Raw genomic sequence first — 67,395 nt, forward strand, 5'->3', positions numbered from 1 at the left:
GTCACCATTGCAGACTACCTCTACCCTAACATGTTTCAAAACCATACATACTTTAAAACTGCTTTGCTTTAAATAGTAAAGAAAAACTTTTTAAAACTTCTACCACAAAAATACTTTTATAGAGGTAAATCAAGTCCCACCAATTGTACTTCATGTACAATTACCATCTAGTTGTTCAAGTCAAATTTACCCTCAGGACAATAGAGTATATCACATCATATACACAGGGGGCAGAAATATATTTTAGACAGAAATATGCCTCCCCATATCCTGACAGCACTGTTAGTCACTGGACTCCCTGTCCTTATGTGTTTTCCTATTCTACTTTTTCTTCTTCTTCTTAATTGAATCATGATGTGATGTTGGGTGAAACAAGGTCTAACGTCACTCTGGGGAATCCACTAGAGATGACTGTAATAACTTTGGCCACAGTATTGAGCCTTGGGGGATGCCCAAGGTCAGATTATGATGCTGCAACTTCTTGAGTCATTCTTCCCTTTAATAACTATGTATGAAAATCGACACTCAGAAGTAGCAGCAAAAAAAACAAATGAAAACCAGAGAAGGAAGGAGATGGTACTGGCTGTGTGTGTGTGTGTGTGTGTGTGTGTGTGTGTGTGTGTGTGTGTGTGTGTGTGTGTGTGTGTGTGTGTGTGTGTGTGTGTGTGTGTGTGTGTGTGTGTGTGTGTGTGTGTGTGTGTGTGTGTGTGTGTGTGTGTGTGTGTGTGAAGATGAGGAGACCACTGTGTTTTAACGATACAAATCACTCCAACTAATTAGTGTTTGATTCTGACTTACTTTGAGGCCGAACTTGGTGTAAGGTCATTGGACTTTACGGCAGAAATAATTATTGTGCAAAGAAAAAAAGTGTTGCCTTTGAGAGAACGAGGCCGTAAAACAACGTGTTGAGGTCACGTAGTCATCAGAAAGCCCATGAGTCATCACCATGTGCCAAACAAAGCGAAACACTCAACTTTATTACATTGAAAAACAAATAGAGTATTCATTCAACTTCAGCCACAATGTAATTAGATCTGTTTTATTGTGCAGTTGGTGTGTGTGTAGTGTTGGTGTGTGTGTATATCATTGAGCAGGGATTAGATGAGAGACCTTATTGTTAGTCAATGCCATGTTGTTGTTGAGAGAGAGAGAAAGAGATGCAACCTTGGGAAAATCATTAACAGTAGACTCGTACATTTCCTCAGTGAAAACAATGTACTCAGCCAATATCAAATTAGCTTTTTTACCAAATTACTGTAAGACAGACCACTTATTCACACTGCACACTCTAATTGACAAACAAACGCAAAGTCTTCTCTTGCTTTGTTGATTTCAAAAAAGCTTTTTACTCAATTTGGCATGAGGGTCTGCTATACAAATGGATGGAAAGTGGTCCATCTCAGTAAGAAGAAAATAATGGTGTTCCTAAAAAGGTCCAGTTGCCACAAATACAGATTCCATCTAGACACCGTTGGCCTAGAGCAGTGGTTCCCAAACATTCTATAGTCCTGTACCCCTTCAAACGTTCAACCTCCAGCTGTACCCCATATAGCACCAGAGTCAGCAAACTCTCAAATGTTATTTTTTTGCCACCAGTGTAAGCCTGCCACACAGAGCAAACTAGAATGCTATTTGGCTCTAAACAGAGATTACACAGTGGCAGAATACCTGACCACTGTGACTGACCCAAATTTAAGGAAAGTTTTGACTATGTACAGACTCAGTGAGCATAACCTTGCTATTGAGAGAGGCCGTCGAAGGCAGACCTGGCTCTCAAGAGAAGACAGGCTTTGTGCACACTGCCCACAAAATGAGGTGGAAACTGAGCTGCACTTCCTAACCTCCTGCCCAATCCAATGTATGACCATATTAGAGACAAATATTTCTCAGATTACACAGAACCACAAACAATTCGAAAACAATCCCAATTTTGATAAACTCCCATATCTATCTGGGTGAAATACCACAATGTGCTATCACAGCAGCAATATTTGTTGCCACATGAAAAGGGCAATTAGTGAAGAACAAACACCATTTTAAAATTTTAAAACTCATATTTATGTTTCTTTATTTTCCCTTTTGTACTTTAACTATTTGCCCATAATATGACATTTGTAATGTCTATTATTTTGGAACTGTTCTGAGTGTAATGTTTACTGTTAATTTTTATTGTGTATTTCGCTTTTGTTTATTTTCTAGTTCACTTGCTTAGGCATTGTTAACATGTGTTTCCTGTGGAGGGAGGGAGAGAGAGAGAGTTCTGAGGACTTTCCCCCCAGCCTTTGACAAACATTTTTAGATGGTTGAAAGGATAAGTGAAATTGAAGTCTCTTGCCCAAGACAATATTCTTTGTATTGTCACCAGCAATTCCCTCTCACCACATGTCACGCTGGTATAAGTAGATTCGGGGGACAGGCGCAGGAATGAGTAGTAGATTTTATTATTAAGCTCAAATTACGGCGTGCCGTGTAAAGGCACGGGGACGAAGACCGAACGAACTCGTTGGTTGAAACCAAAAACAAAAGTGTGAAGAGTACCTCGAATAAATAGCACAAACGCACAATGATTAACACACGGGACAAGATCCGTAATCATCTGCGCAATTCACAAGGGCACGAAAGCCAAAACAACACAGCACAGGTACTCACACCACCAACGGACATTGTAACAATAATCGACAGCACCATAGTGAAGAAAGGGCTGTTCACAAATGCTCTCCATCCAACCTCACTGAGATCGAGCTGTTTTGCAAGGAGGAATGGGAAAAAATTCAGTCTCTCGATGTGCAAAACTGATAGAGACATACCCCAAGCGACTTACAGCTGCAATCGCAGCAAAAGGTGGCGCTGCAAAGTATTAACTTAAGGGCGCTGAATAATTTTGCATGCCCAATTTTTCAGTTTTTGATTTGTTAAAAACGTTTGAAATATCCAATAAATGTTGTTCCACTTCATGATTGTGTCCCACTTGTTGTTGATTCTTCACAAAAAAATACAGTTTTATATCTTTATGTTTGAAGCCTGAAATGTGGCAAAAGGTCGCAAAGTTCAAGGGGGCCGAATACTTTCGCAAGGCACTGTATATACAAATACAATGAGTGTGAATAGGGGCCAGGTGTGTGAATAGGGGCCAGGTGTGTGAATAGGGGCCAGGTGTGTGAATAGGGGCCAGGTGTGGGAATAGGAGCCAGGTGTGGGAATAGGGGCCAGATGTGTGAATAGGGGCCAGGTGTGTGAATAGGGGCCAGGTGTGTGAATAGGGGCCAGGTGTGTGAATAGGGGCCAGTTGTGGGAATAGGGGCCAGGTGTGGGAATAGGGGCCAGGTGTGGGAATAGGAGCCAGGTGTGGGAATAGGGGCCAGGTGTGGGAATAGGAGCCAGGTGTGGGAATAGGGGCCAGGTGTGCGTAATGAAAGTTCCGGAGGGATCCGTGACACAACAGCTGTTTAAAGCCACAAATTTGACCTCCTCTTTGTCTCTTGTTTTCTGAGCTCAATCTTGCTGTGACAATGAATCAGTTCCAAATCAACCCATAACTTAGACAACTAACCCATACCCTTAACCTATACCATTAACCCATACCAGTAACCTATACCACTAACCTATACCACTAACTCATACCCTTAACCTATACCACTAACCAATACCCTTAACCTATACCACTTACCTATACCACTAACCTATACCCTTAACATATACCACTAACCTATACCCTTACCCTATACCACTAACCTATACCACTAACCTATTCCCTTAACCTATACCACTAACCCACACCCTTAACCTATACCACTAACCCATACCCTTAACCTATCCCACTAACCCATACCCTTAACCTATACCACTAACCCATACCCTTAACCTATACCACTAACCTATACCACTAACCCATACCCTTAACCTATACCACTAACCTATACCCTTAACATATACCACTAACCCATACCTTTAACCTATACCACTAACCCATACCCTTAACCTATACCACTAACCCATACCCTTAACCTATACCACTAACCTATACCACTAACCCATACCCTTAACATACATCCTTAACCTATACCACTAACTCATACCCTTAACCTATACCCTTAACCTATACCACTAACCTACACCACTAACCCATACCCTTAACCTATACCCTTAACCTATACCCTTAACCTATACCACTAACCCATACCCTTAACCTATACCCTTAACCTATACCACTAACCCATACCCTTAACCTATACCCTTAACCTATACCACTAACCCATACCCTTAACCTATACCACTAACCCATACCCTTAACCTATACCACTAACCTATACCACTAACCCATACCCTTAACATACATCCTTAACCTATACCACCAACTCATACCCTTAACCTATATCCTTAACCTATACCACTAACCTACACCACTAACCCATACCCTTAACCTATACCCTTAACCTATACCCTTAACCTATACCACTAACCCATACCCTTAACCTATACCCTTAACCTATACCACTAACCCATACCCTTAACCTATACCCTTAACCTATACCACTAACCCATACCCTTAACCTATACCACTAACCCATACCCTTAACCTATACCACTAACCCATACCCTTAACCTATACCACTAACCCATACCCTTAACCTATCCCACTAACCCATACCCTTAACCTGTACCATTAACATTTACATTTAAGTCATTTAGCAGACGCTCTTATCCAGAGCGACTTACAACTTGGTGAATTCACCTTCTGACATCCAGTGGAACAGCCACTTTACAATAGTGCATCTAAATCATTTAAGGGGGGGGGTGAGAAGGATTACTTATCCTATCCTAGGTATTCCTTGAAGAGGTGGGGTTTCAGGTGTCTCCGGAAGGTGGTGATTGACTCCGCTGTCCTGGCGTCGTGAGGGAGTTTGTTCCACCATTGGGGGGCCAGAGCAGCGAACAGTTTTGACTGGGCTGAGCGGGAACTGTACTTCTCAGTGGTAGGGAGGCGAGCAGGCCAGAGGTGGATGAACGCAGTGCCCTTGTTTGGGTGTAGGGCCTGATCAGAGCCTGGAGGTACTGCGGTGCCGTTCCCCTCACAGCTCCGTAGGCAAGCACCATGGTCTTGTAGCGGATGCGAGCTTCAACTGGAAGCCAGTGGAGAGAGCGGAGGAGCGGGGTGACGTGAGAGAACTTGGGAAGGTTGAACACCAGATGGGCTGCGGCGTTCTGGATGAGTTGTAGGGGTTTAATGGCACAGGCAGGGAGCCCAGCCAACAGCGAGTTGCAGTAATCCAGACGGGAGATGACAAGTGCCTGGATTAGGACCTGCGCCGCTTCCTGTGTGAGGCAGGGTCGTACTCTGCGGATGTTGTAGAGCATGAACCTACAGGAACGGGCCACCGCCATGATGTTGGTTGAGAACGACAGGGTGTTGTCCAGGATCACGCCAAGGTTCTTAGCGCTCTGGGAGGAGGACACAATGGAGTTGTCAACCGTGATGGCGAGATTGGGGAACGGGCAGTCCTTCCCCGGGAGGAAGAGCATACCAGTAACCTATACCACTAACCTATACCACTAACTCATACCCTTAACCTATACCACTAACCCATACCCTTAACCTATACCACTTACCTATACCACTAACCTATACCCTTAACATATACCACTAACCTATACCCTTACCCTATACCAATAACCTATACCACTAACCTATTCCCTTAACCTATACCACTAACCCACACCCTTAACCTATCCCACTAACCCATACCCTTAACCTATACCACTAACCCATACCCTTAACCTATACCACTAACCTATACCACTAACCCATACCCTTAACCTATACCACTAACCTATACCCTTAACATATACCACTAACCCATACCCTTAACCTATACCCTTAACCTATACCACTAACCCATACCCTTAACCTATACCCTTAACCTATACCACTAACCCATACCCTTAACCTATATCCATAACCTATACCACTAACCCATACCCTTAACCTATACCCTTAACCTATACCACTAACCCATACCCTTAACCTATACCACTAACCCATACCCTTAACCTATACCACTAACCCATACCCTTAACGCATACCCTTAACATACATCCTTAACCTATACCACTAACCTATACCATTAACCTATACCACTAACCCATACCCTTAACCTATACCCTTAACCTATACCCTTAACCTATACCACTAACCCATACCCTTAACCTATACCACTAACCCATACCCTTAACCTATACCACTAACCCATACCCTTAACCTATACCACTAACCCATACCCTTAACCTATACCCTTAACCTATACCACTAACCCATACCCTTAACCTATACCACTAACCCATACCCTTAACCCATACCCTTAACATACATCCTTAACCTATACCACTAACCTATACCCTTAACCTATACCACTAACCTATACCACTAACCTGTACCCTTAACCTATACCACTAACCCATACCCTTAACCTATACCACTAACCCATACCCTTAACCCATACCCTTAACATACATCCTTAACCTATACCACTAACCTATACCCTTAACCTATACCACTAACCTATACCACTAACCTATACCACTAACCTATACCACTAACCCATACCCTTAACCTATACCACTAACCTATACCCTTAACCTATACCCTTAACTTATACCACTAACCTATACCCTTAACCTATACCACTAACCTATACCACTAACCTATACCACTAACCCATACCCTTAACCTATACCACTAACCCATACCCTTAACCTATACCACTAACCCATACCCTTAACCTATACCACTAACCTATACCACTAACCCATACCCTTAACCCATACCCTTAACCTATACCACTAACCTATACCCTTAACCTATACCACTAACCTATACCACTAACCTATACCCTTAACATATACCACTAACCTATACCACTAACCTATACCCTTAACCTATACCACTAACCTATACCCTTAACCTATACCACTAACCTATACCACTAACCTATACCACTAACCTATACCCTTAACCTATACCCTTAACCTATACCACTAACCTATACCCTTAACCTATACCACTAACCTATACCACTAACCTATATCCTTAACCTATACCCTTAACCTATACCACTAACCTATACCCTTAACCTATACCCTTAACCCATACCCTTAACCTATACCACTAACCCATATCCTTAACCTATACCCTTAACCTATACCACTAACCTATACCACTAACCTATACCCTTAACCTATACCACTAACCTATACCCTTAACCTATACCACTAACCTATACCACTAACCTATACCCTTAACCTATACCACTAACCCATACCCTTAACCTATACCCTTAACCTATACCCTTAACCTATACCACTAACCCATACCCTTAACCTATACCCTTAACCTATACCACTAACCTATACCACTAATCTATACTTAACCTATACCACTAACCTATACCACTAACTATACCCTTAACCTATACCACTAACCTATACCACTAACCTATACCCTAACCTATACCACTAACCTATACCACTAACCTATACCCTTAACCTATACCACTAACCTATACCACTAACCAATACCCTTAACCTATACCACTAACCTATACCACTAACCTATACCCCCCTTAACCTATACCACTAACCTATACCACTAACCTATACCCTTAACCTATACCACTAACCTATACCACTAACCTATACCCTTAACCTATACCACTAACCTATACCACTAACCTATACCACTTAACCTATACCACTAACCTATACCCTTAACCTATACCACTAACCTATACCACTAACCTATACCACTAACCTATACCACTAACCTATACCACTAACCTATACCCTTAACCTATACCACTAACCTATACCACTAATCTATACCCTTAACCTATACCACTAACCTATACCACTAACCTATACCCTTAACCTATACCACTAACCTATACCCTTAACCTATACCACTAACCCATACCACTAACCCATACCCTTAACATACATCCTTAACCTATACCACTAACCTATACCCTAACCTATACCACTAACCTATACCACTAACCTATACCACTAACCCATACCCTTAACCTATACCACTAACCTATACCCTTAACCTATACCCTTAACCTATACCACTAACCTATACCCTTAACCTATACCCTTAACCTATACCACTAACCTATACCACTAACCCATACCACTAACCCATACCCTTAACCTATACCACTAACCCATACCCTTAACCTATACCACTAACCCATACCCTTAACCTATACCACTAACCCATACCCTTAACCCATACCCTTAACCTATACCACTAACCTATACCCTTAACCTATACCACTAACCTATACCACTAACCTATACCCTTAACATATACCACTAACCTATACCACTAACCTATACCCTTAACCTATACCACTAACCTATACCCTTAACCTATACCACTAACCTATACCACTAACCTATACCACTAACCTATACCCTTAACATATACCACTAACCTATACCACTAATACCACTAACCCACCCTTAACCTATACCACTAACCTATACCACTAACCTATACCTTAACTATACCCTTAACCTATACCCTTAACCCATACCCTTAACCTATACCACTAACCTATACCCTTAACCTATACCACTAACCTATACCACTAACCTATACCCTTAACCTATACCACTAACCTATACCACTAACCTATACCACTAACCTATACCCTTAACCTATACCCTTAACCTATACCCCTAACCTATACCACTAACCTATACCACTAACCCATACCCTTAACCTATACCCTTAACCTATACCACTAACCTATACCACTAATCTATACCACTAACCTATACCACTACTCTATACCCTTAACCTATACCACTAACCTATACCACTAACCTATACCCTTAACCTATACCACTAACCCATACCCTTAACCTATACCACTAACCTATACCCTTAACCTATACCCTTAACCTATACCACTAACCCATACCCTTAACCTATACCCTTAACCTATACCACTAACCTATACCACTAATCTATACCACTAACCTATACCACTACTCTATACCCTTAACCTATACCACTAACCTATACCACTAACCTATACCCTTACCCTATGCCACTAACCTATACCACCAATCTATACCCTTAACCTATACCACTAACCTATACCACTAACCTATAGCCTTACCCTATACCACTAACCTATACCACTAACCTATACCACTAACCTATACCACTAACCTATACCCTTACCCTATACCACTAACCTATACCACTAATCTATACCCTTAACCTATACCACTAACCTATACCACTAACCTATACCACTAATCTATACCCTTAACCTATACCACTAACCTATACCACTAACCTATACCCTTAACCTATACCACTAGCCTATACCACTAACCTATACCACTAACCCATACCACTAACCCATACCCTTAACCTATACCACTAACCCATACCCTTAACCTATACCACTAACCCATACCCTTAACCTATACCACTAACCTATACCACTAACCCATACCCTTAACCCATACCCTTAACCTATACCACTAACCTATACCCTTAACCTATACCACTAACCTATACCACTAACCTATACCCTAACCTATACCACTAACCTATACCACTAACCTATGCCCTTAACCTATACCCTTAACCTATACCCTTAACCTATACCACTAACCTATACCACTTAACCTATACCACTAACCTATACCCTTAACCTATACCCTTAACCTATACCACTAACCTATACCCTTAACCTATACCACTAACCTATACCACTAACCTATATCCTTAATCTATACCCTTAACCCATACCCTTAACCTATACCACTAACCTATACCCTTAACCTATACCACTAACCTATACCACTAACCTATACCCTTAACCTATACCACTAACCTATACCCTTAACCTATACCACTAACCTATATCCTTAACCTATACCCTTAACCTATACCCTTAACCCATACCCTTAACCTATACCACTAACCCATACCCTTAACCTATACCCTTAACCTATACCACTAACCTATACCACTAACCTATACCCTTAACCTATACCACTAACCTATACCCTTAACCTATACCACTAACCTATACCACTAACCTATACCCTTAACCTATACCACTAACCCATACCCTTAACCTATACCCTTAACCTATACCCTTAACCTATACCCTTAACCTATACCACTAACCCATACCCTTAACCTATACCCTTAACCTATACCACTAACCTATACCACTAATCTATACCCTTAACCTATACCACTAACCTATACCACTACTCTATACCCTTAACCTATACCACTAACCTATACCACTAACCTATACCCTTACCCTATACCACTAACCTATACCACTAATCTATACCCTTAACCTATACCACTAACCTATACCACTAACCCATACCCTTACCCTATACCACTAACCTATACCACTAATCTATACCCTTAACATATACCACTAACCTATACCACTAACCTATACCACTAACCTATACCACTAACCTATACCAATAACCTATACCCTTACCCTATACCACTAACCTATACCACTAATCTATACCCTTAACCTATACCACTAACCTATACCACTAACCTATACCACTAACCTATACCACTAATCTATACCCTTAACCTATACCACTAACCTATACCACTAACCTATACCCTTAACCTATACCACTAACCTATACCCTTACCCTATACCACTAACCTATACCACTAATCTATACCCTTAACCTATACCACTAACCTATACCACTAACCTATACCCTTACCCTATACCACTAACCTATACCACTAACCTATACCACTAACCTATACCCTTACCCTATACCACTAACCTATACCACTAACCTATACCACTAACCTATACCCTTAACCTATACCACTAACCTATACCACTAACCTATACCCTTAACCTATACCACTAACCTATACCACTAACCTATACCACTAACCTATACCACTAACCTATACCCTTAACCTATACCACTAACCTATACCACTAACCTATACCACTAACCTATACCCTTAACCTATACCACTAGCCTATACCACTAACCTATACCACTAACCTATACCCTTAACCTATACCCTTAACCTATACCACTAACCTATACCACTAACCTATACCACTAACCCATACCCTTAACCTATACCCTTAACCTATACCCTTAACCTATACCACTAACCTATACCACTAACCCATACCCTTAACCTATACCACTAACCTATACCACTAACCTATACCCTTAACCTATACCACTAACCTATACCACTAACCTATACCACTAACCTATACCCTTAACCTATACCACTAACCCATACCCTTAACCTATACCCTTAACCTATACCCTTAACCTATACCACTAACCCATACCCTTAACCTATACCACTAACCCATACCCTTAACCTATACCACTAACCCATACCCTTAACCTATACCACTAACCCATACCCTTAACCTATACCCTTAACCTATACCACTAACCCATACCCTTAACCTATACCACTAACCCATACCCTTAACCCATACCCTTAACATACATCCTTAACCTATACCACTAACCTATACCCTTAACCTATACCACTAACCTATACCACTAACCTGTACCCTTAACCTATACCACTAACCCATACCCTTAACCTATACCACTAACCCATACCCTTAACCCATACCCTTAACATACATCCTTAACCTATACCACTAACCTATACCCTTAACCTATACCACTAACCTATACCACTAACCTATACCACTAACCCATACCCTTAACCTATACCACTAACCTATACCCTTAACCTATACCCTTAACCTATACCACTAACCTATACCCTTAACCTATACCCTTAACCTATACCACTAACCTATACCACTAACCCATACCCTTAACCTATACCACTAACCCATACCCTTAACCTATACCACTAACCCATACCCTTAACCTATACCACTAACCTATACCACTAACCTATACCCTTAACCCATACCCTTAACCTATACCACTAACCTATACCACTAACCTATACCACTAACCTGTGCCACTAACCTATACCCTTAACATATACCACTAACCTATACCACTAACCTATACCACTAACCTATACCACTAACCTGTACCCTTAACCTATACCACTAACCTATACCACTAACCTATACCACTAACCTATACCCTTAACATATACCACTAACCTATACCACTAACCTATACCCTTAACCTATACCACTAACCTATACCCTTAACCTATACCACTAACCTATACCACTAACCTATACCACTAACCTATACCCTTAACCTATACCCTTAACCTATACCACTAACCTATACCCTTAACCTATACCACTAACCTATACCACTAACCTATATCCTTAACCTATACCCTTAACCTATACCCTTAACCCATACCCTTAACCTATACCACTAACCTATACCACTAACCTATACCACTAACCTATACCCTTAACCTATACCACTAACCTATATCCTTAACCTATACCCTTAACCTATACCCTTAACCCATACCCTTAACCTATACCACTAACCCATACCCTTAACCTATACCCTTAACCTATACCACTAACCTATACCACTAACCTATACCCTTAACCTATACCACTAACCTATACCCTTAACCTATACCACTAACCTATACCACTAACCTGTACCCTTAACCTATACCACTAACCCATACCCTTAACCTATACCACTAACCTATACCCTAACCCATACCACTAACCTATACCCTTAACCTATACCACTAACCCATACCCTTAACCTATACCCTAACCTATACCACTAATCTGTACCACTTAACCTATACCACTAACCTATACCACTAACCTATACCACTAACCTATACCACTAACCTATACCACTAACCTGTACCCTTAACCTATACCCCTAACCTATACCACTAACCTATACCCTTAACCTATACCCTTAACCTATACCACTAACCTATACCCTTAACCTATACCACTAACCTATACCACTAACCTATACCCTTAACCTATACCACTAACCTAACCTATACCACTAACCTATACCACTAATCCTTAACCTATACCACTAACCTATACCACTAACCTATACCACTAACCTGTACCCTTAACCTATACCACTAACCTGTACCACTAATCTATACCCTTAACCTATACCACTAACCTATACCCTTAACCTATACCACTAACCTATACCACTAACCTATACCACTAACCTATACCACTAACCTATACCCTTAACCTATACCACTAACCTATACCACTAACCTATACCCTTAACCTATACCCTTAACCTATACCACTAACCTATACCACTAACCTATACCACTAACCTATACCCTTAACCTATACCACTAACCTATACCACTAACCTATACCACTAACCTATACCCTTAACCTATACCACTAACCTATACCACTAACCCATACCCTTAACCTATACCACTAACCTATACCACTAACCCATACCCTTAACCTATACCACTAACCTATACCACTAACCTATACCACTAACCTATACCACTAACCTATACCACTAACCTATACCACTAACCTATACCACTAACCTATACCACTAACCCATACCCTTAACCTATACCACTAACCTATACCACTAACCCATACCCTTAACCTATACCACTAACCTATACCACTAACCTATACCACTAACCTATACCACTAACCTATACCCTTAACCTATACCACTAACCTATACCACTAACCTATACCACTAACCTATACCACTAACCTATACCACTAACCTATACCACTAACCTATACCACTAACCTATACCACTAACCTATACCCTTAACCTATACCACTAACCTATACCACTAACCCATACCCTTAACCTATACCACTAACCTATACCACTAACCTATACCACTAACCTATACCCCGAGGCACTTCTGTCAGTGTAGAGTGAGAGATGTGAGACAAGCTCATAATAAGTCACCTCAGAACAACCCCACCTGGATGATTATTCATGTTCCCCTAACCGTTTCCCCAAAGCCTTAGGACACACACGCAATAGGAACTAGGGGAGTGGCGAGAGGAGTTCATTGACTTCTCCTTCAATCTGTGTGAATACATGAGCAGCTTAACCACTGTAGCTAACAGAAGACAGACGTTAGCCAGACCCTCACACACACACACAACACACGCACACACAGACAGGCTACAGAACTATAGCCGGCCGGGGGGTGAGGGGGCTCTTAGAATGTGGGTATAGGTCTATGGAGAATAGCATCTAGCTGGTCCCTCGCCAATGGTCCATAAGGATATGGTTGTGGTGTATCACACACACACACACGCGCGCATGCACACACACACACACATTCCAGAGTGATCCTGACGTGTGAGATGGGAGATAACAGTGTATTACACGAGTCAGAGAGATGTAGTGGTCTTAAGGGGTAGAGCATTAGAGACCGTGCTTATGGGCTCTAGGATTTCATTTCCTCCCTTATATAAGGACCAAGACAATAAAACACCCTCTTGACTTACTGCATACATGAGCAGCTTAGTGCAGTAAATCTTTGCAAGAGCACCATAAAAGTTGATGTTTTGCGCTAACGTACTGTTGTTACAAACCCTAGCAAACTTGTATTTTGTCGCTGAAATATGTGTAATTAAACAACAGGTTGTCTACAACAGCCGCAAGGCAGCTATTATTATAAATGTGCCTCTCAGGAACCTGGCGAGGTTTACGTGTGTCAGAAAAATGCCATTCATCATGAGTAGGGGTGATAGTGAAACACCATCAACACCCCCCCCCCCCCCTCACTTTTACACTGCTGCTACTGTCTGTTATTTTCTATGCCTAATCACTTTAATAACTCTACCTATATGTATGTATTACCTCAACTAACCGGTGCCTCAACACATTGACTCTGTACCGTTACACCCTGTATATAGCCTCCACATTGACTCTGTACCGTTACACCCTGTATATAGCCTCCACATTGACTCTGAACCGTTACACCCTGTATATAGCCTCCACATTGACTCTGTACTGGTAGACCCTGTATATAGCCTCCACATTGACTCTGTACCGTTACACCCTGTATATAGCCTCCACATTGACTCTGTACCGTTACACCCTGTATATAGCCTCCACATTGACTCTGAACCGTTACACCCTGTATATAGCCTCCACATTGACTCTGTACCGTTACACCCTGTATATAGCCTCCACATTGACTCTGAACCGTTACACCCTGTATATAGCCTCCACATTGACTCTGTACTGGTAGACCCTGTATATAGCCTCCACATTGACTCTGTACCGTAACACCCTGTATATAGCCTCCACATTGACTCTGTACCGTTACACCCTGTATATAGCCTCCACACTGACTCTGTACCAGTACCCCTGTATATAGCCTCCACATTGACTCTGAACAGTTACACCCTGTATATAGCCTCCACATTGACTCTGAACCGTTACACCCTGTATATAGCCTCCACATTGACTCTGAACCGTTACACCCTGTATATAGCCTCCACATTGACTCTGTACCGTTACACCCTGTATATAGCCTCCACATTGACTCTGAACCGTTACACCCTGTATATAGCCTCCACATTGACTCTGTACCGTTACACCCTGTATATAGCCTCCACATTGACTCTGTACCGTTACACCCTGTATATAGCCTCCACACTGACTCTGTACCAGTACCCCTGTATATAGCCTCCACATTGACTCTGAACCGTTACACCCTGTATATAGCCTCCACACTGACTCTGTACCAGTACCCCTGTATATAGCCTCCACATTGACTCTGAACCGTTACACCCTGTATATAGCCTCCACATTGACTCTGAACAGTTACACCCTGTATATAGCCTCCACATTGACTCTGAACCGTTACACCCTGTATATAGCCTCCACATTGACTCTGAACCGTTACACCCTGTATATAGCCTCCACATTGACTCTGTACCGTTACACCCTGTATATAGCCTCCACATTGACTCTGAACCGTTACACCCTGTATATAGCCTCCACATTGACTCTGTACCGTTACACCCTGTATATAGCCTCCACATTGACTCTGTACCGTTACACCCTGTATATAGCCTCCACACTGACTCTGTACCAGTACCCCTGTATATAGCCTCCACATTGACTCTGAACCGTTACACCCTGTATATAGCCTCCACATTGACTCTGAACCGTTACACCCTGTATATAGCCTCCACATTGACTCTGAACCGTTACACCCTGTATATAGCCTCCACATTGACTCTGAACCGTTACACCCTGTATATAGCCTCCACATTGACTCTGAACCGTTACACCCTGTATATAGCCTCCACATTGACTCTGAACCGTTACACCCTGTATATAGCCTCCACACTGACTCTGTACCAGTACCCCTGTATATAGCCTCCACATTGACTCTGAACCGTTACACCCTGTATATAGCCTCCACATTGACTCTGAACCGTTACACCCTGTATATAGCCTCCACACTGACTCTGTACCAGTACCCCTGTATATAGCCTCCACACTGACTCTGTACCAGTACCCCTGTATATAGCCTCCACATTGACTCTGAACCGTTACACCCTGTATATAGCCTCCACATTGACTCTGTACTGGTAGACCCTGTATATAGCCTCCACATTGACTCTGTACCGTTACACCCTGTATATAGCCTCCACATTGACTCTGTACCGTTACACCCTGTATATAGCCTCCACATTGACTCTGAACCGTTACACCCTGTATATAGCCTCCACATTGACTCTGTACCGTTACACCCTGTATATAGCCTCCACATTGACTCTGTACCGTTACACCCTGTATATAGCCTCCACATTGACTCTGTACCGTTACACCCTGTATATAGCCTCCACACTGACTCTGTACCAGTACCCCTGTATATAGCCTCCACATTGACTCTGAACCGTTACACCCTGTATATAGCCTCCACATTGACTCTGAACCGTTACACCCTGTATATAGCCTCCACATTGACTCTGAACAGTTACACCCTGTATATAGCCTCCACATTGACTCTGAACCGTTACACCCTGTATATAGCCTCCACATTGACTCTGAACCGTTACACCCTGTATATAGCCTCCACATTGACTCTGAACCGTTACACCCTGTATATAGCCTCCACATTGACTCTGAACCGTTACACCCTGTATATAGCCTCCACACTGACTCTGTACCAGTACCCCTGTATATAGCCTCCACATTGACTCTGAACCGTTACACCCTGTATATAGCCTCCACATTGACTCTGAACCGTTACACCCTGTATATAGCCTCCACATTGACTCTGTACCGTTACACCCTGTATATAGCCTCCACATTGACTCTGTACCGTTACACCCTGTATATAGCCTCCACACTGACTCTGTACCAGTACCCCTGTATATAGCCTCCACACTGACTCTGTACCAGTACCCCTGTATATAGCCTCCACATTGACTCTGAACCGTTACACCCTGTATATAGCCTCCACATTGACTCTGTACTGGTAAACCCTGTATATAGCCTCCACATTGACTCTGTACCGTTACACCCTGTATATAGCCTCCACATTGACTCTGTACCGTTACACCCTGTATATAGCCTCCACATTGACTCTGAACCGTTACACCCTGTATATAGCCTCCACATTGACTCTGTACCGTTACACCCTGTATATAGCCTCCACATTGACTCTGAACCGTTACACCCTGTATATAGCCTCCACATTGACTCTGTACTGGTAGACCCTGTATATAGCCTCCACATTGACTCTGTACCGTAACACCCTGTATATAGCCTCCACATTGACTCTGTACCGTTACACCCTGTATATAGCCTCCACACTGACTCTGTACCAGTACCCCTGTATATAGCCTCCACATTGACTCTGAACAGTTACACCCTGTATATAGCCTCCACATTGACTCTGAACCGTTACACCCTGTATATAGCCTCCACATTGACTCTGAACCGTTACACCCTGTATATAGCCTCCACATTGACTCGACCCTCACACACACACAACACACGTACCGTTACACCCTGTATATAGCCTCCACATTGACTCTGAACCGTTACACCCTGTATATAGCCTCCACATTGACTCTGTACCGTTACACCCTGTATATAGCCTCCACATTGACTCTGTACCGTTACACCCTGTATATAGCCTCCACATTGACTCTGTACCGTTACACCCTGTATATAGCCTCCACACTGACTCTGTACCAGTACCCCTGTATATAGCCTCCACATTGACTCTGAACCGTTACACCCTGTATATAGCCTCCACATTGACTCTGAACCGTTACACCCTGTATATAGCCTCCACATTGACTCTGAACAGTTACACCCTGTATATAGCCTCCACATTGACTCTGAACCGTTACACCCTGTATATAGCCTCCACATTGACTCTGAACCGTTACACCCTGTATATAGCCTCCACATTGACTCTGAACCGTTACACCCTGTATATAGCCTCCACATTGACTCTGAACAGTTACACCCTGTATATAGCCTCCACATTGACTCTGAACCGTTACACCCTGTATATAGCCTCCACATTGACTCTGAACCGTTACACCCTGTATATAGCCTCCACATTGACTCTGTACCGTTACACCTGTATATAGCCTCCACATTGACTCTGAACCGTTACACCCTGTATATAGCCTCCACACTGACTCTGTACCAGTACCCCTGTATATAGCCTCCACACTGACTCTGTACCAGTACCCCTGTATATAGCCTCCACATTGACTCTGAACCGTTACACCCTGTATATAGCCTCCACATTGACTCTGAACCGTTACACCCTGTATATAGCCTCCACATTGACTCTGAACCGTTACACCCTGTATATAGCCTCCACATTGACTCTGAACCGTTACACCCTGTATATAGCCTCCACACTGACTCTGTACCAGTACCCCTGTATATAGCCTCCACACTGACTCTGTACCAGTACCCCTGTATATAGCCTCCACATTGACTCTGAACCGTTACACCCTGTATATAGCCTCCACATTGACTCTGAACCGTTACACCCTGTATATGGCCTCCACATTGACTCTGAACAGTTACACCCTGTATATGGCCTTGCTATTGTTATTATATGGCTGCTCTTTAATTATTTGTTACTTTAATGTTTTCTTAAAACAGCAGTGTTGGTTACGGGCTTGTAAGTAAGCATTTCACTGTAGTCGGTGCATGTGGCTGTAGTCGGTGTATCGGTGTTGTAGTCGGTAATTGTGGCTGTAGTCGGTGTATCGGTGTTGTAGTCGGTAATTGTGGCTGTAGTCGGTGTATCTGTGTTGTAGTCGGTGTTGTAGTCGGTGCATGTGGTTGTAGTCGGTGTTGTAGTCGGTGCATGTGGTTGTAGTCGGTGTTGTAGTTGGTGCATGTGGTTGTAGTCAGTGTAGTAGGTGTAGTTGGTGTTGTAGTCGGTGCATGTGGCTGTAGTCGGTGTTGTAGTCAGTGCATGTGGTTGTAGTCAGTGTAGTAGGTGTAGTCGGTGTTGTAGTTGGTGCATGTGGCTGTAGTCAGTGTAGTAGGTGTAGTCGGTGTTGTAGTCGGTACATGTGGCTGTAGTCGGTGTTGTAGTCAGTGCATGTGGTTGTAGTCAGTGTAGTAGGTGTAGTCGGTGTTGTAGTTGGTGCATGTGGCTGTAGTCAGTGTAGTAGGTGTAGTCGGTGTTGTAGTCGGTGCATGTGGCTGTAGTCGGTGTTGTAGTCAGTGCATGTGGTTGTAGTCAGTGTAGTAGGTGTAGTCGGTGTTGTAGTTGGTGCATGTGGCTGTAGTCAGTGTAGTAGGTGTAGTCGGTGTTGTAGTCGGTGCATGTCTCTGTAGTCGGTGTTGTAGTCGGTGCATGTGGTTGTAGTCAGTGTAGTAGGTGTAGTCGGTGTTGTAGTCGGTGCATGTCTCTGTAGTCGGTGTTGTAGTCGGTGCATGTCTCTGTAGTCGGTGTTGTAGTCGGTGCATGTGGTTGTAGTCAGTGTAGTAGGTGTAGTCGGTGTTGTAGTTGGTGCATGTGGCTGTAGTCAGTGTAGTAGGTGTAGTCGGTGTTGTAGTCGGTGCATGTGGCTGTAGTCAGTGTAGTAGGTGTAGTCGGTGTTGTAGTCGGTGCATGTCTCTGTAGTCGGTGTTGTCGTCTGTGCATGTGGCTAATTTTAAATTTGATTTGATTCATCATGTGGAGTGGTGATAGTTTTTTGTTTTATTTAACCTTAATTTAACCAGGCAAGTCAGTAAAGAACAAATTCTTATTTTCAATGACGGCCTACCAAAAGGCAAAAGCCCTCCTGCGGGGACGGGGGCTGGGATTAAAAATAAAAATACAGGACAAAACACACATCACGACAAGAGAGACACCGCAACACTACATGAAGAGAGACCTAAGACAATAACATAGCAAGGCAGCAACACATGACAACAACATGGTAGCAGCACAACATGGTAGCAGCACAAAACATGGTACAAACATTATTCGGGCACAGACAATAGCACAAAGTGCAAGAAGGTAGAGACAACAATACGTCACTCAAAGCAGCCACAACTGTCAGTAAGACTGTTCATGATTGTGTCTTTGAGTGAAGAGACTGAGATAAAACTGTCCAGTTTGAGTGTTTGTTGCAGCTCGTTCCAGTCGCGACCTGCAGCGAACTGAAAAGAGGAGTGACCCTGTGATGTCTGTGCTTTGGGGACCTTTAACAGAATGTGACTGGCAGAACGGGTGTTGTATGTGGAGGATGCAGTAGATCTCAGATAGGGGGAGTGAGGCCTATAAGAGGGTTTTATAAATAACCATCAACCAGTGGGTCTTGCGACGGGTATACAGAGATGACCAGTTTACAGAGGAGTATAGAGTGCAGTGATGTGTCCTATAAGGAGCATTGGTGACAAATCTGATGGCCGAATGGTAAAGAACATCTAGCCGCTCGAGAGCACCTTTACCTGCCGATCTATAAATTAAATCTCCGTAATCTAACATGGGAAGGATGGTCATCTGAATCAGGGTTAGTTTGGCAGCTGGGGTGAAAGAGGAGCATTTACGATTGAGGAAACCAAGTCTAGATTTAACTTTAGCCTGCAGCTTTGATATGTGCTGAGAGAAGGACAGTGTACCGGTGTAGTGGTGATAGTGAAACGACATCAATAGAATTGGATTGCTGCTCCAAAAGTGTGCATTTATAACTATTTATTAATGTTTAACTAGAATCTCTCCATGTTGCTGAAAGGTTTATCTCTGTCCTGTCTTGTCTACAACAGAAGGATGAGCTTGACGACAGCACCATCGAGCTGAGCAAAGTGCAGAGCGTCAAGGTGGGTGAACTTCCAAGTCCATTCATGTAACAACAATTCCATTCATACCCTTTGTCCACTTCTGATAACCCTCTCTCCTGTCTGTCTCTTCGCCTGTCTGTCTCTTCACCTGTCTGTCTCTTCGCCTGTCTGTCTCTTCGCCTGTCTGTCTGTCTGCCTGTCTGTCTGTCTCTCTGTCTGCCTGTCTCTCTGTCTGTCTGCCTGTCTGTCTGTCTGTCTGCCTGTCTGTCTGCCTGTCTGTCTGTCTGCCTGTCTGTCTGTCTCTCTGTCTGCCTGTCTCTCTGTCTGCCTGTCTGTCTGTCTGCCTGTCTGTCTGTCTGCCTGTCTGTCTGTCTGTCTGTCTGTCTGCCTGTCTGTCTGTCTGCCTGTCTGTCTAGGTGGTGGCTAAGAAGCGGCGTGAGCGGGGTCTCCCTCGGGCCTTTGAGATCTTCACGGACAGTAAGACGTACGTCCTGAAGGCTGGTGATGAGAAGCATGCTGAGGAGTGGCTCCAGTGCATTAATGTTGCCGTGGCCCAGGCCAGAGAGAGAGAGAACAGAGAAGCCACCACCTACCTGTGACCTTGTGACCTGGAAGATATTCTACTGTGACCCGTTCCTGAGCCAGAAACACAACATACAGCCCCGCACTACTGTACCATCTACTAACAACAGCTGTGATGTCCACTGTTTATGGTCACCTGACAGCTGTGGGGCAGCGAAGACTGATATCCAGACATCATTACCAGAATTTTTGTCAAACACTCATATAGGGTATTGTTTCAGTATTTACAGCAATAAGGATCTTACTAGCAATATGGACCTTCTATTTCCAGCAATAACAATCTACATAGTAAACCTAGCAATAAGAGCTCAGTATGAACAGCATGAGAAAACTATCTTGGCCCAGACAGTGAAGATGAAAACCCCCTAATAGATAGCATATGAGAGAGTTCTACAGCAAACAAACAGATTTACTGTTATTAGCATTTATCAGTATAATTTATTAGTAAACCGTCATTTAGCAGTATAATTCATTACTAAACCGTCATTTAGCAGTATAATTCATTACTAAACCGTCATTTAGCAGTATAATTTATTAGTAAACCGTCATTTAGCAGTATAATTTATTAATTAACCGTCATTTAGCAGTATAATCTATTAATTAACCGTCATTTAGCAGTATAATTTATTAGTAAACCGTCATTTAGCAGTATAATCTATTAATTAACCGCCATTTAGCAGTATAATTTATTAATTAACCGTCATTTAGCAGTATAATCTATTAATTAACCGTCATTTAGCAGTATAATTTATTAATTAACCGTCATTTAGCAGTATAAATTATTAGTAAACAGTCATTTAGCCGTATAATTTATTAATTAACCGTCATTTAGCAGTATAATTTATTAATTAACCATCATTTAAAAAGGACCCAGTGGGGTAATATAGTGAGCTACAAAAGTAATGAGGAAGTTACAGACGCACCAATATCATGCCTCCAAGAGGTATGCTAACCTTTCACCATCACAATAACAGGGGAGGTTAGCATTTTATATAATACCTCCAAGAGGTATGCTAACCTTTCACCATTACAATAACAGGGGAGATTAGCATTTTATATCATGCCTCCAAGAGGTATGCTAACCTTTCACCATTACAATAACAGGGGAGGTTAGCATTTTATATCATGCCTCCAAGAGGTATGCTAACCATTCACAATTACAATAACAGGGGAGATTAGCATTTTTTGGCGGGGGTATGATATTTGTGCATCTGTGACTTGCTCACTCATCATTATTCACGATTCATTCAGGATTATCCGTAATCATGGTAACATCCACATTAATGTAGATGTGTTTAGAAAAACATTGTATTCTTATTTACAATCAAAAAGTGACTCCAAAATGACACAATACATTATTTACCATTCATTTCTATTGGGCACAAAATAATCTGAAACACAACCAAAACTAACAGAAAATGTAGTCACAAGCTTGTTGGGACCAAATGCTTAACTTTTTACTACTTTAATCGTTTCTAAACGGTTCATCTGATATGTATGAAAATACCCTCAATTGAACGCTGACAGTCTGCACTTCACCCTCATTGTCATTTGGGCGGCAGGGTAGCCTAGTGGTTAGAGCGTTGGACTAGTAACCGAAAGGTTGCAAGTTTGAATCCCCGAGCTGACAAGGTACAAATCTGTCAGGTACAAATCTGTCAGGTACAAATCTGTCAAATCTGTTCCTAGGCTGTCATTGAAAATAAGAATTTGTTCTTAACTGACTTGCCTAGTAAAATAAATAAAAATTGTATCCTTTCAAATTCAAAGCGCTGGAGTACAGAGCCAAAACAACTGAAAATGTGTCACTGTCCCAATATGTTTGGAGCTCATTGTATGTCATAGTTCATAAATGAACAGACTAGTCCTCTGGAGGTCTTAGCCGAGGCTCAGAACAACAGTGGGTGATATGGACCACACTGCTGGGGGCTTTATAACTACGTTTTCCCTATAGGACACACTCTTCTATGGAGAAACATGTTTATTGACAAAAGCTATCATCTTTTTATTCTCTTGCCTTTTGTTTCAAGAAAATAGTTTTTTGTGTGTGTGTGTGTGTGTGTGTGTGTGTGTGTGTGTGTGTGTGTGTGTGTGTGTGTGTGTGTGTGTGTGTGTGTGTGTGTGTGTGTGTGTGTGTGTGTGTGTGTGTGTGTGTGTGTGTGTGTGTGTGTGTGTGTGTGTGTGTGTGTGTGTGTGTGTGTGTGTGTGTTTACAATGATGAGCATTGTTGACATTTCTGACTTTTCCATTAATAACTATACATTAAACCTATTGTTTGCAGAACTCTCTCTCATCACGCTGGAGTCTACCATCCCTCCCCTAATTGGAGTAACTAGTGAACAACAACTCTTAGGCTTCTACTTCCAGCTTATACATACTAAATCAAATTGTATTGGTCACATACACATGGTTAGCAGATGTTAATGCGAGTGTAGCGAAATGCTTGTGCTTCTAGTTCCGACAATGCAGTAATAACCAACGAGTAATGGAGAAACCTAACAATTTCACAACAACTACCTTATACACACAAGTGTAAAGGGATAAAGAATATGTACATAAAGATATATGGATGAGTGATGGTACAGAACGGCATAGGTAAGATACAGTAGATGGTATCGAGTACAGTATATACATATGAGATGAGTAATGTAGGGTATGTAAACATAAAAGTGGCTAGTGATACATGCATTACATAACGATGGCAAAGTGCATAAAGATATATATACATATGGATGAGTAATGATGGTGGCTAGTGATACATGCATTACATAACGATGGCAAAGTGCAGTAGATGGTATAGAGTACAGTATATACATATGAGATGAGTAATGTAGGGTATGTAAACATAAAAGTGGCTAGTGATACATGCATTACATAACGATGGCAAAGTGCAGTAGATGGTATAGAGTACAGTATATACATATGAGATGAGTAATGTAGGGTATGTAAACATTATATTAAGTGACATTGTTTAAAGTGGCTAGTGATACATTTATTACCTTCATTTTCCATTATTAAAGTGGCTGGAGTTGAGTCAGTATGTTGGGAGCAGCCACTCACTGTTAGTGGTGACTGTTTAACAGTCTGGTGGCCTTGAGATATACGCTGTTTTTCAGTCTCTCGGTCCCTGCTTTGATGCACCTGTACTGACCTCACCTTCTGGATGATAGCGGGGTGAACAGGCAGTGGCTCGGGTGGTTGATGTCCTTGATGATCTTTATGGCCTTCCTGTAACATCGGGTGGTGTAGGTGTCCTGGAGGGCAGGTAGTTTGCCCCCAGTGATGCGTTGTGCAGACCTCACTACCCTCTGGAGAGCCTTACGGTTGTGGGCGGAGCAGTTGCCATACCAGGCGGGGATACAGCCCGACAGGATGCTCTCGATTGCATCTGTAAAAGTTTGTGAGTGCTTTTGGTGACAAGTCATATTTCTTCAGCTTCCTGAGGTTGAAGAGGCGCTGCTGCGCCTTCATCACGCTGTATGTGTGGGTGGACCAATTCAGTTTGTCCGTGATGTGTACGCCGAGGAACTTAAAACTTTCTACCCTCTCCACTACTGTCTCGTCGATGTGGATAGCGGGGTGCTCCCTCTGCTGTTTCCTGAAGTCCACGATCATCTCCTTTGTTTTGTTGACGTTGAGTGTGAGGTTATTTTCCTACATTTTACGGACGCAATGTATTTTACAATAGTAATCTTTTGTTTGTTTTTAGTCCCATCCTTAAGCTATTCTTAAACCCTCCCATTTATCTCTGAAGACCACCCAGATTTTATTTCTATTTGCCATATTCTTGCCAACTGTGCTGTTTCACCAAACTTCTGAACCTACTGTGAATACATTTTACTTTATCTTGTTATTTTTAGTCCTTCCCTTCAGCTCCACTCAGCTTTCCGATGAACCCATTGACTTGCCTGAATGAGCAATGTGTTCTAGAATCTGAACGAATTAAACAATACACTCACAAACTGCTAACAAAATATAAGAATTGGACTGGAGATTTCCTTGTGGGTTCAGAACAAGCACCAGCTGTCATAATGAATTAACTGTTTCTGTGGACCATGCAGCCAGTTAAGTCATTTTGAATGATTTGTAAGTGTAGATGATGTACACCCAGTGGTCAGTATATTAGGTACACTCAGTGGTCAGTGTATTAGGTACACTCAGTGGTCAGTGTATTAGGTACACCCAGTGGTCAGTATATTAGGTACACCCAGTGGTCAGTATATTAGGTACACTCAGTGGTCAGTGTATTAGGCACACTCAGTGGTCAGTATATTAGATACACTCAGTGGTCAGTATATTAGGTACACCCAGTGGTCAGTATATTAGGTACACTCAGTGGTCAGTGTATTAGGTACACCCAGTGGTCAGCATATTAGGTACACTCAGTGGTCAGTGTATTAGGTACACTCAGTGGTCAGTGTATTAGGTACACTCAGTGGTCAGTGTATTAGGTACACCCAGTGGTCAGTGTATTAGGTACACACGGTGGTCAGTGTATTAGGTACACTCTGTGTATTAGGTACACCCAGTGGTCAGTGTATTAGGTACACTCAGAGTACACTCAGACCAGAGAAACCCTGTAATACTCTACACCCCCTCAGTGGTCATAGAGACCAGAGAAACCCTGTAATGCTCTACACCCCCTCAGTGGTCATAGAGACCAGAGAAACCCTGTAATACTCTACACCCCCTCGAAGCAGAGACCTAGAGACAAACAAAGCATGGAGCCTGGACTCGCTGAAGCGTTAGCCAGCACTCTACCATTAGAGTGCTACCACTCTACCATTAGTTACCATGTGAGGTATGTCTGTGTCAAGTAAGTGGCTGTGTTTTAGCCCAGCTCCTGTGCCACGTCTAGATGTGTGTAAATAGTGTCTATTCAGGGCAGGCCTGTTTCCTGTAGCCCTGTGGCTCTCTAGGTGAATGTTGGGTCTACATTGCCTGCTACACGGCCTGCTACACGGCCTGCTACACGACCTGCTGCACGGCCTGCTACACGGCCTGCTACACGACCTGCTACACGGCCTGCTCTGTAATGCTAAAGTAGGGTCAGCCATAACAGCAGAACAGAGTGCCGGGCCGGGATTTCTCACAGCTCACAGATCAGCTTACACATGTATGTTTCTCTAACGACCTCTTCTGGGACTGACCTGGCAGCCACCGGAGCCGACGTTTGCTTACAACAATTATTCACATCACACCTTTCTCGTCCTCAGCCCTCCTCCTCCTCCTCCTCCTCCCTAACCCAATTACACAGCTCTGCTCAGGCCCCAGAATCTCACAGCCAATAGCACAGTCCACTAGTGATACTGGCAATACTTATTGTAGAAGTGCCAACTCTGTTTAAGTGCAGTACAGTTCAACATTCCTAATTCAATGAGCCTATGTTCTTTTGACTCGCTCCAGATATCCATTGTCTTACGTCCTACGCGACGCTCGTCCCTCGACCGCCGGTGGAATCGACGCACTGATGTAGGACAAGGCCAGATATTAACATGCTAGTGTTCACCCATATTGCAGGGGTGGACTATGTATTCCCATACAGTATGTCCATATTCTAGCTAGACTCCGTTCCCTGCCATGCCAACCCATCGCAAAATCACGACACAGAAGTCTGTGCGTCAGCCACTACACTATGGTGCCATGGTGATGACGTCATCGTTTTACTACTGCGTCGATTTCTGAATGTTTGAAGACAATGTCTTGTAAATATTCTAGAACCAGTTATGTCAACACTTTTTCCTCTCACGTCACTGCCATCTTGCCCTAGATCCAGAGCTTCTCGGGTCTTTGAGCCAAAATGAGTCGTTGTTTTTGTTGTGTTTCTTCATAACTGAATGCATTTACAGGCAGCTGTGTAAATAGAGTTTCCTGTTATGGGGGCATTAAGACGACACATACGGTATGTGTATATTAGTGTTGTCTCTAAGTCTTTCTGTGACAATGAAAACTGTTCTTCTACTGTTCTAGACTACACCAATAATCACAGATTTTGTATTTTTTAACAGAATTTACAAAAAGTATTCATGTTTTTGAATGTACGGTATAACTGATTTTCAGTATAGAGAAAATTGTAGATGACATGATAACAAACTTCTATTGTGTTTTTTTTAATGTTAGATTGTATTAATTTTTTTTATTTTTTTTTTATTTTTTTTACCTTTATTTAACCAGGCAAGTCAGTTAAGAACAAATTCTTATTTTCAATGACGGCCTGGGAACAGTGGGTTAACTGCCTGTTCAGGGCAGAACGACAGATTTTGTACCTTGTCAGCTCGGGGGTTTGAACTCTCAACCTTCCGGTTACTAGTCCAATAACCACTTGGTTTTCATTTTGAGGACTATTTATTTTTCCTGTATTCTGAAATCATGCCTGAAAAAACAGCTGATGCTTAATAATGCTTAGTGAAATAGATTTTCTATGCATCACTTTAATATCGTATGTTCTTGTTTTTCTGTGCAACAATATCACTAAAGACAAATGAATGGTGTTGCTTCTTTATGATAGAATAATATTAAGAAGTCTTACATTTCTGCCTGTTACATGTCTGACTCTGCCCTGTGTTTCTGCCTTCCTGCCTCAGTTGCATGTCTGACTCTGCCCTGTGTTTCTGCCTTCCTGCCTCAGTTGCATGTCTGACTCTGCCCTGTGTTTCTGCCTTCCTGCCTCAGTTACATGTCTGACTCTGCCCTGTGTTTCTGCCTTCCTGCCTCAGTTGCATGTCTGACTCTGCCCTGTGTTTCTGCCTTCCTGCCTCAGTTGCATGTCTGACTCTGCCCTGTGTTTCTGCCTTCCTGCCTCAGTTACATGTCTGACTCTGCCCTGTGTTCTCGCTCTAAGGATTTTTAAATACCATCAATAAAATGAAGAGGTTTATCATTCAAAATCACACAGCTTCATAGCACCCATAGCTAATGTGAGAATGGTTCTAAAACAGAGATGGTAAATGACAGAAGTAGTGGTATATTACAGGATACAAAAGGAAACCCAGCTGCGAGCTAACCAGTGACGTGAGCATACCAGACGGGCTAAATGCATTGTATACTCACTCTGAGGCAAGCAACACTGAAGCATGCATGAGAGCATGCATGAGACCACCAGCTGTTCCGGACGACAGTGTGATCATGCTCTCTGCAGCCAATGTGAGCAAGACCTTTAAACAGGTCAACATTCTCAAAGTCGTGGGGCCAGATGGATTACCAGGATGTGTACTCAAAGTGTCTTCACTGACATTTACAAACTGTCTCTGACCGAGTCTGTTGGTAACCTGCCAAAATGAGTGCCCGTAGCACTCATATTGGTAGCCATAAAGTGCTTTGAAAGGCTGGTCATGGCTGACATCAACATCATCATGCCGGAAACCCTAGACGCACCCCAATTTGCATACCACCCCAACAGATCCACAGATGACGCAATCTCAATCGCACTCCACACTGCCATTTCCCACCTGGACAAAAGGAACACCTATGTGAGAATGCTGTTCATTGACTACAGCTCAGCGTTCAACACCAAAGTGCCCACAAAGCTCATCACTAAACTGAGGACCCTGGGACTAAACACCTCCCTCTGCAACTGGATCCTGGACTTCCTGACGGGCTGCCCCTAGGTGGGGAGGGTAGGCAACAACACATCTGCCACGCTGATCCTCAACACGTGGGCTCCTCAGGGGTGAGTGCTGAGTCCCCTCCTGTACTCCCTGTTCACCCATGACTGCGTGGCGAAACATGACTCCAACACCATCATTAAGTTGGCTGACGACACAACAGTGATCATCGACAACGATGAGACGGCCTATAGGGAAGAGGTCAGAGACCTGGCAGTGTGGTGCCAGGACAACAACCTCTACCTCAATGTGAGCAAGACAAAAGAGCTGATCTTGGACTACAGGAAAAGGTGTGCCAAACAGGGCCCCATTAACATTGACAGGGCTGTAGTGGAGCGGATCGAGATTTTCAAGTTCACCAACAAACCATCATGGTCCAAACACACCAACACAGTTGTGAAAAGGGCACGACAACATTTTTTCCCCCTCAGGAGACTGAAAAGATTTGTCATGGGTCCCCATATCCTCAAAACGTTCTACAGCTGCATCATCGAGAGCACCCTGACCGGTTGTATCACCACCTTGTAATGAAACTGCTCGGCATCTGACCACGAGGCACTACAGAGGGTAATGCGTACGGCCCAGTACATCACTGGGGCCAAGCTTCCTGCCATCCAGGGCCTCTATACCAGGCGGTGTCAGAGGAAGGCCCAAATAATTGTCTTCAGTCAACCAAGTCATAGACTTGCTACCGCACGGCAAGCGGCACCGGATCGCCAAGTCTCGAACCAAAAGGCTCCTTAACAGCTTCTATCACCAAGCCGTAAGACTGTTAAACAATTAATCAAATGGCCACCCGGACTATTCAACCCCTTTGTTTTTACACTGCAGCTCATGACTGTTTATTAGCTATGCATAGTCCCTTTACAAATGACCTCGACTAACCTGTACCCCCACACATTGACTCGGTACTGGTACCCCCTCGTTATTGTAATATTCTTGTGTTATTTTTCTTTTTTTTCTTCACTTTAGTTGATTTACTAAATATTTTCTTTTAACTCTATTTATTGAACTGCATTGTTGGTTAAGGACTTGTAAGTAAGCATTTCACGGTAAGGTCTACCTACACCTGTTGTATTCAGCATTTCACGGTAAGGTCTACCTACACCTGTTGTATTCAGCATTTCACGGTAAGGTCTACCTACACCTGTTGTATTCAGCATTTCACGGTAAGGTCTACCTACACCTGTTGTATTCAGCATTTCACGGTAAGGTCTACCTACACCTGTTGTATTCAGCATTTCACGGTAAGGTCTACCTACACCTGTTGTATTCGGCGCATATTACAAATAAAATGTAATTTGATTTATCCCACCTGGTAGGAGTTCAGAGTTCTCACACGCATGACCTATCTGTCATCTGCAGTCTGTTTCACACACACACACACACACACTCACACACACACACACACACACACACACACACACACACACACACACACACACACACACACACACGGTTGGCGTCAACTGTCTGCTGCTGCTTGAAAGGGTTTCAGCTTCTGGAGATAATTTCATCCATTCTGTACACACACACACACACACAAGGTTTGAGTCGAGCTTCTGGAGATAATTTCAAGCATCCGTACATAAATTACAGCATGAAGAGGACAGGGAAGGACAGGCAGAGAACATCACAGAGATTCATGATTATAACCTTATTTAAAGATTCAGCTAACACTGAACAGACCAGCAATCACATACACACACACACACTCACACATCTTTTTTATAATGTGATTTTTCTGAACTTTCTGGAATACAAATGTATTCCCATTCAAAATCCTATTTTCCATACCTCCTAACCCTAACTCCAAACCCCCTAAGCTTAACCCTTAACCTCTAACCCTTAAGGATATGCTGGTGACTTGTCAGGACATTCTGGTCCTGATAAGGTGGAAAACACACACACACACACACACACACACACCAGATGCCAACCATGCCATGTGATGCCTGTTAGTGATGCCTGTTGGTGATGCGTGCAGATTGCTTTGATTGCACAATGCAATGGTAATGAATTCCGTTTGTAGGTCCATTCACCAGGTTTCAGAGAGTTTATATTGGCGGTAACTCAACTTTTACATGTTGAATTCATGGCGTCACCAAGCTGTCGAGTGTGTAGTAAGATTTTCATGAGCTCTTACCATGACAATGTATAATGTTTAAAAAATGTGGCATACAGACTTCCTTATACAGCAGGGTTATGTGTTAACCATGTGTTAAACACTCCTTGTGCCAATAGATGTCATTATGCTCTCATTAGAGAAATCACAAGCATTTCTGGAGACTGGTTTATCATCTGCAGAAGGGGTTGGAAGGAGCTGTGTATTCAACAATGGGCCCATTTTAAAATGGACCATTCTGAAGACAATTGAGGCTAATTATTCATAATATGAAGAGGGATTTCTCCAACCAACATTCAAAACTAGTTCTCCATTTATGGGAATACCAGTGAATCCTCAGTTTTTCTGAGTAGAGTAAGTCGGTGGAGGGTTGGAGAATTCCCCCACAGCAAATGTAGTGTCACCAAGACCTGTCACCTGGAGATGTCAGGGTCACGAAGACCTGTCACCCGGGGATGAGGAAGATTTAACACCAGGCCGAAAGCTATATGCTCTTTCTTTTTCTCTTTCTATTTTTGTCTCTCTCTCGCTGTATCTTCCCGTTCCCTCTTTCACTAAACAATTTCTTGAATAACACTGCCATTTGTCATCATCGAGACCTTGCTCTGCGATGATAAAGATTTATCGTCACTTCTTCCTCTTCAGTTAGATAACTGACCTGCCAACAAAACAAAAATCAAGGAACCAGAGAGAACGGTGTGAATGCCACAGGGTGGCCGGGTCAGAGGCGATAAATAGCGATCTCTTTAGGTTAGATGGCAGTGATTTCCTACACTCATTGGCCATGTTTTACTGGAAGCGGTTGCTATAATGCAGAGAGTAGCATCGTGTCACAGTCCTGTTTAGGGTTGCACATTTACCAAAAATGACAGGTTTTCCAGAAATCCTGGTTTGAAGGTTCTGGATTTCCTTCTTATTCATTGCTGATTGACGAAATCTGCCAACCTTGTTTTCAGAAAATGTTGAAACCCTAGTCTTGTCATAGCTGCCACACCGAACACAGAGGAGAGTCTTTACACATGACTCCTCAATCATCGTAGAAATAGACAGACAGAGTGTAGATGTGACCCCTCTTACTCCAAATGGGAGATGTTCACTGACCTTAAATGACATGAATGTTAGCCCCCAGTAGCCCTACTGTCTAACGGAGATGTACTCTTTATTAATTAAACATACTCAACACTTGTCCCCATGAAAACCCGTGGCAACAAAGTGGTGTGATTTTCTCTGTTATCATTCCACAGCTCCTGACTGTGTGAAGCTGATTAATGCACACTAACTCTCTCTGGATTACTTAAACACAAGTGGTTTGAAAGACATAGAAGGGGGGAGTGGGAGAAGGAAGAAGAGAATTGAGAAAGTTAATAAGAAAGACAATAGAGAGGAGCGAACGGAGAGGAGAGAGAATGAGAGAGGAGAAGAAAGTGGGGGAGAAAGTAAAATGGGGTACAGGGAGAACAGTGGGAGGGAGGCTCTCTTCACAGAACATCTCTCCTCCCACCAGGATGTTCTGGACCCCCTTAAAACAAGGGTTGTGTCCTTCAACCTCCCAGCGCCATGGTACACCTGAGCTACGTGCCATGAAAGCCACAGGACGACAACTAAACTCAGCAAAAAAAGAAACGTCCCTTTTTCAGGACCCAGTCTTTCAAAGATAATTCGTAAAAATCCAAATAACTTCACAGATCTTCATTGTAAAGGGTTTAGACACTGTTTCCCATAAATAATTAATGAACATGTACCTGTGAAATGGTCGTTAGGACACTAACAGCTTACAGACGGTAGGCAATTAAGGTCACAGGTATGAAAACTTAGGACACTAAAGAGGCCTCTCTACGGACTGAAAAACACCAAAAGAAAGATGCCCAGGGTCCCTGCTCATCTGCTTGAATGTGCCTTAGGTATGCTGCAAGGAGGCATGAGGACTGCAGATGTGGCCAGGGCAATAAATTGCAATGTTCATACTGTGAGACGCGTAAGACAGCGCTACAGGGAGAAAGGACGGACAGCTGATCATCCTCGCAGTGGCAGACCACGTGTAACAACACCTGCACAGGATCGGTACATCTGAACATCACACCTGTGGACAAGTACAGGATGGACAGCTGATCATCCTCGCAGTGGCAGACCACGTGTAACAACACCTACACAGGATCGGTACAGCCGAACATCACATCTGCTGGACAGGCACAGGATGGCAACAACAACTGCCCGAGTTACACCAGGAACGCACAATCCCTCCATCAGTGCTCAGACTGTCTGCAATAGGCTGAGAGAGGCTGGACTGAGGGCTTGTAGGCCTGTTGTAAGGCAGATCCTCACCGGCAACAACGTTGTCTATGGGCACAAGCCCACCGTCGCTGGACCAGACAGGACTGGCAAAAAGTGCTCTTCACTGACGAGTCACCGTTTTGTCTCACCAGGGGTGATGGTCGGATTTGTGTTTATTGTCGAAGGAATGAGCGTTACACCGAGGCCTGAACTCTGGAGCAGGATTGATTTGGAGGTGGATGGTCCGTTATGGTCTGGGGCGGGTCACAGCATCATCGGACTGAGCTTGTTGTCATTGCAGACAATCTCAACACTGTGCGTTACAGGGAAGACATCCTCCTCCCTCATGTGGTACCCTTCCTGCAGGCTCATCCTGACATGATCCTCCAGCATGACAATGTCGCCAGCCATACTGCTCGTTCTGTGTATAATTTCCTGCAAGACAGGAATGTCAGTGTTCTGCCATGGCCAGCGAAGAGCCCGGATCTCAATCCCATTGAGCTCGTCTGGGACCTGTTGGATCAGAGGGTGAGGGCTAGGGCAATTCCCCCAGAAATGTCCGGGAACTTGCAGGTGCCTTGGTGGAAGAGTGGGGTAACATCTCACAGCAAGAACTAGCAAATCTGGTACAGTCCATGAGGAGGAGATGCACTGCAGTACTTAATGCAGCTGGTGGCCACACCAGATACTGACTGTTACTTTTGATTTTGACCCCCCCACTTTGTTCAGGGACACCTTATTCAATTTCTGTTAGTCACATGTCTGTTGAACTTGTTCAGTTTATGTCTCGCTTGTTGAATCTTGTTATGTTCATACAAATATTTACACGTTAAGTTTGCTGAAAATCAACACAGTTGACAGTGAGAGGACGTTTATTCTTTTGCTGAGTTTAGAACGGCTCTACAAAATGGACAGGGCTCCGTATTCATAAGGAGCCATAGAAAGACCACATTCACAACTGCAAGGACTTACTTGCCACAGTTTTGAAGTACCAAAAGTTTTTTACAAAAACGGGGGCAGGCAAACGACAGGTCAAGGGCAGACAGAGGTCAATAGTCCAGAGCAGAGTCCGAAAGGTACAGAACGGCAGGCAGGGTCAGGGTCAGGGTAAGGGCAGGCAGAGGTCAGTAATTCAGGATGGTATAACAAGATACAGAACAACAGGCAGGCTAAGAGTCAAGGCAGGCAGAATGATCAAAAACCGCAAAAGCTAGAAAACAGGAACTAGAGACCAACAGGAGCATGGGAAAAAACGCTGGTTGGCTTGAGGAAACAAAACAAACTGGTAAAAGACAAACAGAGAACACAGGTATAAGTACACTGGGGATAATGGGGAAGATGGGCGACACCTGGAGGGGGGTGGAGACAATCACAAAGACTGGTGAAGCAGATTAAGGTGTGACATCTTTATCATCTGCAGCATTTGACACTGTCATCAGATTTGAACTGACCGCATGGAAAGGGTTCTTGGAGTTTCCGTAAACACCCCTTGCCTGGTTCCACTCCAATCTATCTGATAGACAGCTGTTTGTAACCCTTGGCAACTGCTTGTCTGCCCCAGCCCCTGTGTCACAAGGTGTCCCACAAGGCTCAGTGTTAGGTCCATTACTGTTTAGTATTTACATGCTTCTCCTTGGTCAGATCCTCCATCAATTTGGACTCAGATTTCACTGTTATTGCAGATGACACATCTACGTCCACACTAAACCCAACTTCACTCCGCCACCCCCCTCTGTTGTGTAAAGTGGATGAGCAATAACTTTTTAAAACGAAATGACGACAAAACAGGGATCATGCTCACGGGCTGTTGCTAGAAATTGCAAAATTGTCACCGGATTGCGCAATGAATGAAAGCATCCATTCTATTTCTCATCATAAGCGCTCGCTCAGTCCGCACAAAATGATTACCTCCAAATTGCTCTCAGAGGATGATTTTTTGACGTGTGAACCGGCTGACTACCTGCTGATGCAGAGGACCGAAAAGACTGGAAAGAGAACATGCATTCTTCACCATATATTTGTCTTTATATAAGAAGATATTGTTAAATAGGATGAAATAATGTAAGCTGTTTTTAGATTGACGTTGCAAGCTACTGTACTTGTTTACCTCAGTCTGCATAGTCAGCTGGCCAGCTACAGTAGTGAAAACAGGGAGAACAGTAGGAGGGAGGCTCACTTCACAGAACAGCTCTCCTCCCACCAGGATGTTCTGGACCCCCTTAAAACAAGGGTTGTCTCCTAGCCAGCTAGCTAGCCAGACAGTTTTATTTAGCTAATATTAGCTAGCTAGCTACTGTAACTGTTATTGTAGCTTTCTGTTTGTATGTAGCTTGCACTTCAATGGCATCCCTCGAGGGGATTTTATCTTCCAACCAGGAAAAGTTCTATGAAGGCACCACTGAACTCGACAAGAGGTGAAACATTAAGATAAATTCACTATTCAGGGTAACATTAAGCAGTTAACTTCTATTAGATAACTGAACGGATTTAGCTATGCACAACCATTTTCCATCTAACTAGTTGGTCATCTACATGTTGCTAGCTATACATATACTGTACCAGTCAAAAGTTTGGACACACCTACTCATTCAAGGGTTTTACTTTGTTGACTATTTTGTACATTGTAGAATTAATAGTGAAGACATCAATACAATGAAATAACACACATGGAAAGATGTAGTAACCAAAAAAGTGTTAAACAAATCAAAATATATTTTAGATTTTAGATTCTTCAAAGTAACCACCCTTTCTCTTGATGACAGCTTTGCACACTCTTGGCATTCTCTCAACCAGCTTCACCTGGAATGCTTTTCCAACAGTCTTGAAGGAGTTCCTACATACGCTGAGCACTTGTTGGCTGCTTTTCCTTCACTCTGTGGTCCAACTCATCCCAAACCATCTCAATTGGGTTGAGGTCGGGTGATTGTGGAGGCTAGGTCATCTGATGCAGCACTCCATCACTCCCTGTCTTGGTCAAATAGCCCTTACACAGCCTGGAGGTGTGTTGGGTCATTGTCCTGTTGAAAAACAAATGATTGTCCAACTAAGCTGAAACCAGATGGGATGGCATATCGCTGCAGAATGCTGTGGTAGCATGCTGGTTAAGTGTGCCTTGAATTCTAAATAAATCACTGACAGTGTCACCATAAAAGCATCCCCACACCATCACACCTCCTCCTCCATGCTTCACGGTGGGAACTACACATGCAGAGATCATCCGTTCACCTACTCCGCGTCTCTCCAGAAATGTCAAATTTGGACTCATCAGACCAAAGGACAGATTTCCACCAATCTAATGTCCATTGCTCGTGTTTCTTGGCCCAAGCAAGTCTCTTATTGGTGTCCTTTAGTAGTGGTTTCTTTGCAGCAATTCGACCATGATTGCCTGTTCACCTAGTCTCCTCTGAACAGTTGATCGTGAGATGTGTCTGTTACATAACCTCTCTGGGATATGTGTGATCCTAGCGTCACACCTGGCCAAAAGCCAGGGAAAATGCAGAGCGCCAAATTCAAATAAATTACTATAAAAATCAAACTTTCATTAAACTTTCATTACACTCTCATTAAATCACACATGCAAGATAGCAAATTAAAGCTACACAAAGCTACATCCAGCCAACATCTCAGATTTCAAAAATCCTTTTCGGCGAAAGCAAACGATGCTATTATCTGAGGATAGCACCTCCGTAAACAAAGAGAGAAAAGCCTATTTCAACCCTGCAGGCATGACAAAACGCAGTAATACAAATATAATTCATGCCTTAGCTTTGACGAGCTTCTTTTGTTGGCACTCCAATATGTCCCATAAACATCACAAATGGTCCTTTGAAATCAAATCAAATTTTATTTGTCACATACACATGGTTAGCAGATGTTAATGCGAGTGTAGCGAAATGCTTGTGCTTCTAGTTCCGACAATGCAGTAATAACCAACAAGTAATCTAACTAACAATTCCAAAACTACTGTCTTATACACACAAGTGTAAGGGGATAAAGAATATGTACATAAAGATGTATGAATGAGTGATGGTACAGAGCAGCATAGGCAAGATACAGTAGATGGTATCGAGTACAGTATATACATATGACATGAGTATGTAAACAAAGTGGCATAGTTAAAGTGGCTAGCAATACATGTATTACATAAAGATGCGGTAGATGATATAGAGTACAGTATATACGTATACATATGAGATGAATAATGTAGGGTATGTAAACATTATATTAGGTAGCATTGTTTAAAGTGGCTAGTGATATATTTTACATAATTTCCCATCAATTCCCATTATTAAAGTGGCTGGAGTTGAGTCAGTGTGTTGGCAGCAGCCACTCAATGTTAGTGGTGGCTGTTTAACAGTCTGATGGCCTTGATATAGAAGCTGTTTTTCAGTCTCTCGGTCCCAGCTTTGATGCACCTGTACTGACCTCGCCTTTTGGATGATAGCGGGGTGAACAGGCAGTGGCTCGGGTGGTTGTTGTCCTTGATGATCTTTATGGCCTTCCTGTAACATTGGTTCGATTAATTCCGTCAATATATATAAAATGTCCATTTATTTGGAGCGTTTGATCCAGAAAAACACCGGTTCCAACTTGCGCAACGTGACTACAAAATATCTCAAAGGTTACCTGTAAACTTTGCCAAAACATTTCAAACTACTTTTGTAATACAACTTTAGGTATTTTTTTACGTAAATAATCAATAAAATTGAAGACGGGATGATCTGTGTTCAATACAGGAGGAAAACAAACTGTAGCTAGCTTTCTGGTCACGCGCCTCTATCTAACAGTACACTTCAAGTGACCCTCATTCAAGATGGCCGTACTTCTTCATTACACAAAAGGAAAAACCTCAACCAATTTCTAAAGACTGTTGACATCCAGTGGAAGTGATAGGAACTGCAAGAAGGTCCCTTAGAAATCTGGATTCCCAATGAAAACTCATTAGAAAGTGAGTGAGTGACCTCAACAACAAACAAATCTGAATGGTTTGTCCTCGGGGTTTCGGCAATACCCATTAAGGAAGGTAAAGGAAGAGTATGTCCTCTTGTGACCGAGTTCATGAATGATGGAACCAGGTACGGATGTTACAGGTTATATTCTGTCACCAATGTTTGTTTTTTTGTGTGTTTTTTTTACAATAGTTTTTTGTTTTTCCATGGTACACAATCTGACATATTTCAATATCTTACATTGTCAATAGATATCGCTTTCCTACCCCTCCTCCAGGTTTGGTGAACGGACCAACCAGACCCTCAAGACTGCATGGGCAAGTCCCTTGATTGGTATCATGAAGGTAATTCTCTTCCCACACAACAGCAGCCTCCAGGCCTCCACCTGGTATGGACAGGAGCCGCAGCTGTTGACTGAGGTAAACAATGCAATTATATATACAATTATTGTGTATACTGTAGTATTTCAAATGTGTGATTTACGTAGTGTTGTTGTTTGTCTATTGTTAGTTTTGTATAACGTACTTTCAGATCACTGAAACCCCACTTTATGTGGTGGAAGTTGTCGAACCAGATCAGAAGACCACCTTCTTTAAAGACCACCTTCAGGCACGGAACAAAGTTTTTCACCAGGTACAAATGATTGTCCGCTGTTAATTTATTTTCCGTCCATCCAAGATAAACAAGTTTATATTTTGGGTTCTCATGGAGTGTGACAGTTGAACTAAGCTCAACTTTGGGAGTATGCTTGGGATCATTGTCCATTTGGAAGACCCATTTGCAACCAATCTTTAACTTCCTGACTGATTTCTTGAGATGTTGCTTCAATATATCCACATAATTTTCCACCCTCATGATGCCATCTATTTTGTGAAATGCACCAGTCCCTCCTGCAGCAAAAGCACCCCTACAACATGATGCTGCCACCCCCGTGCTTCATGGTTGAGATGTTGTTCTTCGGCTTGCAAGCCTCCCCTTTTCTTCTCCAAACATAACGATGGTCATTATGGAAGCTTCTAAAGCCATGACATCATTTTCTGGAATTTTCCAAGCTGTTTAAAGGCAGTCAACTTAGTGTATGTAAACTTCTGACCCACTGGAATTATGATATAGTGAATTATTAGTAAAATAATCTGTCTGAAAACAATTGTTGGAAAAATTAGTAGATGTCCTAAACAACTTGCCAAAACTATAGTTTGTTAACAAGAAATTTGTGGAGTGGTTGAAAAATGATTTTTAATGACTCCAACCTAAGTGTATGTAAACTTCCGACTTCAACTGTATGTATATATCCATTGATTCTTGAAGAATATAACTTGTAAATTACTCATGAGTTTAGTTCATCTATCACACTCCATGAGAACCCAAAATATAAACTTGTTTTTCTCCAATGTTAGTAAACATCGTAAATGTAAACAAACACTGTATAGCCTGATAATATGGTTAAAACATTGTGATTTCATGGCTGGTCCGTCCTTACATCCATAGTTCTGTCTATTCATCTGAGAGGGTTACATTTCTACAGGCCCATCCCTCAGCTTTTTCCCTAAAACAGAGGCGGGGCAACCATTTTGTTATTGTTTCATCTGTGGATTTGCCCTTTAAACAGCTGCATATTATCAAGATATCAAAGTGTCACCAACTAAAAGAGTAACAATAGGCCTATAGCAAATGTAGCACATGGCATTCATTTTTCACATGTAAATAGCCCTTCTCAGTAGTGCTCAAAGCATGCCATTCCATGAGCACAGAATTTATTTTTCAACTCGAATCAATGAGCCCAATCAGTCCTTCATGACAAAATAAACAACAGAGTAGGGCTGGCTAACAAGTCCTTAGTTTTGGGGTCATGCTCAGGTTAAACAGTTTGGCTGATCTATACTTCTATATTTCCAAGTCCTATTCTTGAAGGTCTTGTGGTATAACAGTTATTGTAATGACTGGAATTCTGATAGACTGTGGTTTTTAACGTAAAGATATAATTTAATCGTATTATTATATGTAGTAGAAAACGATGGGTTAGAAGAAGCCTACATAACCAACCCATAAAGTAAAATGTAACATCCATATATGTCCAGCTATGTAAACTTTAACAGTGATTTATCCTGCAATAGATGTCGTTCAATTGGTAACATACATTTTGTCTTCTTCTAATGCCTCTTAAGGGGAAAGTAATCTACATTTAAAAAGTAACCAACACAACCCTGGTAAGAAATGTATTGATAATATGAAATATAATCTCATTTATTCCTGTCATCATTCAAGGTGAGACTGAACATGGACAAGGCACAGGAGAAACAGAGAGTTACTGGAGGAGAACCAAGAAGGGGACCAAGTGTTTCGACATCCGGGAGAATTACTTGGTTTGAAAGAACGACGAAAGGAAGGCGAGACCTGGGAAACATCGCAGCTCTTTCACTGCTAGCTGGGCTCATCATCTGTTAAGGTGAATATAAAGAATCTCAGATAATAACTATTAGCATTTGCACACAAAATAACCTGAAGCGAGTTTTTAGTTTCCCAAACAGTGATAGTTTCCTCTTTGTCTCGATGGAAGCCTACAATCTGCTTCAGTTGTGGCTGTTGGACGGTCGACCACTGAAAGCCCTGACGCCCTGCACCTCAGTGAAGCCTCATAGACAGTATATGTTAAGCTTTGGTTGACATTTGAGAAAGCAAGAAATGGTAGTTATGCTGAGCTTATACAAATGTAGCTCCTCAATTTACCTCCATGACTTTAGGACCCAGATCCCAGATGATCCATCAGGTCCCAGGTCCCAGATGGTGGCATTGTCATGCTGGAAGGTCATGTCAGGATGAGCCTGCAGGAAGGGTACCACATGAGGGAGGAGGATGTCTTCCCTGTAACGCACAGCGTTGAGATTGCCTGCAATGATAACAAGCTTAGTCCGATGATGCTCTGAGCCACCACCCCAGACCATGACGGACCCTCCACCTCTAAATCGATCCCGCTCCAGAGCCTCGGTGTAACGCTCATTCCTTCGACAATAAACGCAAATCCGACCATCACCCCTGGTGAGACAAAACCACGACTCGTCAGTGAAGAGCACTTTTTGCCAGTCCTGTCTGGTCCAGCAATGGTGGGTTCATGCCCATAGCTGACATTGTTGCCGGTGAGGACCTGCCTTACAACAGGCCTACAAGCCATCAGTCCAGTCTCTCTCAGCCTGTTGCGGACAGACTGAGCACTGATGGAGTGATTGTGCGTTCCTGGTGTAACTCAGGCAGTTGTTGCCATCCTGTACCTGTCCCACAGGTGTGATGTTCGGATGTACCGTTCCTGTGCAGGTGTTGTTAAACGTGGTCTGCCACTGCGCGGACGATCAGCTGTCCATCCTGTCTCCCTGTAGCGCTGTCTTATACGTCTTACAGCACGGACATTGCAATTTATTGCCCTGGCCTCATCTGCAGTCCTCATGCCTCCTTGCAGCATGCCTAAGGCACATTCACACAGATGAGCAGGGACCCTGGGCATCTTTCTCTTTGTGTTTTTCAGAGTCAGTAGAGAGGCCTCCTTAATGTTTTCATAACTGTGACCTTAATTGCCTACCGTCTGTAAGCTGTTAGTGTCTTAACGACCGTTCCATATAAACATGACAGCCAGACAAGCCAGTGTATGAATCAAATGAATTTCCATATGAATGGAGTGTAAATTAGCAGACGTTGTGATCTGTAAGGTATGTAACTTTAATGTGTCGAGCAGATGACACGTTTTCTTTGCTATTTCTGAAACGTAGCATCGTTTAAGATGTGGATTTCATGTTGTTGTCATGTTAACAAGTCACACAAAAGTAGTTTAAAGTAATTTTTTAATTTTATTAGCAAAACAAAAACAAAAAAACAATTTAGTTTGTAATGATCTACAAAGTTCTAATCATTTAGTCATAATACCGTTGATATGGCAACGGACGCTAATAGTTTATCACATCCCATTGTGTCACAGAGGGGGACATTATTTGGCATGACAGACTCCCTCATCAAGAAACTGGGTGATCTCAACATGATAATCGCGGTTGCGGTTACACCCTGGGACCACATCACCCCCACTTCAATACAGGATCATCTTCAAACTGCTCACGCTCACCTAAAAAGCACTCAATGGACTGGCGCCCATATACCTGACTGACCTGCTGCACCACTACACTCCCTCCTGTTCACTGCACTCCTCTGACAATAGCCTCCTCACCCTCCCTCTCACCAGGCTCCGCTCCAGCTCCCCAACTCTGGGACTCCCTCCCTCTCCATGTCAGAACCTCACAATCGATACACATGTTAAGTCCACATTATGATAAGTCCAAACTAAAGACAAACCTCTTCACACAGACTTACCCAGATTCTCTGTCGTAGCTTTTATCCTCTGTCTACTTCACTTCTCTGGTCAGTCTGTCATCATGTGTAGTGTTCTCCACGCTCAGTCTGTCATAATTTGTAGTGTTCTCTATGCTCAGTCTGTCATCGTGTGTCGTGTTCTCCACGCTCAGTCTGTCATCATGTGTAGTGTTCTCCACGCTCAGTCTGTCATCATGTGTAGTGTTCTCCACACTCAGTCTGTCATCATGTGTAGTGTTCTCCACGCTCAGTCTGTCATCATGTGTAGTGTTCTCCACGCTCAGTCTGTCATCATGTGTGATGTTCTCCACGCTCAGTCTGTCATCATGTGTAGTGTTCTCCACGCTCAGTCTGTCATCATGTGTAGTGTTCTCCACGCTCAGTCTGTCATCATGTGTGATGTTCTCCACGCTCAGTCTGTCATCATGTGTGATGTTCTCCACGCTCAGTCTGTCATCATGTGTAGTGTTCTCCACGCTCAGTCTGTCATCATGTGTAGTGTTCTCCATGCTCCATGTTTAATGTACTTTTATATAATTGCCTCTCAAGGTGATTTTATAGCTTTTTATCCTGCTGATTTTCTTGTGTATGTAAAGTTACTTTGGATGTCTTGAAAAGCGCTTAAAATAAGACATTATTACTATTAGCAGCTGCATGTACTCTCTCTGTTTACGGTAGGACCCTGTGTTGTCTTACTCTCACTGTTATCTACTGTAGGACCCTGTGTTGTCTTACTCTCTCTGTTTACTGTAGGACCCTGTGTTGTCTTTAGGGACCTTGTGTTGTCTTACTCTCTCTGTTTACTGTAGGACCCTGTGTTGTCTTACTCTCTCTGTTATCTGTAGGACCCTGTGTTGTCTTACTCTCACTGTTATCTGTAGGGACCCTGTGTTGTCTTACTCTCTCTGTTTACTGTAGGACCCTGTGTTGTCTTACTCTCACTGTTATCTGTAGGACCCTGTGTTGTCTTACACTGTTATCTGTAGGACCGTGTGTTGTCTTACTCTCTCTGTTATCTGTAGGGACCCTGTGTTGTCTTACTCTCTCTGTTATCTGTAGGACCCTGTGTTGTCTTACTCTCTCTGTTTACTGTAGGACCCTGTGTTGTCTTACTCTCACTGTTATCTGTAGGGACCCTGTGTTGTCTTACTCTCTCTGTTTACTGTAGGACCCTGTGTTGTCTTACTCTCACTGTTATCTGTAGGACCCTGTGTTGTCTTACACTGTTATCTGTAGGACCCTGTGTTGTCTTACTCTCTCTGTTATCTGTAGGGACCCTGTGTTGTCTTACTCTCTCTGTTATCTACTGTAGGACCCTGTGTTGTCTTACTCTCTCTGTTATCTACTGTAGGACCGTGTGTTGTCTTACTCTCTCTGTTTACTGTAGGACCCTGTGTTGTCTTACTCTCTCTGTTTACTGTAGGACCGTGTGTTGTCTTACTCTCTCTGTTTACTGTAGGACCCTGTGTTGTCTTACTCTCTCTGTTTACTGTAGGACCCTGTGTTGTCTTACTCTTTCTGTTTACTGTAGGACCCTGTGTTGTCTTACTCTCTCTGTTTACGGTAGGACCCTGTGTTGTCTTACTCTCTTATCTACTGTAGGACCCTGTGTTGTCTTACTTTCTCTGTTTACAGTAGGACCCTGTGTTGTCTTACTCTCTCTGTTATCTGTAGGGACCCTGTGTTGTCTTACTCTCTCTGTTTACTGTAGGACCCTGTGTTGTCTTACTCTCTCTGTTATCTATTGTAGGACCCTGTGTTGTCTTACTCTCTCTGTTATCTACTGTAGGACCCTGTGTTGTCTTACTCTCTCTGTTATCTACTCTAGGACCGTGTGTTGTCTTACTCTCTCTGTTTACTGTAGGACCCTGTGTTGTCTTACTCTCTCTGTTATCTGTAGGACCCGGTGTTGTCTTACTCTCTCTGTTTACTGTAGGACCCTGTGTTGTCTTACTCTCTTATCTACTGTAGGACCCTGTGTTGTCTTACTCTCTGTTATCTACTGTAGGACCCTGTGTTGTCTTACTCTCTGTTGTCTTACTCTCTGTTTACTGTAGGACCCAGTGAGTTGTTACAAGTACTCTAAATACCTCAAGATTCATTCTAATGGGCCTCTCTAACCATGTCTATACCAACCCAATGCACTGGCTCAGTGGTGGGTGTTTAGCATGCATTTGAAGTCGTGTGTGTGTGTGTGTGTGTGTGTGTGCGTGCGTGTGCGCGCGTACACACACACATACAGTCGGGCTTTAAAGGCTGTACTGATCTGCTCCCTCGCTGTGGGGTTCTAGAGTGCTGGAATGTATCGGTCGTTCTAAGCTTGCTCATAAGAAAACCTTTAGTCTGGAAATGTGTGATTTCACAACGTGTTGCAGAGTTAGGTTCTTGATCACATACTGTAATATACTGCCAGAGGCATACAGCGCATAGAGTACCCTTCCAGTGGAAATTCAGGCATACATTAGGAATGTAGTTTGAGCAAACTTTCCTATACGTGTGTTTTCTTTCCTTAAACACTAACGCATGGTTGTTTAAAAAAAAAGATTGCAGACAAACATAGAAATGATCCACCGGGTAGTATCCTGTCCAACAGTAGTCATAAGCTTAGACTATGGTGTCCAGTCAGGCCACCTGTTTAACATCCCATCCGAAAGAGGGCACCGTACAAAGTGCAATGTCCCCACTCACTGCCCTGGGGCATTGGGATATATATATATTTTTTTTTATACCAGAGGAAAGAGTGCCTCCTGCTGGCCATCCAACACCACTTCCATCAGAATCTGGTCTCCCATCCAGGGACTGACCAGAACCAACCCTGCTTAGAGCTTTGGAGGCAAACCAGCAGTGGGATGCAGGGTGGTATACCGCCCTCTTGTGGTGAAACATAATACATGCTCATCAGAACACTTTTTAAAAAAAAATTTTTTTTTTTTTTTAACACCTTTATTTAACCAGGCAAGTCAGTTAAGAACAAATTCTTATTTTCAATGACGGCCTGGGAACAGAGGGTTAACTGCCTGTTCAGGGGCAGAACTTGACAAATGAACTACATTATACAATCCGTATTTTGTAACATGATAACATAGGCCAACCATTGTTTAACAGGAAGTTCATGTTATCTACCAGTATCACTTACCTATACACTCTGCAGAGTAATAAGGCATAATATGCAGGTTTGGAATTACACAGCTCTGGGGTGTCACACTGGGTTTTAATACATCAATTCAATGAAAAGTATTTACCCGAGAGGAGTAAATGTTCCAATGTTAAAATGGTAGCAATGACTGATGATTAGCAGAACGATTATGTGAGAACAGATAACATTACCAGAATGTGAAGGGCAGCTTTTCACACTTGGATCATGAAGACACCAGTCCTAGCTGCCAGTAGAGGAGGTCTGCTCGACTTAAAGAGATAGTTGTCATGCCAAGCTGGGGGCTGAGGACTTGTCTCTGTGTTTAAACAGGCCAGATTTTGGCTGCATTCATACAAGCTGACCAATTTCTGATATTTTTCCACTAAATTGGGCTTTTGCCGAGGGATGCACGATATCGGAATCGATGTGCAAAACCAATGTCAAAGCTGACGTTCACACCTATACAAACGCAGGTAGTAGTAATGCCACGAAAAACACAGCGCTACACAGAAAAACAGCAACAAGTAGGTGCTATTTTTCCAGACATTGCTCTACCGGAGTTACACAGTATTGTTGAAACCCACATCTATGAGCGTCTCTGCTATTAGCTTCAAGACTGACATTTGGACCAATGAGCATGCCTGGTCTGACAGCACAGTGGGTCAACAAGGATCTCGTACTGAGGAAAGCCATATTGCTCAAGAATGTGCTGATTCTCAAACCACTGCTGCCATTGAAATGGCATTTGAGAACACGTTTGAAACTTGGAAACATGAACACGCTCCATTCGAAACAATTGACTCAAGAAATGAGCTCAACAGCATCTACAGTAGAAGTGATTGCTGTCTGTCATGGCATTGAAAACACCTGCTCAACAAAACTGCACGGTTCAACCGTACGGTTGAAACTCTGAGGTTGTGAACAAGCGATTCGGTGGCATTCTCTCTGAGCCTCTTTGTGTCCCCACTATGCTCCTTGCTGGGGTGAAAGGACCGCTACCTTGATGCAGACAGGGGTTTACAGGAAACATTACAAAGCTGGACAAGATGGAAATGGACACAGTGACAGTGCTCAATGAGGAAGAGGCCGCGGACGGACAGAGAGCTGAAACTTCACTGCTTGACATGTATGATGAAATTCTGGTTGTGAATGAACGAAACAGCAAGTGAAATAAATAGGTTTTGATCAGGTTTTATTGGTAATGGGGACATGTAAATGTCAACAAAAATGACTTTTTAGTCAGTGTTTCAACTATTTAACTGTACTAGAATGCATAAAAAGCCACAAAAAAAAAATCAATATGGGAATTGGGCGGGGGTTTCGGCAAAGACAATATTGGATATTGGTATCGTACAAAAATGTAGTTGAGTCATCCCTACTTTTGACCAATCACCTCAGCGCTGATCTGATTGGTCAGATCAACTCAGCGCTGATCTGATTGGTCAGATCACCTCAGCGCTGATCTGATTGGTCAGATCACCTCAGCGCTGATCTGATTGGTCAGATCACCTCAGCGCTGATCTGATTGGTCAGATCACCTCAGCGCTGATCTGATTGGTCAGAAGACCAATTAGAGGAATAAGATCAGTCGGACCCCGTGTGAACACCACCTACAGCAGATTGCAGCTTTTCATGACCTGTAGTCCTGTGTTACAAAAGAGGAGTCAAATTGTCATTCTTTTATTTTTTTAATTAAGTAAAAATCAGACATGAACACGTGCAGACTAAAAACCAGTGTAACAAATTCACCACGATCCTAAAAAGGTTCTGAAATCAAGAGTCTGCATTCAGCTGTAAAAAGATACAGCCTGTTTCTAGAGAAGCCCAGTAGTAATCCTTTGCAATCTGTACAGAACACTGCTTTAGATAAAACAAAGAGAACCTGGTAGTCACTTCCTTCAGTCCACAAAGTCTTGAGGTCTTTCCTGAATTACTATTTTGTAGTACACGCATTCATTCCTTCTTCCACTGAAGAGTCGCTTTTATAAATCAAAGCGTTGTCACTAAATCAGCAGTTTTAACCATCTTTACACTGTAAATATGTTGTCTCCGAGTCCAGCATTTACATGTCAATTAAAACAGGTTTGAAAAGGAGGATTGTGGTAAAGCAGAACACAAAACTGCATTAAGGAGTGGAGAGGACTCCTGCCCCTGGTTCAGCGGCGATGGCGTCCGTGCCCTGAGTGTCCACCACTGCTGCTGCTATGGCGTTTGGTCTTGTGGGTGCGCGCCCTTTCTCGTTCTCGGTCGTACGACCTGGACCGCTCCCTCCTGTCTCCACGGTGATGTCCTCCCCCAGCCCCACCTCTCTCGTGCTTGTGCTTCTTGGCCGAAGAGAGGTCCGACGTGCTGCGGTCTCTATCCCGCTCCCTCCCCCGTTCCCTCTCTCCTTTGCTGGCAGAGCGCGACCTTGACCTTTTCCTCTTGTGAGCCCCTCCGCCGCTGCTGCTATGACGACTTGATGGCTTGGGGTCGATGTTGCCATGGTGGCCGGGCTTTGGCTTGAGGTGTGGGAGGAGGGGGGAGGACGGATGGCGTCGGGGTGAGGGGCTGCGGCTGTGAGACCGACTGCGAGAACGAGAACTGTAGGTTCCAGAACGACTTCGCCGGCTGTTGTAACTGGAGAGAGTAAAGAAAAGAGTTAAGACTCCAGTTGAATATTACTACGAGTGTGACACTGGTTGTAAAATACCGTCTGTAAAGTACCGCAGTAAACCGGTTGTAAAAGTACCGCAGTAAACCGGTTGTAAAAGTACCGCCGTAAACCGGTTGTAAAGTACCGCCGTAAACCGGTTGTAAAGTACCGCCGTAAAGCGGTTGTAAAGTACCGCAGTAAAGCGGTTGTAAAGTACCGCAGTAAACCGGTTGTAAAGTACCGCCGTAAAGCGGTTGTAAAGTACCGCAGTAAACCGTCTGTAAAGTACCGCAGTAAACCGTCTGTAAAGTACCGCCGTAAACCGGTTGTAAAGTACCGCCGTAAACCGGTTGTAAAGTACCGCAGTAAACCGGTTGTAAAGTACCGCAGTAAACCGGTTGTAAAGTACCGCCGTAAACCGGTTGTAAAGTACCGCCGCAAACCGGTTGTAAAGTACCGCCGTAAACCGGTTGTAAAGTACCGCCGCAAACCGGTTGTAAAGTACCGCAGTAAACCGGTTGTAAAGCAGACAATGAATGAAGTACTAAAGTCTTACTGTCTGCGTGGGGAGCGTGATCGCGAGCGAGTTCTGGAACGAGATCCACTTCTACTCCTGCTGTTTCTCCCAATCTTAGCCTCCTTCCTCAGCCTGACAGAGAGAAAGAAAGGAGAGTTGAAACGTTCCATTTCCATTAGGGGTGTCTGTTTAAAATGGGAAAATAAAGCACTTTTCCTCCAAAAGGAAAGGCCCTGCTGTGTTGAGAAGTTAGAGCTGTGTGTGTCCCTCACCCGTTGTGTGGGCTCTTGGATCCCTGGGCTCTGCTGTCTGGCTCTTTCTTTACAGGTTTGAGAGCCTGGGGGTTGGGCGATTTGTCCTCCACCTTCACTATGTTGGGAGAACCTGGGTAACACATAACATGTCTTTAGACTGGGTGGTCCCCGTTTAGAAATGGAATATTATTGTACTACTGTGTTACTTAAAAAAAAAATTAAGTACTTATCTATGATGACTTGACCACTTATTTAAATTGGACAGCTATGGTCAACTCAGGCTTTAAATTGACAGCTATGGTAAAGTAAACTCACAGGGTTTGGATCCAGGTGAGAAGCCTCCCAGGTTGGACAGAGCTGGGGTCCCATCAGGGTTTAGCCCTTTAGCCTTCAGCTTGGCCTCCTGCAGAGACATCTTCCTCTTCTCCACTTCCTTCTCCAGGTGGTCATAGTCCGGCTAGTCGAGAGAGTGACAGGAAGGGGTTAAGAAGGTACAGTGTGATGGATTAAGTTATACAGCAGGGTTGCTAGAAGGTTTGGGGGATGATATGTACCTTCTTCCTGGTGTACAGTTTGAGGGTGGTGATACAGATATCCTTGATCTCCTCCTCTGTGGCTCCAAACAGCAGGTACCAGTGAGGTCTGGATGGGAGAGGCATCTACAGACACACAGCACTTAGTTAATGATGGTAAACATTGGATTAGTAACCGAAAGGTTGCCAGATCGAATCCCTGAGCTGACAAGGTAAAAATCTGTTGTTCTGCCCCCCCTTAACAAGGCAGTTAACCCACTGTTCCTAGGCCATCATTGAAAATAAGACTTTGTTCTTAACTGACTTGCCGAGTTAAATAAAATAAAATGGGATGGGTAGGGAACACTGGTTAAGAGACTCATCCTGTTACAGGAGAGATGTTGGGGGAAAAGTGGAAGACTAGAGATGGGGAGAAGACCAATCCAACGGTACCTGCAGAGCTCTGGCAGCCAGGTAGATGCAGGCACAGGCGATAGTTTCAGCTTGGAACTTCACAAACACATTGGTCCTGAGGCTGTCATTCATGTAGTTCCTACAAGACACAAGCAACATACAGAAACATAGCACCATCTCCTCCCAAACAGCCCATATCACAGTGGTCTGGGCAGTCACCAGCTGGTTCTCGACAGCTACAGGGGTGCAGGTTTGTTCCAGCTTGACCATTAAATACTTGAACCGTGTGTTAGTGCTCAGGTGAAACAAAAGCCTGCAAACTGTAGCTCTAGAGGACCACAGTTGGTGACCACCCCAATAAAAGACAGATGTGTCTGAAATAGTAACAGACTAATGGTATGGAGACTAGTTTATCTTTGTCCTGCTACCTCTCTCTCTCTCTCAGGTACATCCATGTTGGTGTTGAGCTGGACATGCAGCGTCACAGATGAAAGCTTGTACACAGGACAGTGCAGACGGGGCTAGAGCCCACAGCTCCTTACCGTAACAATAGGACGCCCAAAGAAATTAAAACCGCTCAAGTCCTATTTCAGAGGTGGACATGCGTACTACTATTCAAATGTCTTTGGAAAGTGCACATGCAAACTGAAGGTGAATGCCGAGCAGACCGAGGTGGAGGTGATCAGAGATATGATGCAGCCCTTTAGTAGGTCGCAGCCATAGAGGCAACAACTCATCTCTTGGCTGAGAGGAGAGATGGAAGTTTCCCTTAACCACAGCTCAAGGATGAGATTGGCCAGGTCAGACTAGAGCTGTGGGATGGGATGGCATGCTGCACTCTAGTTACGATATCTCGAAGTAGCTTTCAACTTGAACTCCCATCAAAAGGCCTACACAATGCTGTTATGTCGGGTAACAGGGCAGTAGTCGGAGTTTCAGTGACCCCGATAAAGCTATAGCTCAGGCAAGACATGGAAACATCTCACCGACAGACAATGGACATTTCTGATTGATGGTTTTGCCATCTAGCGAGCAGTCAGACAGACAAACTGAAACAGAAAGATGAGGAGGGGGGTGTGTGTGACAGGAACACTGCTGGTAGAACCCCTACCCACTCAAAACGTGTCCCCTTCAGGATTTAACTTCTTATGGCTGCAGGGGCAGTATTGATTAGCTTGGATGAAAAGGTGCCCAGAGTAAACAGCCTGCTCCTCAGTCCCAGTTGCTAATATATGCATATTATTATTGGATAGAAAACACTCAGAAGTTTCTAAAACTGTTTGAATGATGTCTGTGAGTATAACAGAAATCCAAACAAGGAAGTGGGAAAAATGAGGTCGGCCAATTTTCAACCGAGCTCCTATTGAATACACAGTGGGATATTGGTTATGTTGCACTTCCTAAGGCTTCCACTAGATGTCAACTGTCTTTATAAACTTAAATGAGGCTTCTACTGTGATGTGGGGACAGATGAGAGCTGTTCGAGTCAGTGGTCTGATAGAGAGACAGGTCCTGGTCACGCGCATTTCACATGATAGCGACCTGCGTTCCATGGCTTTTCTACAGACAATGGAATTCTCCAGATGGAACGTTACTGAAGATTTATGATAAAAACATCCTAAAGATTGATTCTATACTTAGTTTGAAATATTTCTAGGACCTGTAATATAACTTTTGGAAGTTTTCTGATGTTCGGCTGGACGAGCGTTTGGATTTGTGTACTAAACGCCCCAACAAAAGTAGCTACTTGGACATAAATAATGGACATTATCGAACTAAATCAAAAATTTCATGTGGATCTGGGATTCCTGGGACTGCATTGAAGATCAAAGGTAAGGGGATATTTAAGTTATTTCTGATTTCTGTTGACTCCAACATGGCAGATCATTTATTTTTTCTTAGCGCCGTTCTCAGATTATTGCATGGTTTGCTTTTTCTGTAGTTTATTTGAAATCTGACACAGCGGTTGCAATTAAGGAGCGGTATATCTATATTTCCATGTCTAACAATTGTATTTTCATTGACATTTATGAGTATTTCTGTAAAATGGCTCTCTGCACCGGATGTTTTTGGAACTAGTGAACGTAACGCGCCAATGTATACCGAGATTTTTTTAAATATAAATATGGACTTTATCAAACAAAACATACATTATTGTGTAACATGAAGTCCTATGAGCATCATCTGATGAAGATCAAAGGTTAGCGATTAATTCTCTCTATTTCTGCTTTTTGTGACTCCTGTCTTTGGCTGGAAAAATGGCTGTTTCTCTGTGAGTTGGTGGTGACCTAACGATCGTTTGTGGTGCTTTCACTGTAAAGCCTATTTGAAATCGGACACTGTGGTGGGATTAACAACAAGCTTACCTTCAAAACGGTATAAGATACATGTATGTTTAAGGAATTTTAATTTTGTGATGTTGTTTTGAATTTGGCGCCCTGCACTTTCACTGGCTGTTGTCATATGGATCCCGTTAACGAGATTGTAGCCCTAAGAAGTTAATGGAAGCTGGGGCTGATATGCAAAACCTATCTTTACTGAGAACAAAAAAAGAAACGCATTGAAAACTAAACTGGGCTTCTCTGAATAGTCTGACTACATTTAGCCATTCCGAGCCAGTCCTGGAATGTGACTGGCATAGGGCGGCGCACAATTGGCCCAGCGTTGTCTGTGTTAAGGGAGGCTTTGGCCAGGGTATAATAATTTGTTAACTGACTTGCCTAGTTAAATAAAAAATAAAAAAGTGGTCTGTCATATGATTTCAGATCAATTAAACATTATTCAGAAAACCGGCTCACACAGGGGTCCCCCAGAATAGGCTTCCCTAGACTTGCTGAGGGTTTGAACTTTGGACTGGTGGACTACTGATAGATTACTGTAAAAAGTGGCCATTGGATATTGATGGGTGGCGAGACAGGTCCTTGGAGACAAAGCCTGAGCAGGATCAGCCTGTAAGACATGTCTGGAGACCACGTCAGTTTGGGAAAATCAAATAGACAGTTCAACAGTACACTTTAACTACTGCATCAAAAAGGCATATCCAGAAAACGGTTGAGTCAAAAAAAAATACTTCAGGATATGTTTACTTCAAATCTAGAGCAAGTAAACTAGAAAAAAATAATAAGTAGAATGCAATAGTTATCTATATAGCTATCTAGAAAAAAATGATACAACTTTAACCTAGGAAGCAAAACCCCCAAAATACAAATCCTTCTGGACACCCCCAAGAGAAAACAAGACGATGCTGGCAGTTGGGAAAGGCCCGCCCCCTTCAGTGAATCTCGGCAGAGAGCTCTCACTGGATTGGCTGTCTCCGAGAAGGGCAGCCAGCCAATGGGGGCGCTCCTGAGGTCATGTGGTTGGAGGAGCAGATTTCAGAGGTTCTTTATGAGACTTACCAGCATGGACTACCCTTTAATCAAAGAGTAGAGAGAAAGGACAAAGTTAAACTGAGTTCCCTGGGCACCAGAATCATAGACTAGAAATAGCCATGCATGGACAAGAGGATAACAAACAGGTCTCAATAAGACACTAATGAATCCATCAGAGAATAGAGGTTACAGAGGGTGACACAGCAGGTGTTTGTGACGTAGGGCACTGGGTTAGTTAGGGTACAGGCCATGTACTTACCAGGCGGTCTGGACCAGAGTCTGGTTCTTCTCACATTCCAGGACTTGCAGGTACATGACGATGATCTGGAAGAAGACCAGTTGACATTATGCAATAATCAACACAGTTTCACAATCACCAGGTGTGGGAAGAATGCAAACCACCAGGCTGTACTGAGAAGAGAATGTTCTAGAACACCACAACTACAGCTGTCATGTGCGTCACACAAACTATCAAAGCCTTAATTGTAGTAGTGTAGTCTAATAGGTTGGCCGAATGCTAGTGTTGAGATAAATGTAGCTGTGACTTGAGCAAGAACCGGCCGGGTCTACAGTTGCACTGTATGTGTATTCTGAGTGATGTAACTGGGACTCACCTTGTGCGGGTGCTTGACGTGTACACAGAAGCCCAGCTCCTTCAGGATTCTCCGTTCAGCTTTGATCACTTGGTTTTTGGTATTAATGTAGTTCTGATCAAGAATCAATGAACTTGCACTCCTGCTTTATAAAAAGAATGAAAATAACCAAAAATGTTTCCCCCCCTCAAAAACAGAAAGAAAGCACCCTTCTGCTTTCATTGACTGGTTCTCTTTCCCCCTTCAACCAACTAAAAGCAACAGGCCCAAATGGGTTTTTTTAAGGGGGTTTGACTCCTGTGATTTCAGTGGAAGCTTTTGAGTTACACTGATCCATGTCTACCTCAAGTCACCATGCATCACAGCTTTCACAGAAATATCACCAAACAAGATGGTAAAAACCTGGACTACCCGTTCTGTTATTCCCCTTTGTAATGGAATAACCTGGACTACCCGTTCTGTTATTCCCCTTTGTAATGGAATAACCTGGACTACCCGTTCTGTTATTCCCCTTTGTAATGGAATAACCTGGACTACCCATTCTGTTATTCCCCTTTGTAATGGAATAACCTGGACTACACATTCTGTTATTCCCCTTTGTAATGGAATAACCTGGACTACCCGTTCTGTTATTCCCCTTTGTAATGGAATAACCTGGACTACCCGTTCTGTTATTCCCCTTTGTAATGGAATAACCTGGACTACCCGTTCTGTTATTCCCCTTTGTAATGGAATAACCTGGACTACCCTGACTTCAGTCGCATCACCGTCTATAGACTCATATTGTGTGTAAAAACAGATTTTGATGTATACTTTACTTAACCAGGGAAGTCACATTGAGATCGCCATCTCTTCTTCAAGTGAACCCTGATTACAGAAAGCGCGACACCAGGAAGTATGCAAAGGACCCCATCATCTCTGTTAACCCAGATAAATAAGACAGTGCACTAACGCAGCATGGATCTCACGAAAACAGGCAGATCAGCACGGATCCCTTCAAAACAGGCAGATCAGTCTACAGGAGATAAGGACCCCACATCAGAAATGCAAGAGGTAGCATTTTTATATGGTCCTCTGATATGACATGGTAGCAACGTGACCATACCCATCTAGTCCTCTGATATGACAAGGGGGTAACATGACTGTAGCTAATACTTCTGGACACTAGATCTGTCAGAATTAAAAACATTTTCTAACAGAACAGTTATCAGAACAAACATGACCAAAGTTGCTATTAAAACGTGCATGTTATGGCAGTCTACTTTGTCTTTACAAAAGTAAGTTTGTATTTACTAATTTCCTTACTTCAGTGGTAGTCTAGCCAGTAGTAGTCAACCGTTCATGTTTCCAAGCTACTACACAAGCTGCAGTCAGGCAGCAGATGTAATGGGTTATATCTACTCCAAAGACTGACTGTTCAGTTTAGCATACAATGGTCAATTTCCAAGACAAAAACTGTTTCCTCCAAACAAACCTCTTAAAAATCTATTTTAAAAAAAGAGTCTGGAAAGCCCTGCGTATGTCCATCAATTACAGGTGATGTATTTTCATTAAAACTCAACCCACCCACCTCTTAAATGTATTACATCCCCTCAATATTAAATCTAGATAGGAAACTAATGCATGTGAACAATTGTACAAATGTTCTAAAGGGGAAAATAAAAAAAGTGATATTTCTGTAAAAGCCATGAATGCCATTTGGTGAATGAGGGAGGTTGCTCTGTAGTACACACAGTATGTAGTGTTTGAGCTACGTTACCAGAGGGTCCACAAACACCAAAAGCTTAGACTGAGACAAAGGAGTCCAAGGCTCCCAGCCTAGGACCTGCGGCCAACCTGTCCTCCCCGATCCCAGTGCACCGCAGTGACTCACACCACGGGCGTCTCCCAGGGGAGGGGGGGTGACACCTCGCTCATGGTTGTCATGCCGACTGCTTCATCTCTACGTACCATTCCACATCACCCAGGCTTTGGTAAATGTAGCTGGTCGCTGTTAGTTGGTTGCAAGGGAAAAGAGAACCCAAGTTAATACCACAGCCTTAGAATTGGAACTGAACAGATTATTCTGGTCAAAGACACACTCGTCTAGCAGTGTGTCCTGTCTTCTGGTGCCTAGTAGTTCTCTCTCTTGGCAACCAACAGTTATTTAGGTTAGAGGTGCTAATATATCTCCTTTCACTGATCTACTTGTCTATGCATGTAGCTGTGAATATAATGTTGTAACTACCATTGATCAGAGATGAGGAAACTGAAACGTTTTAGAGTATGGTTTAGAGAGCATGGATCAACAAGGGCATTTTGTTCACATTCATACATCAGAGCATCATACAAGATAGTTACTAATTAATATAATGCAAGATTAATATACTTGCATTTTTCACAAATTTTCACAAACGTACAATTAAAAGAGATGTAAGACCGACAGAAACAAAGGATAGCTTCTATATGGATGCTTACCTTTTGCCTCTATGACTCTGTTTTAAATGGTGAAAAACATTGATGACGTCTCTGAATCGTCGTGGCGCTTCCTCGATCTTGGAAGCCAAGTTGACACAGGCCATTGCAACAATCTGGGGACACAAGAATAAAAAGATTTACAGAGGTTGCAAGATGTGGTTAGCTGGCAAAACACGAGCATTACTCTGAGGCGTTGCAACGATTACGTAACCTAAAGTGACAAGCTAGCTAGCTGCAATGACCATGAAATAGTTTCAAAACAGGCCTGGTTACGTGCCAAAATCCAGCTACGCTACTGTAAATTACAATATGGCCGCCAACGTAAACGTTTTCTACACACACTACCCAGTGCCGATGCAAAACGACCTAATGTTGTACTGCTAATTTGCCGAAAAAGACAACTTGACTTACCTCAAAACTGTGTTTGACAAATGATTTTGAGTAGAAAAAACGATGAAAAAGAACTTGACCCGTAGCCATTGCCACCTGTAATGTAAAGAACAATAAATTAATACGACAGTTTTATGTCACGTTAAATGGAATTCATAAATAGATATCCGCCATTTTGTTCTTGTCATCCTACGGCCGTTATCCCGCTGTAAGCGCAGCACACGTTTAAATCAACTACTTATTTAAATAAGTTAAATTTGTAACTGATAATTGCGCTAAATAACACGGTTGTACACATGATTCGACAAAAATGGGCCAAATTAGTCTACCAGACTATGCTAATAAGTTAACTAGTTAGCTGTGAGAGAACGTTAGACTTGGGCATTTCCCGGCCTTGCTTGGCCTTATTTTGACGGGTTATATAAACAAAGATGCGATAAACAACAACCGCTATAGTACTTATGTTTTTCATAAGATGACGATACTGGATGTTTATTTTGAATGTTTACCTGTGGCAAGCGTAGAAGAATACCAGCCGATTGAATTAGCTCGCAACCCAGGATACGGAGGTCGGTCTCCGTGTGCAGGTCGAGGCCATCGAGCATAGACGGGGTTGGCTGAAGCCTTTCCTCTGGTATAAGAGAGTTGCTGATAGTGAGGTAAACTTCAGAATAAACTCTGTCGCCGATAAGGATCCCATCACTATTCGTGGATGTGTTAGGGACAGCGGAAAGGGGACCAGCGGCCATCTTCGTCACAAATGAAAGCAGTAAACGACACAACAACGCGGCAGAGACAGCTTCAACCACCGAGGAAAGGAAGGAGCGGAGCAAATCGATGACGTCAGCGCACGGTCGAACTACGAACAGTGTACATACGCGGGACTTTCCGTGACAATAAGTAAATAGTTCCAAGCAATCATACATTTTCCTGAAGTGCCTTTACGGCTCTTTTTTTTACACGATAGGTTATACTATTGGTCATATAATTGTGAATACAGTTTGATGTATAATCCCATGGGAATGGGTGATGCAAGGGACAATTAGCAAGCTTTTGGGAACTGTCTGGAATTTCCCAATGACGATGATTCTGGGAACTCTTTCTTTGTATAGCGTTGGAACATATCCATCCGCCGTCATACACTGCAACGATGTATCAAAAGGCAGCAGGTCTGAGACTTCCGTCCCCTTCCTTGCGTGATAGCAGTCAGACAGAACAGTGCTTCCGCTTAGCGCTCTCACCAGTGAATCATGTGTGGTTCTTAGTGAATACACTGCAGTAGAACCACACATTGAAACGTCTTTGGTAGAACATTTGAGGTGCGGGTAGTCAGTTCTAGAGTCCTTCCATGTCATTTCAGCAAGCCATGACACCCACCATCTCAGATTGTTCTGAAATGGTTTATGTAGTTAGTAACAGATATTATTAGCATTCCTGAAACATGTAGTTGAAATATACCGTTATCTCTGAACAATGAAGCTAATTGATAGCACCCAAATTGGCAATTTTAATTGATAGGATTCAGATAATATTCAATAAATATAGTACCTAACATCTGGTTTGGATCAAACTTCTTCCTACCAATGAGTAAGACATGATGAATCCCCCCTCCCCATATATTTCAAAAACTACCTACAGACCCCCATGCCAATCCAACCCCAACAACCAGTATCAGTTCTCTATGTTAGACAAGTAGTATGAAGTTAAGGCTTGGAGTATTGCTTCTCCATACTATGTAATGTATTCCCTGTGAATCTGGTGATGTTTTTCATCCCTGTTCAGAGAAATTAGTCACTGAAGTTGCTTATACATTTTGATCACTAGATACTGCTGTTCCTGATATATCCCCACACTTTTTTTAAATCCATTTTTGCTGGTCTTGTGCTTATTAAATAGATCCCAACATTCCCTATGTAATTCTGGGTAGAAAACCAATATATTTAGTATGTTGAAAATAAATGTTGTGATCATCCTCACAAATCAAACCATTCCTCCATGAAATAAATACAGTGGTAATGTATTTAGCTGACTGATTGCAGTCCGCCGTGGCGCAGATACCAATTAAAGGGAAAAGTATAGAGTATACTATATCAGATCACAGCGTACATCCCTGCCCTCTCGTCTCTTTCACTCACATCTTTTTCTGTCACATCTCTTTCTCTCTCTCCCACATCTCTTTCTTTCTCCCACATCTCTTCCTTTCTCTCTCCCTCTCATGTCTCTTTCTCTCTCCCTCATGTCTCTTTCTCTCTCACGTCTCTTTCTCTCTCCCTCTCACGTCTCTTTCTCTCTCCCTCACGTCTCTTTCTCTCTCCCTCACGTCTCTTTCTCTCTCCCTCGCGTCTCTTTCTCTCTCCCTCGCGTCTCTTTCTCTCCCTCGTGTCTCTTTCTCTCTCCCTCAAGTCTCTTTCTCTCTCCCTCACGTCTCTTTCTCTCTCCCTCACGTCTCTTTCTCTCCCTCACGTCTCTTTCTCTCCCTCACGTCTCTTTCTCTCTCCCTCACGTCTCTTTCTCTCTCACTCACGTCTCTTTCTCTCTCCCTCTCATGTCTCTTTCTCTACCTCTCACGTCTCTTTCTCTACCTCTCACGTCTCTTTCTCTCTCCCTCACGTCTTTCTCTCTCCCTCACGTCTCTTTCTCTCTCCCTCACGTCTCTTTCTCTCTCCCTCTCACGTCTCTTTCTCTACCTCTCACGTCTCTTTCTCTCTCCCTCACGTCTTTCTCTACCTCTCACGTCTCTTTCTCTCCCTCACGTCTCTTTCTCTCTCCCTCACGTCTCTTTCTCTCTCCCTCACGTCTTTCTCTCTCCCTCACGTCTCTTTCTCTCTCCCTCACGTCTCTTTCTCTCTCCATCACGTCTCTTTCTCTCTCCTCTCACGTCTCTTTCTCTCTCCCTCACGTCTCTTTCTCTCTCCCTCACGTCTCTTTCTCTCTCCCTCACGTCTCTTTCTCTCTCCCTCTCACGTCTCTTTCTCTACCTCTCACGTCTCTTTCTCTACCTCTCACGTCTCTTTCTCTCTCCCTCACGTCTCTTTCTCTCTCCCTCACGTCTCTTTCTCTCTCCCTCACGTCTCTTTCTCGCTCCCTCACGTCTCTTTCTCTCTCCCTCACGTCTCTTTCTCTCTCCCTCTCACGTCTCTTTCTCTCTCCCTCTCACGTCTCTTTCTCTCTCCCTCTCACGTCTCTTTCGCTACCTCTCATGTCTCTTTCTCTCTCCCTCACGTCTCTTTCTCTCTCCCTCTCACGTCTCTTTCTCTACCTCTCACGTCTCTTTCTCTACCTCTCACGTCTCTTTCTCTCTCCCTCACGTCTCTTTCTCTCTCCCTCACGTCTCTTTCTCTCTCCCTCACGTCTCTTTCTCTCTCCCTCTCACGTCTCTTTCTCTCTCCATCACGTCTCTTTCTCTCTCCCTCACGTCTCTTTCTCTCTCCCTCACGTCTCTTTCTCTCTCACTCACGTCTCTTTCTCTCTCCCTCTCACGTCTCTTTCTCTACCTCTCACGTCTCTTTCTCTACCTCTCACGTCTCTTTCTCTCTCCCTCACGTCTTTCTCTCTCCCTCACGTCTCTTTCTCTCTCCCTCACGTCTCTTTCTCTCTCCCTCTCACGTCTCTTTCTCTCTCCCTCACGTCTTTCTCTCTCCCTCACGTCTCTTTCTCTCTCCCTCACGTCTCTTTCTCTCTCCCTCACGTCTCTTTCTCTCTCCCTCTCACGTCTCTTTCTCTACCTCTCACGTCTCTTTCTCTACCTCTCACGTCTCTTTCTATCTCCCTCACGTCTCTTTCTCTCTCCCTCACGTCTCTTTCTCTCTCTCCCTCACGTCTCTTTCTCTCTCCCCCTCACGTCTCTTTCTCTCTCCCTCTCACGTCTCTTTCTCTCTCCCTCTCACGTCTCTTTCTCTCTCCCTCTCACGTCTCTTTCTCTCCCTCTCACGTCTCTTTCTCTACCTCTCACGTCTCTTTCTCTCTCCCTCACGTCTCTTTCTCTCTCCCTCACGTCTCTTTCTCTCTCCCTCACGTCTCTTTCTCTCTCCCTCACGTCTCTTTCTCTCTCCCTCACGTCTCTTTCTCTCTCCCTCACGTCTCTTTCTCTCTCCCTCTCACGTCTCTTTCTCTCTCCCTCATGTCTCTTTCTCTCTCCCCCATGTCTCTTTCTCTCCCTCTGACGTCTCGTTCTCTCTCACATCTCTTTCTCGCTCTCTCTTTCTCACCTCTCTCTCTTGCTTGCACACACACATACACGCACACGCACACGCACACACACACACACACACACACACACACACACACACACACACACACACACACACACACACACAATAAGATTAGGTAGAGTAAACTCCATGCTGTTTTCCACTTTTCATTTCCATGCCTTATTGTTGGTTATGTGGAGTGTGAGTTGGGAACTTGGCTGTAATGCTGTGCGGGTGCGTAGGTGGGTAGACAAGTATCTTCCCAATCTGCCTCTGTACTGCTATCCATCTCCGGGAACATACAGGCTGAAATAAACAGATTATTCATTCAACAGATTGTCCTCATTGAACAGCTAAGTGGAGATAGAACGTTCCTCCATGCACATCCATTTAGCTGTCAGGGGTTGGCAGGTTCCTCACAGCTTCCATCAGACGACGCACAAGGTGTTCTTTCTTCTCAGCCAGAAGCAGTTAGAGAGGTGTTGTTTGCACCTTCCATGGGAGATCTGTAATGTTGGTATTTAAACTGCGACCACAGCCGAAAGGAACAGAGCTGTCTGGGCATGTTTTAAAGCATATCTACTCCTATCAGTTTTCCTCCTTACTTTTCTATCATCAGATGTCTCGTAGAATCACAGGGGAAAAGAGAGAAAAAGTATAGATTCATTGGAGAAAATCCATAATCCTATGCAATGCCTTTGAGGTGTAGATGGTTACCATTTACTGATGGATGTGATAGTTATTCAGGTATTCCCCTAACAGACCGACTGTTTACCTTTACCAGTTGGTTACCTTTTCAGTTTATTTTTTCATTTATTTATGAGTATTTTGTATAATCAGTTGAGAGCTGTAATCTACTATAGTACTAGAGGCCTGCCCTATATCTTAGCCCCATATCTTAACTCTATATCATAACCCTATATCTTAGCCCCATGTCTTAACTCTATATCATAACCCTATATCTTAGCCCTATATCTTAGCCCCATATCATAGCCCTATATATTAACCCTATATCATAGCCCTATATCTTAGCCCCATATCTTAGCCTTATATCATAACCCTATATCTTAGCCCCATATCTTTAACCCTATATCATAACCCTATATCTTAGCCCTATATCTTAACCCTATACCTTAGCCCTATATCATAACCATATATATTAACCCTATATCATAGCCCTACATCTTAGCCCTATATCTTAACCCTATACCTTAGCCCTATATCATAACCCTATATCTTAACCCTATATCATAACTCTGGATATTAGAAGTCAACAGGTCGCACAGAGGTTGCTCTGCCAATGCATGATGGAAGTCAATCTGACAGCTTGACAGAAGGAATGACAGCCATTTTGTTCTTCGAGCACAATGCTTCTACGATGACAGTTGGACACAGAATTCTCCAATCGTCTCACACATCAGCAATATTGGGCCGGGGCCCCAATGTCAATGCTCAGGCAAAAACTAACAGAAGCAAAACTATATAATTCTAATGCTAATGGTGAGATGCAGGACAGGGATAGTAGATGGATAGTAGACAGTAGAGGGCGACAGAGTACAGAAGATGGAGACGTTTCTCAGTGAATGTGCAGCCAGGTCACCCTTGATACAAATCAGTATTAGAAGTTCATCCATGCCTGAGGTCGTCAGTCGATGACGTGGATACCGGCCACTAGGGGCAACAGTGAGCACTGTTCCCTTCAAGTAGGTTTCTGTTTTGCTAGGGTGTTATGGATGAGGACGATGTGCTGGGGTGTTATGGATGAGGATGGTGTTATGGATGAGGATGGTGTTATGGATGAGGATGACGTGCTGGGGTGTTATGGATGAGGACGATGTGCTGGGGTGTTATGGATGAGGATGGTGTTATGGATGAGGATGACGTGCTGGGGTGTTATGGATGAGGACGATGTGCTGGGGTGTTATGGATGAGGACGGTGTGCTGGGGTGTTATGGATGAGGATGACGTGCTGGGGTGTTATGGATGAGGATGACGTGCTGGGGTGTTATGGATGAGGACGGTGTGCTGGGGTGTTATGGATGAGGATGACGTGCTGGGGTGTTATGGATGAGGATGATGGATGGATGAGGATGACGTGCTGGGGTGTTATGGATGAGGATGGTGTTATGGATGAGGATGACGTGCTGGGGTGTTATGGATGAGGATGGTGTTATGGATGAGGATGACGTGCTGGGGTGTTATGGATGAGGACGATGTGCTGGGGTGTTATGGATGAGGACGGTGTGCTGGGGTGTTATGGATGAGGATGACGTGCTGGGGTGTTATGGATGAGGATGACGTGCTGGGGTGTTATGGATGAGTATGACGTGCTGGGGTGTTATGGATGAGGACGGTGTGCTGGGGTGTTATGGATGAGGATGACGTGCTGGGGTGTTATGGATGAGGATGACGTGCTGGGGTGTTATGGATGAGGATGACGTGCTGGGGTGTTATGGATGAGGATGGTGTTATGGATGAGGATGACGTGCTGGGGTGTTATGGATGAGGATGACGTGCTGGGGTGTTATGGATGAGGACGGTGTGCTGGGGTGTTATGGATGAGGATGACGTGCTGGGGTGTTATGGATGAGGATGACGTGCTGGGGTGTTATGGATGAGGATGACGTGCTGGGGTGTTATGGATGAGGACGGTGTGCTGGGGTGTTATGGATGAGGATGACGTGCTGGGGTGTTATGGATGAGGATGACGTGCTGGGGTGTTATGGATGAGGATGGTGTTATGGATGAGGACGGTGTGCTGGGGTGTTATGGATGAGGATGACGTGCTGAGGTGTTATGGATGAGGATGACGTGCTGGGGTGTTATGGATGAGGACGGTGTGCTGGGGTGTTATGGATGAGGATGACGTGCTGGGGTGTTATGGATGAGGACGGTGTGCTGGGGTGTTATGGATGAGGATGACGTGCTGGGGTGTTATGGATGAGGACGGTGTGCTGGGGTGTTATGGATGAGGATGACGTGCTGAGGTGTTATGGATGAGGATGACGTGCTGGGGTGTTATGGATGAGGATGGTGTGCTGGATGAGGATGGTGTTATGGATGAGGATGGTGTTATGGATGAGGATGGTGTTATGGATGAGGACGACATGCTGGGGTGTTATGGATGAGGATGGTGTTATGGATGAGGATGACGTGCTGGGGTGTTATGGTTGAGTATGGTGTTATGGATGAGGATGATGTGCTGGGGTGTTATGGATGAGGATGGTGTTATGGATGAGGATGGTGGATGGTCGTAGTCGTTTGCCTCCGGTACAAAATGCTGCATGTTTGAATCCAGTGACAGAAAGTTGTTTTGGAGATTTTTGTTTTAAGCCTCTCCCAAACCTTAACCCTTAGGGGATGGCAGATGGGGGTAAGCATCTGCCTCTAGTGCAAAATATTGCATGTTTGAATCCAGTGACAGAAAGCTATTTTTGTTTTAAGCCTATCCCAAACCATAACCCTTACATTAACCATTCAGAGTTAATGCCTAAACTTAACCTTAAACACATGGAAATGTAACATTTGAGAAGAATGGATGAACATCTAATTCTGACGTGAGACGGTGAGATCTGGTTGGAATGTGAGGACAGCGCTGCGTGCCTGCATAGCACATATCTCACACACACACACACACACACACACACACACACACACACACACACACACACACACACACACACACACACACACACACACACACACACACACACACACACACACACACACACGGTTGTTTGTATGTATGTAGTGGGAACCCAGAGCGGTGACCTTGGAAGGTAGCCCTGTGCTGGTCTGACATTGTACAGCTGTGTGTGTAGTTCAGTGGGTGTTAGTTGTGTGTGCGTGTGTGTCTGGGAGCCATATTCTGGCCTGACATTGTACAGCTGTGCATAGTGTTTAATAGGCGGGTATGTGGTTACTAAGGTTACACACTGCTGTATGAGTGTGTGACGTTGCATGGGTTATGTACGTATGTGTGGTTACTAAGGTGGACGCATCTACAACATGGGTTGCCCTGTTATTAGGACACAGCAGCTGTAGAGGCAAGGAGCTGAGCTGCAGTACACACACCAAGAGACGCTTTCATCTAACAACCTACACATGAACACAGCAACACACACACACACACACACACACACACACACACACACACACACACACACACACACACACACACACACACACACACACACACACACACACACACACACACACACACACACACACACACACACACACGCACACGCACACACTAATCCAAGTGACAGACACCCAAGAAGTTTATTATGCAGTATTCACAATCACACATTCTTAAGTGACATGCTACTGAGGTTTTATTGTCATTAACCAACACCTACACAACCTCACACACTTACAGCGTCACCACGGTGAATACTGAGCATTCTTTCTCTGGTTGCCTGGGTGACACTGATTATGGGTGAGTGAAGGCCCATGGGACGTCGAATTCCACAATGGCCACAAAGACGTAGGGGAACAGCGGTGAGGGACTCCCTGATGACGAACAAGGGGTTAGTCACACACACACACACACACACACAGACGCACACATCCCTCCCTCACAAGTGTGTAGGCGGAATCAACTCTCAACACACTTAAATTCCCTATTGACACATGCGCATGCCTGTTCTGCAATGACAATAGCATATGAAAACACACACACACAGAGTGCCTCACTTCTTCAACTGTGTTGAGGCACTAAGGGGCTACGTTATTTATATTGAGGAGAATATCGGAACTCTCCGAAGTTAAAATGGATGGCCCTCCCTTCACTAAAATATATTTTTACCTGACCCCCCGAACACTTGAAAAAATACAGGTGACGCTCCCATATGCCCAAAATAATAATGAAAACCGAAAGTGGATAGCAGAGAACAAGTATACACACCGGTTACCCTCACTCCTAGGACAGACCAGAGCCTCCAGAAACGGTTCTTCGTTTTGTAAGCATTACATGGCAAAGTATCCAGACGGCTGTGGAGTCGTAGACCACCGTGGACAAGGGGGTAGAGGCGGCACTACAAACCCGGGTTTGATCCCAGGCTGTGTCCGTGACCTGGAGACCCATGAGGCGGCGCACAATTGGCCCAGCGTCGTCTGGGTTAGGGGAGGGTTTGGCAGAACGGGATTTCCTTTCACTATCGTGCTCTAGTGACTCCTTGTGGCGGGCCGGGGGAATGCACGCTGACCTCGGTTACTAGTTGTACGGTGGTTTCCCCGACACATTGGTGTGGCTGGTTTCCAAGTTAAGTGAGCAGTGTGTCAAGACGCAGTGCGGCTCGTCGTGTTTTGGAGGGCGCATGGCTCTCTACCTTCGCCTCTCCCGAGTCCGTACGGGAGTTGCAGCGATGGGACTGTAACGACAAAAAATGGCCTTTATTAACGCATTTCATGCAAGTCTCCGTCATTTGACATGACTGGGGTCAAGCATAATGTTTTCCAATACCTCAACAAAGCAGGACAACGGGGCGGCAGGGTAGCCTAGTGGTTAGAGCGTTGGACCGGTAACCGAAAGGTTGCCAGCTTGAATCCCCGAGCTGACAAGGTGCAAATCTGTCGTTCTGCTCCCGAACGAGGCAGTTAAACCACTGTTCCTAGGCCATCATGGAAAATGAGAATTTGTTCTTAACTGACTTGCCTCGTTGAATAAAGGTTAAATAAGTGAAGGAGTGCACGCCATTGCACCGGAGACATTATGATTTCTATAAAGGCTATTG

The 67,395-nt window shown here is 43.6% G+C and overlaps 2 protein-coding genes across 3 annotated transcripts in view; one reads left to right on the forward strand and one right to left on the reverse strand.

Annotated features, from left to right (window-relative positions):
- veph1 (ventricular zone expressed PH domain-containing 1) overlaps nucleotides 1-22,050 on the forward strand; it is a 155,288-nt gene extending 133,238 nt beyond the window's left edge. The window contains exons 14-15 of the mRNA XM_064982773.1: nucleotides 21,293-21,346; nucleotides 21,724-22,050. Of these exons, the coding sequence (XP_064838845.1) occupies nucleotides 21,293-21,346; nucleotides 21,724-21,906 (237 nt within the window). The 3' untranslated portion in view covers nucleotides 21,907-22,050. The remainder of the gene's footprint in view (nucleotides 1-21,292; nucleotides 21,347-21,723) is intronic.
- Nucleotides 22,051-47,988: 25,938 nt separating this feature from the next.
- On the reverse strand, nucleotides 47,989-58,315 carry LOC135553178 (cyclin-L1-like). Of its 2 annotated transcripts, none has more exons than XM_064985346.1 (11): nucleotides 57,977-58,315; nucleotides 57,489-57,563; nucleotides 57,078-57,190; nucleotides 54,642-54,762; nucleotides 54,287-54,351; nucleotides 50,696-50,795; nucleotides 50,285-50,389; nucleotides 50,046-50,187; nucleotides 49,749-49,860; nucleotides 49,516-49,608; nucleotides 47,989-48,943 (listed from the first exon to the last, which is right to left on the reverse strand). In XM_064985346.1, exons 1-11 carry the CDS (start codon nucleotides 58,214-58,216, stop codon nucleotides 48,481-48,483), a joined length of 1,629 nt encoding a protein of 542 aa, XP_064841418.1. In that variant the 5' UTR covers nucleotides 58,217-58,315; the 3' UTR covers nucleotides 47,989-48,480. The 2 variants fall into 2 exon arrangements, with proteins under 2 accessions (XP_064841418.1, XP_064841417.1); XM_064985345.1 differs by having other exon boundaries at nucleotides 54,642-54,765.
- Nucleotides 58,316-67,395: the final 9,080 nt, after the last annotated feature.

Source organism: Oncorhynchus masou, chromosome 13 (genome assembly GCF_036934945.1).
Source record: "Oncorhynchus masou masou isolate Uvic2021 chromosome 13, UVic_Omas_1.1, whole genome shotgun sequence".
NCBI lineage: Eukaryota > Metazoa > Chordata > Actinopteri > Salmoniformes > Salmonidae > Oncorhynchus > Oncorhynchus masou.

What these genes read in the sequence shown, in the direction of transcription:
- LOC135553178 (XM_064985345.1), bottom strand. Translation starts at nt 58,216, where the DNA reads ATGGCCGCTGGTCCCCTTTCCGCTGTCCCTAACACATCCACGAATAGT. An exon ending in TGGCTGCCAGAGCTCTGCAG is followed by an intron (nt 50,390 to 50,695) that starts GTACCGTTGGAT and finishes GTGTGTCTGTAG; the next exon opens with ATGCCTCTCCCATCCAGACC. An exon ending in CTCACCTGGATCCAAACCCT is followed by an intron (nt 49,861 to 50,045) that starts GTGAGTTTACTT and finishes TGTGTTACCCAG; the next exon opens with GTTCTCCCAACATAGTGAAG.